We start from the raw sequence: 72,089 nt of genomic DNA on the forward strand, positions 1-72,089 counted from the left end.
CCCTCCCCTAACCTGGACGAAGCTGGGCCAATTGTGCGCCACCCTATTGGACTCCCGCACACAGCCTGGGAACGAACCCGGGTCTGTAGTTACACCTCAAGCACTGACCGCTGCGCCACTCTAGAGGCCCAGGCATGTAGTGCTTTAATCATATTAATGAAATTGTAGCCAATTCCCATTTGTTCCAAGACAGACCAGAGATTTGAAAATTGTTGTCTTTCAAAAGCTTTTTCTGCATCGAGAGATAAAACAGCCCAAGGAGCTGTTGTTATTGAGGAAGTGTTTAATTAATATTTTTTTAACAAACCCGCTTTGGTCCGTGTGGACCAATTTAAGTAAGTAATCCTCGAGATGGGGCAACAACATTTTGTATAACAGTTTAATAGCTGTTTTAATCAAAGATAGGGAAAGATGGTGAGGGATTCTGCCCGTGCGTCACACTCTCTCTCCACGAAGATCAGGGCTATCTGATTCACTGACAGAGAGATGGCTTTGAACACCGAGACTATTCCTCACTTCCCCTCACCCTGCCCACTGCTTTCGCTCCCCGCCAGGACATGGCATCGTTCAAAGAGGAATCAGACTGGACAAAGTGATCACAAGTGAGGCATGTCAAAATCTTTGAACTCCAGGGGGAAGGTAGAGAATGACACTATCATTCATGGCGAGGCTTCTCCTCGTGTCAAATAAAACCCTTTCACTCTCATTCTCCTTTTTCTTTTCCTCTTCCTACCTTTTTCCGGGATTGAATATGTAGCTAGGATTGAACAGATAAATGAACTAGGCACTGCAATTGACATGTATGAGAAATTGTCTGGAAAGGTGTGACACAGTGCACAGGTCGATTAACTCGGTGTATGTTTGAATCCCCGCTGTGTGTTTTAAACAGTGAGGCAAGCTTCCTGTCAAAGGCTTTCACACCGCTGGTGAATAACTTCTGAGGAATACTCACACGACTCACATCAAACACTTTGATGCTTCTACACCTGCATTGCTTGCTGTTTGGGGTTTTAGGCTGGGTTTCTGTACAGCACTTTGAGATATCAACTGATGTACGAAGGGCTATATAAATAAATTTGATTTGACTAGCATTTCGGATGGGCTATTCAGAGTGCCAGATATGGGCTGAGTGAGTTTTCCCCAGATGTTGTTCAACGACCTTTGATGGAAAGCTGACTACACTGATTACTACACAGGAAATAATTCCATCTACTGAGTCACGACGATGCAGCCGATGATACAAATGTTTCATGCAGGTTTTCTTCTGACTTTTTTTTGCAATTCATTAGGTTTTGTCTTTAAACACGTTTAAACAAGTTCCTCAAAAACACTGCCTTTTGCATCCCTTTGATATTTTAAGTAGAAATTGTGCATCAATACTGCATTTAAAAGCATATTATATTAAATTAAGTGAATATAGACCACATGTAGAATTCAATAAATTAATATGAATAAAGAATTGCTAATGTTCTTTCGTGCACCTTCTGTGACTTTTAGGAAGATTTAACCACTTAACCCCAAAATGTCTCCACGTTTTCACCATCATTTACCCTAGGTATTTGTTGCTTTGACAATGTCATTTCTAAAGACGATTCTTTATTTCATGTCATTAGTGATTCATTTAAATCTGTCCCTCATTTGAAACTTAACCCTATTAAGTGAACTGAAGCTCGCATTCAATTGCTACTCCTTGTTGCACACAACAAGCTTCCATTCCCACTGGGGATTTATGTCTAATTTAAAATTAAATCATCAACCCTGTTACGGTCAACCCTGTTACGATACTTGGCACTTAATAGGCACTTACTACAGTGATTATTTAATTTAACCTCTTGAGATGGGAAAACGTGTTTTCCGAAGTTGAACCTGTCTGTACTCTTTGACAGAATGTTAAAATTAGGTAAAATCAACAATACATTTTTTTTTAACTAACTTACACTTCTCAAAAAGCCCCGAATTGGTGGAATGACCCAACTAGTGCCCCAATGGGTTTTTAATGTATACAGTTGAAGTTAGAGGTTCACAAACACTTAGGTTGTCATTAAAACTTGTTTTTCAACCACTCCACACATTTCTTGTTAACAAACTATAGTTTTGGCAAGTCGGTTAGGACATACACTAAGTTGACTGTGCCTTCAAACAGCTTGTAAAATTCCAGAAAATGAAATTGACATAATTTGAGTCAATTGTAGGTGTACCTGAGGATGTATTGCAAGGCCTACCTTCAAACTCAGCGCCTCTTTGCTTGACATCATGGGAAAATCAAAAGAAATCAGCCAAGATCTCAGAAAAAATTGTAGACTTCCACAAGGCTGCTTCATCCTTGGGAGCAATTTCCAAATGCCTGAAGGTACCACGCTCATCTGGACAAACAACAGTTCACAAGTATAAACACCATGGGACCACGCAGCCATCATACCGCTCAGGAAGGAGACACGTTCTGTCTCCTAGAGATGAACGTACTTTGGTGCGAGAAGTGCAAATCAATCCCAGAACAACAGCAAAGGACCCTGTGAAGATGCTGGAGGAAACAGGTACAAAAGTATCTATATCCACAGTGAAATGAGTCCTATATCGACATAAGATGAAAGGCCTCTCAGCAAGGAAGAAGCCACTACTCTACAAAACCATCATATAAAAGCAAGACTACGGTTTGCAACTGCACACGGGGACAAAGTTCATACTTTTTGGAGAAATGTCCTCTGGTCTGATGAAACAAAAATATAACTGTTTGGCCATAATGACCATCATTATTATTGGAGGAAAAAGGGGAGGCTTGCAAGCCGAAGAACACCATCCCAACCTTGAAGAACAGGGGTGGCAGCATCATGTTGTGGGTGTGCTTTGCTGCAGGAGGGACCGGTGCACTTCACAAAATACATGGCATCATGAGGCAGGAAAATTATCTGGATATATTGAAGCAACATCTCAAGACATCAGTCAGGAAGTTAAAGCTTGGTCGCAAATGGTTCTTCCAAATGGACAATAACCCCCAAGCATACATTCAAAGTTGGTGCAAAATGGCTTAAGGACAACAAAGTCAAGGTATTGGAGTGGCCATCACAAAACCCTGACTTCAGTCCTATAGAACATTTTGTGGGCAGAACTGAAAAAGTGTGTGTGAGCAAGGAGGCCTCCAAACCCGACTCAGTTACACCAGCCCTGTCAGGAGGAATGGGCCAAAATTCACCCAACTTATTGTGGGAAGCTTGTGGAAGGCTACCTGAAACGTTTGACCCAAGTTAAACAATGTAAAGGCAACGCTACCAAATACTAATTGAGTGTATGTAAACTTCTGACCCACTGGGAATGTGATGAAATAAATTAAAGCTGGAATAAATAATTCTCTCTACTATTATTCTGACATTTCACATTCTTAAAATAAAGTGGTGGTCCTAACTGGCCTAAGACAGGGAATTTTTACTCTGAATAAATGTCAGAAACAGAGTTTAAATGTACAGTGGGGCAAAAAAGTATTTAGTCAGCCACCAATTGTGCAAGTTCTCCCACTTAAAAAGATGAAAGAGGCCTGTAATTTTCATCATAGGTACACTTCAACTATGACATACAAAATGAAAAAAAAATCCAGAAAATCACATTGTAGGATTTTTAATGAATTTATTTGCAAATTATGGTGGAAAATAAGTATTTGGTCAATAACAAAAGTTTATCTCAATACTTTGTTATATACCCTTTGTTAGCAATGACAGATGTCAAATGTTTTCTGTAAGTCTTCACAAGGTTTTCACACACTGTTGCTGGTATTTTGGCCCATTCCTCCATGCAGATCTCCTCTAGAGCAGTGATGTTTTGGGGCTGTTGCTGGGCAACACGGACGTTCAACTCCCTCCAAAGATTTTCTATGGGGTTGAGATCTGGAGACTGGCTAGGCCACTCCAGGACCTTGAAATGCTTCTTACGAAGCCACTCCTTCGTTGCCCGGGCGGTGTGTTTGGGATCATTGTCATGCTGAAATACCCAGCCACGCTTCATCTTCAATGCCCTTGCTGATGGAAGGAGGTTTTCACTCAAACTCTCACGATACATGGCCCCATTCATTCTTTCCTTAACACGGATCAGTCGTCCTGGTCCCTTTGCAGAAAAACAGCCCAAAAGCATGATGTTTCCACCCCCATGCTTCACAGTAGGTATGGTGTTCTTTGGATGCAACTCAGCATTATTTGTCCTCCAAACATGACGAGTTGAGTTTTTACCAAAAACTTATATTTTGGTTTCATCTGACCGTATGACATTCTCCCAATCTTCTTCTGGATCATCCAAATGCTCTCTAGCAAACTTCAGACAGGCTTGGACATGTACTGGCTTAAGCAGGGGGACACGTCTGGCACTGCAGGATTTGAGTCAATGGCGGCGTAGTGTGTTACTGATGGTAGGCTTTGTTACTTTGGTCCCAGCTCTCTGCAGGTCATTCACTAGGTACCCCCGTGTGGTTCTGGGATTTTTGCTCACCGTTCTTGTGATAATTTTGACCCCACGGGGTGAGATCTTGCGTGGAGCCCCAGATCGAGGGAGATTATCTGGGGCTCTTTTCATTTCCTAATAATTGCTCCCACAGTTGATTTCTTCAAACCAAGCTGCTTACCTATTGCAGATTCAGTCTTCCCAGCCTGGTGCAGGTCTACAATTTTGTTTCTGGTGTCCTTTGACAGCTCTTTGGTCTTGGCCATAGTGGAGTTTGGAGTGTGACTGTTTGAGGTTGTGGACTTTTATACTGATAACAAGTTCAAACAGGTGCCATTAATACAGGTAACGAGTGGAGGACAGAGGAGCCTCATAAAGAAGAAGTTACAGGGCTGTGAGAGCCAGAAATCTTGCTTGTTTGTAGGTGACCAAATACTTATATTCCACCATAATTTGCAAATAAATTCATAAAAAATCCTACAATGTGATTTTCTGGATTTTTTTTCTCATTTTGTCTGTCATAGTTGAAGTGTACCTATGATGAAAATTACAGGCCTCTCTCATCTTTTTAAGTGGGAGAACTTGCACAATTGGTGGCTGACTAAATACTTTTTTGCCCCACTGTATTTGGCTAAGGTGTATGTAAACTTCCGACTTCAACTCTATTTACATTTTGGTGTTATCTCTTAGCTAAAATTCCCATTAAGGTCCAGTTAGTGTTTTATCTAACACTCGGACGATAACATCCCAAAAACATTCAAATAATGTTTTTGTTCACAAAATGTTATTTTTTGGTTTGTTTATGTTTTAAATGAAATATCCTTAGAATGTTCTCCTAACGTTCATTAAAATGTTTTGCTCAACAACTCACAGAACATTCCCCTGATGTTTTTATTAGGTTTCCAGGTAATGTAATAGCAACATGTGTTCTAGCAACACCAGGTGAATGTTTTATACAAAGATTGTGCAATCATCAGCACAACTGGACAGTTTTTGTGTTATCAGAACTTTTGAGGCAACCTAATGAATGTTCTGAAAACGTTCACAGAACTAATTTTGATTTGCCGGAATGGTAACTACAGTAGTTCTGAAACACGTAACTATGAACCTACGTGTACAGTAAAGTGCTCAATCCAAATAGTACAGTGCTCGATCCACACAATAAGCTATTCCATCATATCTCCATTTGATGTAGCAACCACACGAGTAGAGAAGGAAAAAGAGCTGCAAGCATTGAGAGTTTGTCATAAAAAAAGAGTTGTCTTTACAACAAACACATGTCCTATGCTACATCCGGTACACACACTATATATGACTCATTACGTTATCACATTTTCCAAAGGGCACCAAGCCAGACCTACTTCAGAAACGGAGCAATTGTTCTGACTGGAGATCTATTCGATGAACTCCAGTTGACATTTACGTGAAAATAAGAGTGGCTCGTACTTATCTCAATTCTGAATCGGTCCCAAAGTTATCATAGACTAGTTGAGATGGTTGATAACATTCATAGACCCCTTGCAATTTGCATATAGAGCATGCATATGATGATGCCATCCTCACCCCTTTGAACTTGATATACAGTGCCTTCGGAAAGTATTCAGACCCCTTAACTTTTTCCAAATTTGTCAACATTACAGCCCTATTCTAAAATGTATTAAATATTTGATTAAAAAAACAGAAATACCTTATTTACATCAGCATTCAGACCCTTTGCTATGCAACTCTAAATTAAGCTCAGGTGCATCCTGTTTTGATTGATCAACCTTGAGATGTTTCTACAACTTGATCGGAGTCCACACACCTGTCTATATAAGGTCCCACAGTTGACAGTGCATGTCAGAGCAGAAATCAAGCCATGAGGTTGAAGGAATTGTCCGTAGAGCTCCAAGACAGGATTGTGTCGAGGCACAGATCTGGGGAAGGGTACCAAAACATTTCTACAGCATTGAAGGTCCTCAAGAATACAGTGACCTCCATCATTCTTAAATGGAAGAAGTTTGGAACAACCAAGACTCTTCCTAGAGCTGGCCGCCCTGCCAAACTGAGCAATCGGGGGAGAAGGGCCTTGGTCAGAGAGGTGACCAAGCACCCAATGGTCACTCTGACAGAGCTCTAGAGTTCCTCTATGGAGATGGGAGAACCTTCAAGAAAGACAAGCAATCAGGCCTTGATGGTAGAGTGACCAGACGGAAGCCACTCATCAGTAAAAGGCACATGAAAGCCTGCTTGGAGTTTTCCAAAAGGCACCTAAAGACTCTCAGACCAAGAGATTCTCCGGTCTGATGAAACCAAGATTGAACTCATTGGCCTGATTGCCAAGCGTCACGTCTGGAGAAAACCTGGCACCATCCCTACGGTGAAGCATGGTGGTGGCAACATCATGCTGTGGGGATGTTTTTCAGCGGCAGGGACTGGGAGACTAGTCAGGATCGAGGCAAAGATGAACGGAGCAAAGTACAGAGAGATCCTTGATTAAAACCTGCTCCAAAGCGCTCAGGACCCACCCGACAGGACAACAAGCCTAAGCACAAGGCCAAGACAACGCAGGAGTGGCTTGTCTCTGAATTCCCTTGAGTGGCCCAGCCAGAGCTCGGACTTGAACCGGATCGAACATCTCTGGAGAGACCTGAAAATAGCTGTGCAGCGACGCTCCCCATCCAACTTGACAGAGCTTGAGAGGATCTGCAGAGAGGAATGGGTGAAACTCCCCAAATACAGGTGTGCCAAGGCTGTAATCGCTGCCAAAGATGCTTCAACAAAGTACTGAGTAAATGGTCTGAATGCGTATGAAAATGTGATATTTCAGTTTTTCCGTTTGAGTAAATGTGCAAAAATGTCTAAAAACCTGTTTTTGCTTTGTCATTATGGGGTATCGTGTGTAGATTGATGGGGGGGGGGGGGGAACAAGTTAAGCAATTCTAAATAAGGCTGTAATGTAACAAAATGTGGAAAACATCAAGGGGTCTAAATACTTTCCGAATGCACTGTATAAACACCTTGAAGAGACAGTGTCATGCTAGGATTTATTTACATTTACATTTTAGTCAATTAGCAGACGCTCTTATCCAGAGTTACATAGATTATTTACAATGACGAAAGTTGAAGGGGAGTCTGAGGAGCAGAGTGGTGAAAGAGATACATATTTTTCAATTTAGATTACAACCTTTGCTTACCTTTCTATGTGGATGGCAATACAACATTCTTGCTCCGCAGCTCAAATTTACTATAAATATCACAGTAGCCACTAGCCAGTAAGCATACAAACTTTTCAACAATGAGACAACTTTTCTGACGATACAGCTCGTTAGTCTCTTGTATGATACAGAGCAGAACTTCAGCACACCCTAAGGCAAGAGTAACAGAAGCAGGAAGTAATTTATCCCTTCAGTTATTACTCTCTTAAAGAAAGCAAACTGATATTGCTGGTTGATATTGTTAATATTGATTAACTTTACCTCAGATGCTGCTACTTATAGTACTTTACCTGACACTTTACCTCAGGCCTTTTATATAGAGACGTTGGTGTTATCTTTCTGTAAAATATGCTGTTTGTTATTATTCCAAGTTTTTTGTCATGTTGTTATGCCTCTTTTAAAACTGCTGTTAACCAATTGCCCATAAAGAACGAGCAAAAACACAAACTAAATGCAAAATAAAAATCTAATCCGAATGGTACCTTCGTGAAATAATACTTTTATACATTTTAATAATACTTTTGGATCAACATGGTTTGATGTGAGTGAACCTCGCAAAAATCTGAATGAAAAGCGAGAAAAAGCCTGTTATCAATAAACTATTAGACTCCTTCCGCTTATCTAAGCAATTCATAAAAAGAGAATGGGATCTCGCTCCACATTAAACGATGGGGAAAAAAGAGAAGACAAAACAGTCTCCGCCAAAATGACTAGCCACATATTTATTATCTTGCACGTCAAAGCATTTAACATAACAACAGTCAAAGTCACAGGCTGCCCGAAGTGAAAAACAAAGTTACTAATAATGTACAGGCTACTTTAATGGCCTTGAACACGCAACATGGTCAGCATTCTGACTGACCGTCTGTCTACCATCCTTACTCAGAGAAGGGGGTGCCACCGTATTCTTCCCAGTTCTGACTGGATCCTGACTCAGCGACTACAGAGGCAGTGAGAGTGATGGGTGGGCCCCTGATTCACACATGAACTGGCCCCTCCTTGTAGCCATAGGCCCCTTGAATCAGTTGGGCCTTTTGAGGTGACGTGAGTTTGGGGCTTGTGATGCGTCTGGTCTGGCTGAGCAGGGCAAGAGCTAAACAGGCTAGGGATGTGGGAGTTCGTGTGTGTGTGTGTGTAAGGGTTGGGGGGGAGGGGGGTAGATGGAAACAGTGCACATGGCTTCCATGGGTTGAGTGACACATGGAAAATACAGTTATGAAGTTTACTCTTTTCCAATATGTATTTTGAGTAAAAGGGTGGCCTTAACCTTAAGGGATACTGATGTAAGAACACACACACACAAACACACACTCCCGGTCCACCCTCACACGTGCACAAACACAGGCATATCAAAACAAAGAACAGTTTATTACCATGAGACAGCATATGGGGCGTAGAAATCCCCTGATTGTGTATGTATGTGTGTGTGTGTGTGTGGAAGAAGCTTGTCATGGAGCCACCGACTTTCGGAAACAGTTTTTCAAGCTGTCTGGATTCCCTACGCCGTCACACACAGCTGTGCAGCAGAACGTCCCCCCCCCCCCCCTCTCCTCAGCTCTCCTCTCTCTCTCTCCCTCTCCCTAATCCTCCAATCTGAGACAGTGAGCCTACGCTAGTGTTGGGGCAGCGCTGGCCTTTCCATTAGTCCTGGCCTATCCTTCCACTGTGTCTACTGTAAAGTGAAGCCATCTCAGTGAGGTCACCATCGCCAAAAGGGAAAAGCATTTAGCTGGTTGGAAAGATGGTTCATAATGCCCTCTTTGCCTTCCTCATTCTCCTCTCTGTATGCATTTGCATTACTTCAGCCCACACTTAAGCCAGACAAACCACATACCCCATCCACCAATTTCCTTATTAGGCATTAATAGCAAATCTCAGGACAGAAAGTGTTTGTTTTTGTTTGTCAAGAAGATTTACCTATCCGTCCAGGGTGACTCACGTGGCTTACATTTTGTAAGACAGCTGCATATTTACCAAAGAAGCAATTTCAGACTAAAGACTTTCGGGTAAAAAGCCCGTTTCACAAGCCAATACACCCAGCCCCTGTCCAAGTTATGTACCGAACACTGCTTATAAATAAACATGCTGAGAAACATTCATAAAGATGTTTTCTCATTCGGGTGGTGTCTGTTCAGTGAAAAATAGCCAGCCAGACACACATTAGGCATGCCTCTCACTTTTCCAACATAGTGGGAGTCTGAAAATACACAGTGTCAATTTAGGTCAGGTGTACCCTAACCGGTATTAACGTGCACGGACTGCAAAATATAATCAAGTCTAGTATACATAAATGGCCAATGGGCCAGGATACCCTGGACATATAAACATACTGACGCCTCAGAATAACAGCTAATACAGTTGGCAAAAAGGAATCGTTTTTTTTTCTTATTCCATTAACACAGAGGGTGCCACTTACACCAGTTGGGATTAAAGTTTTAACACAGTCAATGTACTTTTCCACACAGCAAGGCTCATAAAGAGTATTGAGTTGGCCCCAGAGCAGGGCTCTAAAGTGCAAACATTTTGGTCACACATGCTCCTAAATATTTTGCTGTTTGACTTGGAATTTGAATTTTGGAAGCACCGGTGTGCTTTTGGGCAACTGTTTCAGCGTGCCCTAGAGACGGAGACTTGTGAACATTGTGGTTGCACCATTACTATAGAGAAAACTGCTTGGCTCTAGCCTAAACTGTTCAAAAGTGGTGACCCTTATTATTACACTATGTTGCAGCTGAACGCATCATTGGCGGGCCGCATTTAACATTCACAAACCATGTCGTGGACAGTTCTGAAACTACGTGCGGGCTGTTAACGCCTTGTTCAGTCATGTTACCTCATTAGCTAGCTAGCTAACAACCTTGTAACTTTACCAGTGTATCCAAAAATTTGGGGGGCACAAAAAGAATAGAAAAGTTTCCTCAGGAGATCAATGATCATGGCAATGAATGAATGGATACACATGGCGAGGCAGGGCTTAACATGACAAAGCCCCTGAGTAGGGTAAATCCGTAAGGTACTCCCATTACTCCGATGCTAAAATTGCCTACTCTACTCATAACCCGACAACGACTCTATTCTTTTTTTTTATCATTCTATAAACATTTTGGATGTGCACGGTTGTTCGTTTTTAACATACATCCATGTCGTCTTAATCAACAAACTACCTCATACCTAAAAATACTTTCATTCTAAACGTAAAAATGTTAGCATGAACAGATAGACCTTCTAATGGAATGTGTATCATGATTATCAGCCAAAGAGACGATTCCAACTGACTGGTTACTCGATACATTGTGTGTTTGAAGCACTTCCTCACCTTTCAAGTCGCTAAAACGTGTTTGTATCTAACTATCTATGTGTATTGCATAAGGCTTGCTAGTTAGCTTGTAGTAAGGACTAGTGTGTTGTATCCGTCCAAATAACAGCTATAATATTCTTCTGCATTTGGATATTTTTGCAAACCTGGAGATTCCACCAAGTAGGTTTATATATCGACATAGGCTAATATGGGCCATTTGGTAGGATTTGACTCCCCAGCTGGTCTCCGACAAGTTGAAAGGACATATAGGCAAGCCAACAATCATCAGTTTTTCTAAATACCAAGGCCATCATACCGCTAAGGAAGGAGACGCGTTCTGTCTCCTAGAGATGAACGTACCTTGGTGCGAGAAGTGCAAATCAATCCCAGAACAACAGCAAAGGACCTTGTGAAGATGCTGGAGGAAACAGGCACAAAATCATCTATATCCACAGTAAAATGAGTCCTATATTGACATAACATGAAAGGCCACTCAGCAAGGAAGAAGCCACTGCTCCAAAACCACCATAATAAAGCCAGACTACGGTTTGCAACTGTACATGGGGACAAAGATCGTACTTTTAGGAGAAATGTCCTCTGGTCTGATGAAACAAAAATATAATTGTTTGGCCATAATGACCATCGTTATGTTTGGAGGAAAAGCTGCAAGCTGAAAAACACCATCCCAACCGTGAAGCACGGGGTGGCAGCATCATGATGTGGGGGTGCTTTCCTGTAGGAGGGACTGGTACACTTCACAAAATAGATGGCATCATGAGGCAGGAAAATTATCTGGATATATTGAAGCAACATCTCAAGACATCAGTCAGGAAGTTAAAGCTTGGTCGCAAATGGGTCTTCCGAATGGACAATGACCCTAAGCACACTTCCAAAGTTGGTGCAAAATGGCTTAAGGACAACAAAGTCAAGGTATTGAGGTGGCAATCACAACGCCCTGACCTCAATCCCATATAATTTTTGTTGGCAGAATTGAAAAAGCGTGTGCGAGCAAGGAGGCCTAAAACCTGACTCAGTTACACCAGCCCTGTCAGGAGGAATGGGCCAACATTCACCCAACTTATTTTGGGAAGCTGTGGAAGTTAAACAATTTAAAGGCGGTGTTACCAAATACTAATTAAGTGTATGTAAACTTCTGACCCACTGGGAATGTGATGAAATAAATCAAATCTTAAATAAATAATTCTCTCTACTATTATTCTGACATTTCACATTCTTAAAATAAAGTGGTGATCCTAACTGCCCTAAGACAGGGAATTTGTACTTGGATTACATTTCAGGAATTGTGAAAAACTGAGTTTTAATGTATTTGGCTAAGGTGTATGTAAACTTCCCACTTCAACTGTATTTGTACTTTTACTCAAGTATGATAATTGGCTACTTGTTCCACCACTGATATTCATGAATTAATTCAAGATGATCCAAGGGACCTTTACTGAGGCTGAACCTACTCACACTGCGCATCTTGCTTCAACGAACCTCTGCTTTACACTCACACGCAACATGCTCTCCCATTCTTTGTCGAGCTCTCTCTTCTCATGTTTGTCTCTTTCAGGATGGAAAGATCGCCTGGTCCCAGATCTTTGTGCTGTAGAGCCTAGGGTCATGCCAGCAGCGATAGGAGTTCGCTATACAGCACAAACAGAACTGGGACCAGAAAAATGGAGAGACGTGGGAGACTTGCAAAGCACCAGGCACAGTGACGGTCAAACCTGACCATGGGCTCTCCGGTGCTCCTGTGGGAGGGGGGGGGGGGGGGGGGGGGGGGGTAGTTATGCCTCACTGGAGGAGCACACATCTGGTGAAAGACTTGCTCATCACTTTCTCAGGGTGAATAACACCCCTCCAACCCTCCGCCCCCAACTCTCTGCATTTGTTGGGGATTTGATTTTAATGGGGTCTGCTCTGTTCCCCCATCGCGATGGTGAGGGATGGCATAACTTGAATGTTGCTGCTCTCCCCGCATCCTTTTCCCGGTTATTTCTCCCCCGGCGTGGAGACAGTCTTTTGCTGTGTGACATGATACGGCCACCGCTGCTCTGCCAGTCCATCACTGTCCCGCGGAGACTTAGTTGGGGGGAAGACTTTTCCAGATACTCTGAGGCAGTACATTTTTCAGGCGTGGAATGACGTGCTAGCTTCACCTATTACGTGTTTCATAAAGTTACTGAGGTCCTGCAGCGACAGCTCAGAGTGGAAGGAAGTGACCCCTGACCTTAACGAGAGAGAGTGGCGGACAGCAGCCAATATTGCAAAAGAGAGAGAGTCGGGGGCAAGTGAAGGAGGTCCAAAGAGAGGGGGAGAGGAAACATAAAGTAGAAAAGAATGACAAAGATAAATGGAAAAACATCAGAGTATGTGGGTGAATGTACATCATATGTCCACAAGAGGGAGTAAGGGAGTGCGTCTTCTCTAGGACATCTACAGTGGATCCTTGACTTAGTTTACAAGATAGATATAACAATACCCACTGCAGAGTATGATATATCATCTGTAATGTAGCACTAAAAGCATAACATTTTTCACCTGCATACAATGTTCCACATAGTCTATAGCTGCTTAGAGGTCTAGAACTACAATTCATTTCAATGCAGTATATGTAATCAAAGTCTTTGACCATTTGAATCAAAACAGCCATTATGGTGCATACTGTAAGCTCCTGAAGTGCTCCAAAAATTGTTTGCAGATAACATCAGTAAACATGAACAATCCAGAAGCTAATTTGATTATAACACAAGACGGTGAGTGATCGTAGCCTGTCACAATCCAGAGCTGTTATCATAGCAAGTTAATTTCTATTGATCAAGTTCAATGTCGTATTTCGTAATGCACTCGGGATGACTTTGCATGACTTGGAGTTCATTTTTGGATACACTGACGACTCACACTAGCCTCCTGCTTTGCCTTTGATGATGTAATGTCGAAGAGTCACTGAGAATCCCAGCCGTCTGACCTCAACTCATTAAAACAGGAAGTTAACCCCGTAGTCACTTCCTGGTGAATCGGCAGACTGGGCCTTAGGAAAAACAGAACCAAATCATCCCATCCACGTCAAACTGAGGAGAAATACATGGAAAACAATGACACAACATGGGTAATAGTGGGTTTGACGCATTGTGGAGTTTTTGTGTTTTGATTGGTGTTTACCAGTGACCACAAATTCTGCATTTAAGTCCTTGAAACAAAATCCTAATATTGTATACTATCTAGCCATTGTAACCAGACAAGTTAATCATGCCCATCTTCAAAATGAGTTGAATGTTTGTACTTCAAGAGTTTCAACTTTTAACATAGTCTAAATACATGTACACAAGCCATATGAGAACTTCTTACTGTACATCACTGCAAACAAATGTGTGCAATTATATTAGAAATAATCCAACAACCATTTGTTCAAATTTAACAGAAGTGAGTTTAACAGAGCAAGTTGAGGTTGGCAGCAACAAGAGATGAAGCAACAAGATAAAATAACATTTGAAGTGCAAATAATTTGCCACTAAAGCACTTTCAAATGTGTTTAATCAAAATGGACAACACTTTTGCAAGCCTTCCACTGTGAGACACAGTACAATCCAAAATAAATAAATAAAGGCAAAGTTAGTGAAACACATGAGTCAGAAGTAGTGAGATAGTAAAGGGTGGGATCAGGAGGAAAGGGAGGGAGGAGGAAGGTATAATTACGGTAAGACACAGGGAGAAGTACAGAGGGAGAGAGAGAAAGAGAGAGAGAAACAGCAAAGACAGAGCCCTGCCCACTCTCACAAAACCATTCAACTTGAGCACAGAGAGCACTCCCAGACCTCTACAGAGAACTCCACTTCCCTGGGGTAACCTTCTGAAGACGATTGCCCTTCCCACACAAAACTTCCCAAAGGACCAGCCATCCTCTCCGCTCCAGCACTGGCAAGACCATCTTCTGTCCACACATCTCTTTCTCCATCCATCTCTCATTTTTCAATACAAGGATTATAATTTTTTGTTCTCACTTTTCCTTCAGTTTAAGGTGTCACTTTTTAAAAACTTTTAGTCCAAGTCTTAGTATTTATTTGTCCAGAGTTTTTAAGTATACTTTGTCTGGAGGATTTCCCCCCACCCCTCTTTTGGCAGGAGGACCTACACTTTTTCCGCCAATCATCATTTCGCCTGCCAGTTGGTGCGTGCTGAGTTGCTCTTAGTTGTCTGGACAGCAGACCTCGTCTCATCAAGGATGTCTCCTCTGCCCCTGCTGAGTGGGATCCTTCTGCTCTTTACCCATAGCTGCGCCGGTGGCAGCTCTTTGCCCATGGCGGACTCCTTAGCGATGGGTGGTGGCCAGACGCCACCACAAACCCAGTCCCAATCCCAGCTGGCACCGGAGGTCACCAACTGCCCGTCATGTGCCCTGGCACGGCTAAACGAGGAGGAGGACGGCGGCAAAACCGACGTGGTGGAGGCGGTGAAGAGGCACATTCTCAACATGCTGCACCTGCAGGCACGGCCCAACGTCACGCATCCGGTGCCCCGCGCTGCTCTGCTCAATGCCATCCGCAAGCTGCATGTGGGACGCGTGGCCGAGGACGGCAGCGTCCAGATTGAGGACGAGGGCCACGGGCGTCTCGACCCCGCTGACATGGCCGAGACGACTGAGATCATTACCTTTGCAGAGGCTGGTGAGTGCCACAGGTGTGTGTGGTGGGGTGATTGTGCGTGCGTGTGTGAGAGAGAGATAGAAAGGACAACAGAAAGGTTATTGTCTAAGGAGGCAAAAAACTAACAGGCAGCCTTGCTAAACGTTACAAAGGCTATAGGACTGAAACCCAGTTTGGCAGGTTTGCAGACCTAATTCTTTGAGAGGAGGGGGGTAGTGTATACCTGCTTATTTCCACCTGTGCGATAGAACAGTTGAACCTGTTGACTCTACCCAGAGAGGTGCTTGCATCCTCCCCTTCCCCTGCCACCCCTCCCTTCAGGTCCTTAATGACCTCCTGCTGATTTAAAGAATACCAATTATCTGCTTAGAAATCCCCCAGGCTTGAGTCCCTCAGCTGTGATGTTATTCAGAGTGGTGCGGTCGCACTGGGAGACCAAGCGAGCGCTTTGCTCAGAAACGGTAGAGCGAGAGAGAGAGCGAGTGAGCAAGCGAGAAAGAGAGTTATTGAAAGAAAGGCTCCTCAGGTTAAACAAAAAATAACTATTATCCAGTTACTGCCTCTACTCCGTTTTTCTTCTTCCAAGACGGGTTTAAAGATGGCTGTTGACTGTGGAGTGATGCTGTCAAGCGTGTGATGTGTAGAGAGATCTGGGTCTGCTCTGCCTCAGATAGTCCAGGAGGGGGAAATGGGATATAGAAAAAGCTGAACTGTGTCAGCGAAAGAACATTGTTCCTTTTTCCTTGCAATGCAAACTGTGACTGTCATTGAAGGTGCAGAATGTTTAACGGTACAGTATTTTGGAAAGGGTCAGAGACAGGGTTATTGGATTCATAAATACAGCACTGTATAATTGGCAAGGTGATTTTGAGTGGTCTTGGGTCTATGTCGCAGCAGGGGGAGAGAGAGGAGTGCTTGAATGAGAGTGTAAAGGATGTACACTCCAAGTCATGACTGACATTTGCAGTGAGTTCAAGAGCCTCTCTTCACTAAGACTTGACAGACTAAATTTAGCGAATCCCACTGCAGTACTTACACTCACACAGTGTGTGTTCAAAACCAATACTTAGACTTGAATGAGAATTTCCTCCCTTGTGTGATGTCAAGTTGTTGTTCCTGTTATGTGGTAAAAATAAAAAAAAACCTGAGGTACAAGCAAAGAATTCTAGGAAAACTACGTACATTTTCAAAGTAGACTCTTCTTGTATAGTGGTAGTTAAATAGCTTTAATTTAGGAATTCTAGAAATGTTTATTCTAGAATGTGTTTTACAGTACACTTAGAAAGAGTTGTCAAGTTGCTATAACATGGCAGTGAAAGCAACACTTTGCAATTCAGAATTGGGAGAAAAACGTGTTAAAATCATTTTACATTGATTGATTCATGTATTGAGGTTATGTGAGTCATGAGGTTATGTGAGTCATGAGGTTGAGGAAACAAAGCCGAGTCAAAAAATACTTTCCTTACCTTCCTTTCCTTACCTTCCTTGCAGTAGAATATGTTATGCTGCTCATTACTGAAGCCAGGTTCCCCCCCTGACATTTTCAACAGCATACACTTCAAAGAACAGTTGAACCATTTAGGAATACCTGAGTCAGGGAGTACAAATTTGAGCCAGTTCGCTACAGGAGGAAAATAATCCTGCAGTTAATCCTGCAGTAACAGGAAATGTGAGTTATGATGTGGATTACAATTCATGGACATTTTTTTGTGGGGGTTGATGCATTTTTTTTGTAGGGCAAATCAAGTTTGACATTTTAAAGTGGAAATAAAGCAACAAAAAAGTGATCAAATTATGATCCTACATCTGTATGCCACCATAAATACCATGTCTCGAGTTCACATCAATTCAACAGACAGACAAAATATTACCCCAATGCCTTAGCATAAATCAGCAAGCCGACAAAAAGATATGCAACATTTCCAATTGAAAATATAGTTCCAACAGTGACATTTTGTTAATTTTTTCCGTTCTGCTTATGCCTACATTTCTCACTGATACATCTCTTAGCAAGGCTTTACCATGCTATGCCCATACACACTACATGGGGATACAGTCTGGTTCGTATCCCTAGAGTGCATCATTTGCCCATACTGTGGCCCTAGTTATACAAATATTGTCTGCAAATTATTACTCAATAAGTTGAATTAAACTGGATGCAGTCACAGCTAATACGTTGAGACCAAATGTTTAGTCATTAACCTATTTCAAAGCTCAAGTGATCAGCCTGTGAGTAGTAAATCATTCTATGAAGTCCATTTGTGACGAGAAATTGATGTGGCCTGACTTTAGTTACATAATCTTTATTCAGAGCAGTTTTGACATGAGTGGGCTACTCAAGAAATCTTTCAGATTTCTGTGTGGGTCACCATTGGGTTCCACATTCACGTTCTCTGTACTTGATTGCTTAAATATAAAACCCATAACATTCCCGTTTGATATGAATAGGCGTTTGAATGAACTTTAGATTAAAAAGTAAGAGTGGACTCCCACACTTCCGATTGGGGGTCTTTCATAATAATAAAAAACATGTAAATAACTAGGGTTAACCGTGCAGTAGGGGTGTTCTGCTGCATATAATTGCTTCATTCAACGGAATATGGACCTCAATAATTATTTTGGGCTGTTGGGACAGTCTCCCATGAAAAAACCTTGCTCACTGGGGGGAAAGTGTCGAATACTGGTAGTGCCAATTTCCTCCACAGTCTGCATTCACTCTCCCTTTCAACCCACCTACCCGTGGAGGACAGCAATTAATTAAACACATCATTAGTGAAATTCCGATGTCCACATTTATCTTCCGGTCACAGTGTATCTCTCACTGCACCGCATTCTCTGGCCATGTTGATTAGGCTACATAGACTACAGGTGTTTTGGCTTAGAGATAAGCATTAGACAGAAGCTTTTTAACATGTCAATTTGTATGAGAAAACAGCTATCCTCTGCCTATTAAGTGTAAGTTAATTAATTGTTCCAATAAAATGGCCTCCTCGGTCATGTATTTTGTGTATTCAGCACAGTTATCAACCTCAAGGACTCCTCTCACAAGGACTTGAGAGGCTGACATTGACTTGGTCACATTCCACATCAGTTACAAAAGAGTGGCTCCCTTCACATGCCTCTCCAATAATATTCCATTACTTTTAGATTATGGTCCAAAATGGCATACAATGGCACATTCTTGTACTGTAGCCTAAATTGGCATTTATAACCTTGAGTCTCTTGTTTGGCTTGTCAACCTGCATGGTTGAGAGGTTTAACTGCTGTTTAACTACTGTTAGATATTGTGTCATCCATGGCCGGGGGGGGGGGGGGTTATTATTATTATTATTTTTCATTTTTCATTATTATTTTTCATTTTGTCAGGGGAGCTGCACCCTCAGCCCCCCCTACTTCCTACTTCCCACATATATGGTCTCATCTCTCCCTTGGGAACAGTATACAGATGCAGGATCTTCATTTCAGCCAGTTTACAAGACAATTGCAATACATCAAGTCTGAAATTTCAAATACACTACAAGTTTAACATTTACTGCATTAAAAAGAAATGTATCCTGCAACATGGCGATCAAATTAAGATCCTATATCTGTATATGCAATGAATGAACCATCAGTGCTGCTAAAAGCAGAACACTAAAAAAAAAGCATATTGAAGGAAAAAGGAAAATTCTCAAAAGTTTTTTTTCCTCAATGCTGTCACTACCATTCATTATTGTGCTAGTTGCTAGCAGTCAGAGCAATAAAATATGTTTAGAAATGTGAGGCCAAAGCCCTTTATAAGAGCCTAGGCGTGACATGGCCGACACAGAGTCATTTCTGATGTCTCCAAATTATGATTATGCTGCCAAGGCCTACTCCAAAAGCGCGTCAAGAAAATGTCCCGGCTCTAAGACTGGCAAAACGTTGATTCATAGAGACGGTTCTAGTTCCTTTATCAAAGTCCAGCCAAACAGAAATTATTAATAAAGCAGCTAGATAGAGACAGAGTGTCTCCCAGTCTTCAAAGGTTAGAGTGTTTCTCTCAAACTTTTCTCATTGGTCTTGGGAGTGCCTTGGCCTGTGATGCCTTGGCCTGCTGTGCCTCAGAGCAAATGCTTCCTGGGTTTGGGTGTCTAATTGTGTGTACAGGGTCATAAATGAAGCCCACCGCTGGTTCATCTCCTTCCAAAGAGGCCAGCACAGATTCTTTTTGACAGTGAGATAGTGGAGCACCAGATGGCAAGGCTGAGAGTCCCGGGAAGTAAGTGAAAGGGTCTACTTGACCGATGGCACAACTGACCTTTGCGATTCCTGTGGTCAGTCGGTGGTCAGCTGATCAACTCAGCCAAAATGGAATGTTAGTTTGACTTTTTCCTAAGGGTTACGATTTACAAATCCGTGCATCAACCTAAGTAACATAATTTAAAAAAAATCAGTTTTGTTTTTGCATGGGCTGCGTCTCAATCCACCACATCTGCTTATACCGGCCTTCCACACCTGCGGTGGAAGGTGGCCGAGCTACAGCAATGTTTGGAGAGCTCTTGTACAAATAACCCAGTGTTCTATGAATGACATCAGGATATACGTCCCAAAAATCGGCCTCCTCATGAAAACGTTAGCGTCTGAACGGTTTGGCCTAAACTAAAATGACAACTATATGTTTTGCTCTCGACCCCCAACAAGTGTCATAGGACTTGTCTGAAGGTAACCTGGTTCCGGTAAAAAAAAAAAAGAATGGAAGTTTGGCAGTTTTGTGCCAACAAAGAAAAACGAAATATGTGTCCAGAAAACCAAAAATATTTACAGAGCTTTTCCTATATCTCCTAGATATAGGAGAGACACGTCAAAACCTTATTCCTTATGATACATTTTTTTTTACTGTCGTTTTTGCCCTTTATGAATGTGCTATTCAATGAGCCAAGGCTTAGACTTGTAACCTGTAATAGTGTTTAGGGAATGCTATTGGAATGACTTCAGGTACACATGAGATAGCGTCCAACATTTTTTACAAGTTTATTATAAGACAATTGCAATGCATGTTTTAGAGGCATTCTTAAAATGTAACTGATTCAATTTGTTGGTGAGTGATAACATCTAACGTATATCCTAATGGCATTCATAGAACACTGGGTTATTTGTACAAGAGCTCTCCAAACATTGCTGTCATTGTCATTAGAACATACCAGGAACATTCCTGGAGCATCTTGAGAGCCACATATGGCTGTTAGAGCAGGCAAGTACGAAATTGAAGAGCGATCCACTTGGGAGGAATGAGATGATTGGCACGTTCAGAGAAAAATGCAGCTACAATTCTGTGAACAACGTTACATTTTTCAAGAAATGCATTTAGCCTTTTACTTATCAAGATGATCATTCATGTAATTCAGATATTTACAAATAAAATGTGGTTATACCTGATGCTGTCCAGGAGACATTAAGCCATAATCTTTCAGTGCTTGATCTATCAAACCAGAACTCTTAAAAAATTGCAGCTGCCAAGACGCAAATATGAAAAAAAGTACTCTGTTTAGTCTGCTCTGAAAGTAGGTCTACTAGTGGACTTTGAGTTGGCAGGTATTAAAGCTGCTATCTCCACCACAACTTGCAGTTCACCTCAGGTTGCAAAAAAATCTGATAAAATGACACAGATTGTATAGGATTGAGTTCATGTGAATTTCTAGGCATTCCTCAAATTAGGCAGTAAACCTTTATAAAACAATTTCCATTTCTCTTAAATTGGTAAACAAGATATGCCTCAATAGTGTGTTATAGTGGCATCTTTCTGTTATGTTTTTCATGGAAATGATGCCTCAGGAGTGGCTGTGGGAGTATTAGAACTCCATAAAATATGACTGGAACCTCAAGGATCAAAAAGTTCAAAGGCCATTATTCCCTCCAAAGGTAAATTGGATAAAGAGTGGGATTATTGGACACATTCATTAGGAGAGTACTTGGATAGAAGAGAACCCCCCCACTTATACTCCTCTAAGCTTTCAGGTATTTCGTGCCCATCCCTCACTCCATCTCCTTTTTTTGAAGACAAGCAAAGGGGGAGGTAGGAATGTGTCAATGTTATTTTCTATCTTTGTGTGTGCGACAGCTGCGCAAACTGTCCTTCTTGTCAGCACAATTGGTGTTTATTGTTCAGGGATTACTGTACCTCTCTTTAGTCTTTTCCCCCTTCTTTTCTCACAAATGTTTTCAGGGACCATGTTGAGCAGCGGTGTACTCAAATGTACTTCCAAGGGCGGGTTTTCTTTGGGTTAGGGCCCCCTTTGGTTTGTACAGCTTAGGAAACTCTAACGCAAGTCCCATTCTTTCGCCCCAGTGCAGGATTAAGTAGGAACAATGGACGGAGCCACCGCTGGCAAACGGCCATTATTTTTAGGCTGCGTTTGTGATGCAGCGGCTGTGTTTGGACAGATGGGTATGGTCTGTGGACACACGCACAAAAACACACACACAGAGAGAACTGTCGCCATTGTTGTTGCAACCAAATGTGGGGTAAACAAACAGAAATCATTGATGATGACCTCCATGGAAGTACTAGGAATAGTTTGGGGCTCATTGGGATTTCTAAGAGGGAGAGTCTACAATGACAAATGCTGGCTGTCCAACTCAAGCGACATTTGTGTAGTTAAAAAAAACAGACCCATCTAATAATGACACCACAGCCACTGTGGACATGTAGCTCATCAACAACACGCAGTGTCTGTCCACAAAAAGAGAGAGGAAAGGAATATCTTACTCTGAGCACACAAAGCCAAAGTTAATAGCCAGAAAGTGAGCTTTACAGTATGTGCTGTTGAGACATCACTTTGTAAAGATTTGCCTATGTAAATGCAAGGGATTAGCCTAGACGTTCTAAATGATCTGTTAGAAGAAGCTTTCCAGAGGCTTGCTCCATGCCTCTGCTTAGGGCCATGGACATGAGCCAGTTTTGATCCAGAGCTGAGAGATTTGAGCTCAAATACACCAGCAGGCCTCCCATAGTGACACTAGTGAAGACACGTTGCCACATCACAAGTGAATTCACATCTGCTTGTGAAAAGGGTACTTATTATGGGCAATAACTGACATCCTTCAACCTCTTACTCTACATTTCTGAAAGACTTGCCTCTGGCTATTGTGTGCTGCCATAATGATCACCAGTAAAGGTGACACAAAGTTTGTTTTGCCATGTTATATTATATTCTGTGATGGGTTTGTTAAGTACGTCATGGACAGTCCTCTTGTGTTGTGTCATGCCATGTGCTTGCTCGTGCTTGTGAATGAGTGTGTGTGTGTGTGTGTGTGTGTGTGCAGTGAGTGACTGTGTACAGGTCACAAAACATATTTGCATGTTGTACCCAAAATGTACATTTTTACTCTCTCCTGTAAATACTTTTCACTTTGTTGTTAGCATTGCACATAACACATTCATTTCCAAATGACGTCCCCACATTTTCTGATTTATTGAACCCCAAAAAGTTAATTGAAAAAAAAAACAGATCAGAACTTTACTGTGTGTGAAGTCATGTCAAGCAAGGCAATGCTAATGATACGTGCGCCATGCCTAAAATTACTCTGTCCCATTGATGTGGCCCTATCACACCCCATCAGACTCAGATGTGGCCGTTGCAGTTCAAGGACCAGGCAGCAAAGCCTTCACTTACACTGATATGAGCTCAGACTTTATTACAGAGTTTTACTAATCTAATCCTCCGATCCTCTCTCTACTTCTCCTCTGTAGGCGACTCCCAGGGCGCGGTCAACTTCCTCATCTCCAAAGAGGGCGGCGAGCTGTCTCTGGTGGAGGCTAATGTATGGATCTTCCTCCGGCTAGCCAAGACCAACCGCAGCCGTGCCAAGGTCACTATCCGCCTGCTGCAGCAGCACCGTGGTGGAGACGGCCGTGAGGAGACGGCGCCGGTGCCGTTGGCTGAGAAGGTGGTGGACACGCGGCGCAGCGGCTGGCACACTTTTTCAGTCTCGGCCAGCGTCCAGGCCCTGCTGAAGCGCGGCGGCAGTACACTCAGTTTGAGGGTTTCCTGCCCGCTGTGTGCCAACGCTGGCGCCACGCCCATCCTGGTGTCGGCCAGCAGCGGCCAGGAGCGGGAGCAGTCCCACCGGCCCTTCCTGATGGCAGTGGTGCAGCAGGGTGAGGGCGGTGAGCCACGGCGGCGCCGCAAGCGGGGCCTGGAGTGCGACGGCAAGGTGAGTGCCTGCTGCAAGCGCCAGTTCTACGTCAATTTCAAGGACATTGGCTGGAGTGACTGGATCATAGCGCCAGGGGGCTACCACGCCAACTACTGCGAAGGCGACTGCCCCAGCCACGTGGCCAGCATTACAGGCTCCTCGCTGTCCTTCCACTCCACTGTCATCAACCACTACCGCATACGGGGCTACGCACCCTTCCAGAACATCAAGTCGTGCTGCGTGCCGACGCGGCTACGCGCCATGTCCATGCTCTACTACAACGAGGAGCAGAAGATCGTCAAAAAGGATATCCAGAACATGGTCGTAGAGGAGTGTGGCTGCTCCTAAAAGCCTAGCGGAACTAGAGGGGCTGGGAGGTTGGTCTCATGCCCAGAGAGAAAGAACTAAATGAAAGAAGAGGAGGTAGATGAAGGAAGGAGAATGCATTGAGTCACTGTTCTTCTCCCCTTCTCCCTTTATCTCTCGCTCTCTCTTAAGCGCATGACACTTGTCAAGACCGACTCCTTTTTGGACTTGATGACTGGCTTGTTCTCCGGTCGTCGGCAAGTCCAGGGGGTATCTACAACTCAGAGAAGTCTCTGCGGCACTTTCAGAAAAAAAAAGAAAATAATATTTAATATATTTTTGTTACAAAACAAAGAGAGTGAGGTGAGAGGATATTTATGTGACCCAGATACGGTGTAGTTGCTCCTTTAATGCACTGCAAGACGAGAGACCATGCGAATGAGGTGCCTGAAAAATCTCAAAACTATGCAACTTGTCAAGTATTACGATTTGTATTTTTATTTTGCCTGTTTCATTTTCTCAATTGTTTACTTTTTGAAAACATAAATAAGGAAAACTTTTTAAAACTATGTTTTACGTTTGTTTTAGTGTGCCTGTGTTTGTGTGTGTGTGGTGTGTGTGTGTTGAGAGATACTTGAAAGAAACAAGTTTGACCAGATGCTGGAACCAAACATTTCTCTATGTATAATTATTATAATTTTTGTTATTGATAATAATATTATTGTTTATTGTTTTTAAAAACGTTACGAACGTTTTCAGTTTGCACTATACCAACATTCTGATCAGCCTAGTCACAAATATAAATGGTATTCTAAAAGAGGTTTAAAAGCACTTATGAATGGACAAATCAATAGAGCACATGAGTTTAAAACATTTCGAGAACACGTAGACACATTTATGACTACAGCATTTTTTTGACCACACCAAAGAGTTTGTGTGAGCGTTGCCAACTGTCACTGTGAGGCTGTTAGCAATCACTTCACAAAGACGTCCAGGTCAGCATTAGCATAGCCTAGCATCAGTGCCCAAACATTCCTTCAGCTCCTGCACATAAACGTAATTTCCCATAATGCTTCACTCTGACCTATGTTTTTCACACATTACTATGTTGTTGGAGAGTGTATTATTAATGTAACTGACAAAAAAAGCACTTATGTAGGCCAATGTTGTCGTGTTTTGGAGGAAAATGAATGTGTCCATTGAATTTGGAAATATCCTGAAGATCTAGTTAAAACAGTTTAATATTTCCAAATATCTCACCAAATATTGGAAGGTCCCATCTTACAAAAAGTAAAACAAATTGTTTGGAGGGTTGGTTTCTTTCGATGTCTGAAATTAAGCAATTCGAAACTTAGTAACACTTTATTTTCCTGCCCACTGTTTACCGGGTAGTTATTTAGAAATTACCTTATCAATACATAGTCATTACACTTTAGCTTCCTTGAGATTCATTGACACAAGCTTCACAATATACCATTTGGTACTAGATACAGCAGATACCAGTTGTATTGAATTCTATTTCAATGCTGATAGTGTTGAAGTACTGTCCAAGAAAGTATCCATTGCACATAGATTATTGGTTAATACCATGCAAAGTATGCACATTTAAAATGGGATGTCAAATAAAGTGTTACCGAAACCTTCTCTCACAAAGTTGTGTCTTGAAGTATAGACTCATTAAACATTATAGAAGCACAATGTATCTTACATTTTGCATTGATGCATACACAAATATTAATAGAGAAAACATTTTAAAAAAGAAGAAAAAAAAATGTGGTTGTATTTGTTTTCATTTTATTTTATTAATACAAAATAATTGACACTGAAACAAGTGGAATAAAATATTATTTTATTCTGTATATATGGATATCCAGATACCAATATGTTGCATTGCTTTGTTGTACAAATCAAAAACGTGCTTGTGGCTAAGTTTTCTATCTAATTTATTTTAAAGTATTTTTGTTTTGTTTCGCTTCACCATTAAAGTTAAAAGGATGTACACTAAAACAGAAATGTGTTGTTTTTGGTTTTGGGAAATCTCTGAAAATGTGTTCTACGCATATTCAGTCCAGTGTGGTAAATTCATAAAACACAAAGCAATGGGTTACCCATAAGCATAAACCATAAAAGAAGATCAGCCCTATATTTGACCTTATGTGTGAGCGCACGCACACACACACACACACACACACACACACACAGGCACACACACACACACACACACATGCACAAGAATTCCATCATCATGGAAACCGTCTATCAGATACTAACTCAAGTCTTTTTTACATTATTGGCATTGAGTTGATTAACTGAGATAAAACTGTCACGGATTAACTGACGCAAAACACCAATGAGAGCAACATGAAAACCAAAGACAGGCTGATGTTTTGGAGAGGATATTTTGCGTGCAAACGCTTGCATGACTACTTGCTCACAGAGCACATGGTGTCTTTCATGAGTAGACCTCGGCCAGCTCAGTTTACATTGATGAGGTAAGACAAGAACCAAAACAAGAGAGACAGTGGTTTGGCTATGAAGGAAATGACCAAGCCATGAGGACAGCCTTGTATTTCCTATCCATTGCCCACAGAATGTGGTGTCATGCTGCGGGTGGAGCTCGTCACATACATCTACTGTGCTCACGCTTGTATAGTAGAAAGACTCTTCTTTCCGAAAGCGGAAAGAAACACTAAAATGGCCAAATATATCATTGTCAAGATGACATAAAGCTGAGTGTTAGGCAGACTGTTTAAAAATAGAGCCACCCCCTCTTAATGACAAGGGGAACACCGAAATGGCTTGCAGATTATAATAGTTCAGTAGCTGAGGATCAAAAGGCCAGCAGAAACCACAGAAGGGTGTTCCCTTTGGGTGAGCAGCAGTTGTGGGTCATAGCCTTTTGATGGTCATTAATTAAAAGACGCCCTGGATTAACACTGAGATATGTGCCAAACTAAAGGACATGGCCACCACACATAGGGCTATGGCAAATAACCCTGAGGCTATGGTCAATGCTACGAATGAGCCATCAAATATGCAAGGTGACAATACCAGAAAAAGGTGGAATCCTTCTACACTTGCGCCAACGCTCAAAGCATGTGGCAAGGACTACATTAATGAATGATTAAAAAATATATATTATCTAAATGTATATTACAGGAAGTTGGAAGGACTCAGTGGGTTTTGTCCAACATGTCTCTGGACCTACTCACTGTCACAGTCATACTCTGGACCTAGTTTTGGAATAAATGTCCCATGGAATAAATGTTGTGGATCTTAATGTTTTTAAACGTCCACATTGCCTAAGTGGTCAGTTGTTGGCTCTGTGGCATTTTTGCGCAAAACAGAGAGGTAGCCATTTTTCCTCCCGGTCCTAGTGAAAAGCCAACTGTCCTGGTTGATATATTATCAAATAGATATTTGAAAAACACCTTGAGGTTTGATTATAAAAAATGTTTGCCATGTTTCTGTCGATATTATGGATATAATTTGGAATTTTTGTCTGCGTTGTCGTGACCGCTATTTCCGGTGGATTCCCAGGCATAACGCATCAAACTAATGGAGGTATTTGGATATAAAACATATCTTTATGGAACAAAAGGAACATTTGCTGTCTAACTGGGAGTCTCGTGAGTGAAACATCTGAAGCTCATCAAAGGTAAACGATTAATTTGATTGCTTTTCTGATTTTCATGACCAAGTTACCTGCCGCTATGTGTACATAATGTTTTGTTAGTATATCGATAAACTTACAAACGCTTGTATTGTTTCCGCTGTAAAGCATAATTTCAAAATCTGTGACGACAGGGTGATTAACAAAAGGCTAAGCTGTGTTTCGTTATATTTCACTTGTGATTTCATGAATATGAATATTTTCGAGTAAGATTATTTGACCGTTGCGCTATGCTATTTAGCGTAGTTGATGACAATTATCCCGGATCCGGAGGGGGTGGTTCCAAGAGGTTAAGGCAAGGGCTGATTTCAAGGTCTTACTGCTAACCTACAAAGCATTACATGGGCTTGCTCCTAACCATCTTTCCGATTTGGTCCTGCCGTACATAACTACACGTACGCTACGGTCACAAGACGCAGGCCTCCTAATTGTCCCTAGAATTTCTAAGCAAACAGCTGGAGGCTTTCTCCTATAAAGCTCAATTTTTATGGAATGGTCTGCCTACCCATGTGAGAGACGCAGACTCAGTCTCAACCTTTAAGTCTTTACTGAAGACTCATCTCTTCAGTGGGTCATATGATTGAGTGTAGTCTGGCCCAGGAGTGTGAAGGTGAACGGAAAGGCTCTGGAGCAATGAACCGCCCTTGCTGTCTCTGCCTGGCCGGATCCCCTCTCTCCACTGGGATTATCTGCCTCTAACCCTATTTCAGGGGCTGAGTCACTGGCTTACTGGTGCTCTTTCATGCCGTCCCTAGGAGGGGTGCGTCACTTGAATGGGTTGAGTCACTGACGTGATCTTCCTGTCTGGGTTGGCGCCCCCCTTGGGTTGTGCCGTGGCGGAGATCTTTGTGGGCTATACTCGGCCTTGTCGCAGGATGGTAAGTTGGTGGTTGAAGATATCTCTCTAGTGGTGTGGGGGCTGTGCTTTGGCAAAGTGGATGGGGTTATATCCTTCCTGTTTGGCCCTGTCCGGGGGTATCATCGGATGGGGCCACAGTGTCTCCTGACCCCTCCTGTCTCAGCCTCCAGTATTTATGCTGCAGTTGTCTTATCCGGTGTCCTGTGTGAATTTAAGTATGCTCTCTCTAATTCTCTATTTATTTCTCTCTCTCGAAGGACCTGAGCCCTAGGACCATGCCTCAGGACAACCTGGCATGATGACTCCTTGCTGTCCCCAGTCCACCTGGGTGTGCTGCAGCTCCAGTTTCAACTGTTCTGCCTGCGGCTATGGAACCCTGACCTGTTCACCGGACGTGCTACCTGTCCCAGACCTGCTCATTTCAATTCTCTAGAGACAGCAGGAGCGGTAGAGATACTCCTAATGATTGAGCATTTCTTGCTGTTTGGGGTTTTAGGCTGGGTTTCTGTACAGCACTTTGAGATTTCCACTGATGTAAGAAGGGCTATATAAATATATTTGATTTGATTTGAGGTAACACATGATCAGTCCATAGAAGGAACAAGATAGATATTTTGAAATAGGCACATAAACAATCAATACCACAGTGCAAAGGCTTCAACGCATTATGGGGCATTGAACAAGTTTTAAAAAACACCAAGCTTTCAAAAAGAGAACAATCATTCTCAAATGTGTGGGGGAGCGATAGATGCAAAGCAAGTGACTGATTGATTAATATAACCATTTGGCAATCTTAATTTCTTAATCTTTTAAATGATAGCGGACGACACGATACCTCCCTACTGAACAAACTTAATGCTTTTCATGCACGCTTCGACAAAAAAAACACCAAGACTTGCATGGCGGACCCCGCTGTTCCGGAGGACTGGGTGATCTGTCTCTCTGAGGCCGATGATCTTGATTGCAAGGCCCTACAAAGGGTGGTGCGGACGGCCCAGTGCATCACTGGGGGCGAGCTCCCAGCCATCCAAGACAATCATGCCAGGCAATGTCGGAGAAAGGCTCGAAAAATTGCCAAAGACTCCAGTCAACCGAGCCATGTTCTGTTTCCTCTGCTCCCATCCAGTAGGTGGTACCAGAGCATCAGGTCTTGGGGTAACTGTAAGGACAGACACTGGGAGACAAGAAGCAAGTACAGGGAGTGAACATTTAATGAATAACGGACATGAAACAAAACACAAACAGCGTCTGGACAGGGATAACATAACAACATTAATGCTGACACAAGGATCAAACTGAGGAATAGGCAGATGTAGAGGAGGCAATCAAAAATGTGAAGGAGTCCAGGTGAGTCCAATGAAGTGCTGATGCGCATAACGATGGTGAAAGGTTTGTATAATGATGGGCAACCTGGCGCCCTCGAGAGGAAGCGGAAGCAGCCGTGACAGTACCCCCCCCTGACTCGTGGACTTGTTTACGTGCTGCTGTGCATTTTGTTGCTAGCGTTACTTTGCTACCTGCCAACTTCATGGTTTTTACTTTTTAATTACCATTTTATACTTTTTTCTTTCAACTTTTTCACCCCGGATGCTTTATCTGGACATGGTTCTACAGAACCTCCACCAGCCGAAGCTAAGTAGTAACATTAACATTATGCCTTCTAATTGCAGTTGCTGTACTCGTAATATACAGGAAAACGATCGCCTTATGGTGAGGATAGCAGTGCTGCAAGCCCAGATTCAGACACAATCGTTAGGCAAGGGTAATTTAAGTGTAGGAAAGGATTAAACAACGTCTGCCACAAATAAGTACAGATAGTAGTATAAATCCTATCTCACAGTCCCCGCAGCAGGACAATTTTCTCATGGCTTCTGGAAGGAAATGCTGTAGGAATGCTCAACCGGTGTTGCTCATTCAGCCAACAGAAACTTTCAACCGGAGTCAGAGGCCGAGCCTTCTCTGGTGCGTCAAATCGGAGGGCCTGTTGTCCGGACCTCTGGCAGTAGTAGGTGCCACAGGGTTCAATTCTCGGGCCAACTCTTTTCTCTGTATACATCAATGATGTTGCTCTTGCTGCTGGTGATTCTCTGATCCACCTCTATGCCTACGACACCATTCTGTATACATCTGGCCCTTCTTTGGACACTGTTAACTAACCTCCAGACGAGCCTCAATGCCATACAACTCTCCTTCCGTGTTCTCCAACTGCTCTTAAATGCAAGTAAAACTAAATGCATGCTTTTCAACCGATCACTGCTCCCACCTGCCCGCCCGTCCAGCATCACTACTCTGGACGGTTCTGACTTAGACAACTACAAATACCTAGGTGTCTGGTTAGACTTTAAACTCTCCTTCCAGACTCACATTAAGCATCTCCAATCCAAAATTAAATCTAGAATCGTCTTTCTATTTCGCAACAAAGCATCCTTCACTCATGCTGCCAAACATACCCTCGTAAAACTGACTATCCTGCCGATCCTTGACTTCGGCGATGTCATTTACAAAATAGCCTCCAACACTCTACTCAGCAAATTGGATGCTGTCTATTACAGTGCCATCCATAAAAGTCACCAAAGCCCCATATACTACCCACCACTGCGACCTGCATGCTCTCTTTATTTTTGCTCCTTTGCACCCCAGTATCTCTACGTGCACATTCATCTTCTGCACATCTATCTCTCCAGTGTTTAATTGCTAAATTGTAATTATTTTGCCATTATGGTCTATTTATTGCCTTACCTCCCTTGTCCTACCTAATTTGCACACGCTGTACATAGACTTTTTTCTATTGTGTTATTGACTGTATGTTGTTTCTTCCATGTGTAACTCTGTGCTGTTGTTTGTGTCATACTGCTTTGCTTTATCTTGGCCAGGTCGCAGTTGTAAATGAGAACTTGCTCTCAACTAGCCTACCTGGTTAAATAAAGGTGAAATGAAATGTTTTTATAAATTAAACTTCCAAGGCAGATAAAGTCAATGAACTAATCACTGATCATAATCTTGATGTGATTGGCCTGACTGAAACATGGCTTAACATGCTGACCAGACGGGACACGTCGCGTGCGCGAGTGTCGCAAAATAAATGTAGAAATCGATGTAATTCAATTATTGCACACACACTGGTCGCGCACGCCAACGAGCGTCTGCGTTGCCAAGGGATAAAATAGAACTCCTTTCTATTTCTGACGCAAATCGCGCTGAAAGTCCTGTCTCTTCCATCTCCTCATTGGTGTATAGCCGCAGGTACCCACGTGCCATTTCCTCATTGGTTATACCCACGTGGGTGATTGAAAGACTAAATGTTTTGCCGGTTGTCGTGGTAAAAGTGTAGATGCCAATCACCATATAAGTTCAGCGATGAAAAAGCCTGGAAGGAGGAGAGATGACTAGAAATTATTCGGTTGGCCGTTTTATGTGTGGATTAATTGTCGGAGTAGAAGACCTTGTGCATTTCAGGTAAAATAACAACTCAATGTTTATATCCCTGGACAAATTATCTAGCAACAGCAAGCTAGCTAAATAGGACAAATTGGCTAGCAAGTGCAAGCTAACTAGCTAAATTGCCATACATGTTTAATGCTTTTCGACCTGTCCCCAAATTAATGTCATTGGTTCAGAGTTTGTTTTGATATTTTAACCTACGTGTCATGATCGCGTTTGGCGTAGGGGGACAAAATAAATGTATGCATGATGGCGCACACGCGCAGCCGGGTTGGAACCCGTGTAAGCCTTATGAATTTACTGTTTTAAATGAGGCCTCTCCTCCTGGCTACACTGGTGACCATATCCCCTGCACATCCTGCAAAGGTGGCGGTGTTTTTACGATACCAAATTTCAATATACAAAAAAATGACTGCGTTTTCATCTTTTGAGCTACTAGTCATGAAATCTATGCAGCCTACTCAATCACTTTTTACAGCTACTGTTTACAGGCCTCCTGAGGCGTATACAGTGTTCTTCACTTGGTTCCCTGAATTCCTATCGGACCTTGTAGTCATGGCAGATAATATTCAAATTTATGGTGACTTTAATATTCACATGGGAAAGTCCACAGTCTCACTCCAAAAGGCTTTCGGAGCCATCATTGACCGGGTTTTGTCCAACATGTCTCCGGACCTACTCACTGCCACAGTCATACTCTGGACCTAGTTTTTCCTGTGGAATAAATATTGTGGATCTGAATTTTTTTCCACATAATCCTGGACTATTTGACCACCATTTTATTACGTTTGCAATCGCAACAAATAATCTGCTCAGATCCCAAGGATAATCAAAAGCCGTGCTATAAATTCTCGAACAACCCAATGATTCCTAGATGCCCTTCCAGACTCCCTCCACCTACCCAAGGATGTCAGAGTACAACAATCGGTTAACCACCTAATTGATTAACTTAATTTAACCTTGCGCAATACCCTAGATGCAGTTGCACCCCTAAAAACAAAAAACACTTGTCATAAGAAACTAGCTTCCTGGTATACAGACAATACCAGAGGCCTGAAGCAAGCTTCCAGAAAATTGGAACGGAAATGGCGCTACACCAAACTGGAAGTCTTCCGATTAGCTTGGAAAGACAATACCGTGCAGTATCGAAGAGCCCTCACTGCTGCTCAGTCATCCTATTTTTCCAACTTAATTGGGGAGAATAAGAACAATCCTAAATGTATTTTTGATACTGTCGCAAAGCTAACTAAAATGCAGCATTCCCCAAGAGAGGATGGCTTTCACTTCAGCAGTGATAAATTCATGAACTTGACAAAAAGATCATGACCATTAGAAAGCAAATTACGGCCTCCTCTTTATTTCTGCGTATTTCTCCAAAGCCCAGTTGTCCTGAGTCTGCACAACACTGCCAGGACCTAGGATCAAGAGAGACACTCAAGTGTTTTAGTACTATATCTCTTGACACAATGATGAAAATAATCATGGCCTCTAAACCTTCAAGGTGCATACTGGACCCTATTTCAACTAAACTACCGAAAGAGCTGCTTCCTGTACTTGGCCCTCGCATGATGAACATAATAAACGGCTCCCTATCCACCGGATGTGTACCAAACTCATTAAAAGTGGAAGTAATAAAGCCTCTCTTGAAAAAGCCAAACCTTGACCCAGAAAATATAAAAAACTATCGGCCTATATCAAATCTCCCATTCCTCTCAAAAAATATGAAAAAGCTGTTGCGCAGCAACTCACTGCCTTCCTGAAGACTAACAATGTATACGAAATGCTTCAGTCTAGTTTTAGACCCCATCATAGCACTGAGACTGCACTCGTGAAGGTTGTAAATTACCTTTTAATGGCGTCAGACCAAGGCTCTGCATCTGTCCTCATGCTCCTAGACCTTAGTACTGCTTTTGATTCCATCAATCACCACATTCTTTTGGAAAGATTGGAAACCCAAATTGGTCTACACGGACAAATTCTGGCCTGGTTTAGATCTTATCTGTCGGAAAGACATCAGTTTGTCTCTGTGGACGGTTTGTCCTCTGACAAATCAACTGTAAATGTCGGTGTTCCTCAAGGTTCTGTTTAAGGACCTCTATTGTTTTCACTATATATTTTACCTCTTGGTGATGTCATCTGGAAACATAATGTTAACTTGCACTGCTGGACAATACACAGCTGTACATTTCGATGAAACTGTCACGGCCGACTTTGGGATGAGACCAAGGTGCAGCGTGGTGAGTGTACATTTTTTCTTATTTTGTAAAATGTTGCCAACAAAACAAGGACACGACCGTCTCGCTGACAAGGGTTATAGTGCCCTTAACAAAGATAACTTCCCACAATGACATAAGGAAAAAAGGCTGCCTAAGTATGATTCCCAATCAGAAACAACGATAGACAGCTGCCCCTGATTGAGAACCATACCTGGCCAAAACATAGAAATGCAAAAACATAGAAATCAGAACATAGAATTCCCACCCAAATCACACCCTGACCAAACCAAATAGAGACATACAAATGCTCTCTAAGGTCAGGGTGTGACAGAAACATAGTGAAGCCCTAAAATTGCCCTCCCTGGAAGCCTGTGTTTCAGACATAAGGAAGTGGAGGGCGGCAAATGTTTTACTTTTAAACTCGGACAAAACAGAGATGCTAGTTCTAGGTCCGAAGAAGCAAAGTGATCTTCTTTTGGATCTGACAATTAATCTTGATGGTTGCACAGTCATCTCAAATAAAACTGTAAAGGACCTTGGCATTACACTGGACGCTGATCTCTTTTTTGACGAACATATCAAGACTGTTGCAAGGACAGCTTTTTTTCCCCATCTACATAACATTGCAAAAATCTGAAACTTTCTGTCAGAAAATGATGCAGAAAAATATATTCATGCTTTTGTCACTTCTAGATTAGACTACTGCAATGCTCTACTTTCCAGCTACCTGGATAAAGCACTAAATAAAGCACCAAATAATAGTTAGCGCTAAACACGGCTGCTAGAATCTTGACTAGAACCAAAATATGTGATCATATTACTCCAGCCTCTCGACACTGGCTTCCTGTTATGACTAGGGAGGATTTCAAGGTTTTACTGCTAACCTACAAAGCACTACATGGGCTTGCTCTTATCTATCTTTCTGATTTGGTTCTGCTGTACATACCTACACGTACATTACGGGCACAAGACACAGGCCTCCATATTGTACCTAGAATTACTAAGCAAACGCTGGAGGCAGGGCTTTCACCTGTAGAGCTCCATTTTTATGGAATGGTCTGCCTATCCATGTGAGAGACGCAGATTCAGTCTCGACCTTTAAGGCTTTATTGAAGACTCATCTCTTCAGTAGGTCCAATGATTGAGTGTAGTCTGGCCCAGGGGTGTGAAGGTGAACGGAAAGGCATGACTCCTTGCTGTCCCCAGTCCACCTGGTTGAGCTGCTGCTCCAGTTTCAACTGTTGTGCCTGCAGCTATGGTACCCTGAACTGTTCATCGGACGTGCTACCTTGTCCCGGACCTGCTGTTTTCGACTCTCTCTCTCTACCACACTTACATAACAGTGGGTGTAAGAACATTCAAAGGGTCAAAGTTTCAATAAATGTATCTGCATCTTGTGAAGTGTTTGTGTGTGTGTTAAGGATACAGGCATCCTGGGTGTGTGTGTGTATCCTGTGTGTTCTTTTCTCTCCTTCTCTCCTCACAGGTGGCAATCATCACTCCCCAATCAGTCACCAATCAATCGTCAATCAGAAGACACAACTCCTATTTCCATTACCCTATCACATCCCCTTTCCCTTGGTTTAAAAACCCTGTCCCATGTTTCCTCTAGAGCTGAATCGCTCTGTCAATGTCATTACAATCTCTTGGTAGTTCTCTTGTTTGTTTTAGCACCTCCATTTCACTTTGTCCCGACCTGTGAGTATTGTTTTGTTATGGTGTTTAATGGTGGAAAAAGGGGGAACCAAGACATGTTGCCCATGGGCATACACTACCCGTAGGATTACTTTGTCTAAGAACACTAGGTAGAACTGGGCAGACCACCCACTGTATTTTTGGTTAGTTAGCTATCTGTATAGTAGTAGGCTAGTCTAGCTTAGGGGTGTTTTTAAAAATATTTGTTTCTTTCCTTGGGTCCAGCTCAGCCCCTTTTCCTGCCCTCCCTTGACCGTGAGTTTTCAAATAAACCCTGAGTGTTTGACGGTAATTAAGTTGTCTGTGGTTTTTCGTTCGCACTTTTACTTTGTCACTATTATAATATGCATGAGTTATGTTACGGGTCTCGTTACCATCCCCCCTAGACTGCCGGGCCAAAGGAGATTCGTAACATAAGTGGGGGGTCATCCGGGATCAGATTGCAGATTGTTATAGTGGTCTAGTTCAGTGTTGAGCGTCATAGCTGATGTAGAATTAGTGTTTACTATTTGTTGGCTCTTGTGTAGTTGTTCAAAATGGCGACTTTCGATTTGAAATCCTTTTTGGATAACCCTACGTGGGAGGGTTTTGACAAAAAAGTTGTAGAGTTGATTTAACCTCTAGCGTCGAGCAATCCCGTATCCGGGAGCGTAATCATAGCCTCAAGCTCATTACCATAACGCAATGTTTCCTATTCATGAAAATCGCAAATGAAATGAAATATATTGAAACACAAGCTTAGCCTTTTGTTAACAACACTGTCATCTCAGATTTTCAAAATATGCTTTAACCAAAGTTACACAGGCATTTGTGTTAGAGTATTGATAGCATAGCATTAAGCCTAGCATTCAGCAGGCAACATTTTCACAAAAACAAGAAAAGCATTCAAATAAAATAATTTACCTTTGAAGAACTTTGGATGTTTTCAATGACGAGACTCTCAGTTAGATAGCAAATGTTCATTTTTTCCAAAAATATTATTTGTGTAAGAGGAATAGCTCCGTTTTGTTCATCGCATTTGGCTAGGAAAAAAGAACGAAAATGCAGTCACTTACAACGCCAAACTTTTTTCCAAATTAGCTCCATAATATCGACAGAAACATGGCAAACGTTGTTTAGAATCAATCCTCAAGGTGTTTTTCACAATTCTATTCGATGAAAAATCATTCCTGGCAGTCGGTTTCTCATCAGAGTCAAACGCAAAAATACTGCAGCTGGAGATTACGCAATAATTGCGATGGAGGACACCAAGCGACCACCTGGTAAATGTAGTCTCTTATGGTCAATCTTCCAATGATATGCCTACAAATACGTCACAATGCTGCAGACACCTTGGGGAAAACGTGGAAAAGGTAAGCTGACTCCTAGCTCCTCCACAGCCATACAAGGAGTCATTGCCATGAGGCGGTTTCAAAAAATGCGGCACTTCCTGATTGTATTTTTATCTGGGTTTTTTCTGTAACATCAGTTCTGTGGCACTCACAGACAATATCTTTGCAGTTTTGGAAAGTTTTGGATTGTTTTCTTTCCAAAGCTGTCAATTCTATGCATAGTTGAGTATCTTTTCGTGACAAAATATCTTGTTTAAAACGGGAACGTTTTTCATCCAAAAATTAAAAGAGCGCCCCCTATATCGAAGAAGTTAATTACCTTGACTGACCATTATTCAGTATCGATTCTGCAGAGTGTCGTTAAAGCGGAGGTTAAAAAGCTGGTGTTAAATGTATTGTTTGGTAGAGCAGGTGCTTGTGTTACCGCTGCCTGAGCCTACTACCCCTGTAGGGGATGTTGCTGCTCCTCTAAGCCCGTTGGTGTCTGAGGGCGAGGCTAAAGCTCCAGCCACATTGCCCAATTTTGATCCACTCTCCCCACAGTCAACCGGTGATGCCAGGAGGGATGTCCGTTCAATACAGTTTCAACTGGAGGCGGAAGAGAGAGCCCAAATTAGGTGAGAAAATCTCCAGTTGGATGTGTGTAAAATTGAGGCAGACAGAGAACAGAAGCAGTTGGAGTTCAAAATGTGCCAGATGGAACTGGAGACAGAGACAGCGAGGCTAGCCTCCGTTCCGGCTGTGACAATTAGTGATGTCCTCACCATCTGGAGCTTCCAACACGTTTAACATTAGTAGGCAGATTGACTTAGTACCTTTGTTCAGAGAGTCAGAGGTTGACTCCTATTTTTGTGTTTTTGAACGTAAAGCTGCAGCATTGAAATGGCCTGAAGAGGTATGGTGCCTATTACTTCAGTGTAAATTAACTGGTAAAGCCCAAGAGGTTTTGTCAGCGCTACCTCTTGGAGACAGTTTGAATTATGAAGTGGTCAAAGCTACTGTTCCTCGTGCCTATGAGCTTGTGCCTGAGGCATACCGACAGAGATTTAGGTCTCATAGAAAGTCTTTTTGTAAGACTTATGTGGAATTTGCTAGAGACAAGGGAAATCTATTTGATAAATGGCATGCTGCTAGTAAGGTAACTGATTTCAACTCTCTCCGGGAGTTAATCTTGTTGGGAGAGTTTAAAAATTGCTTACCCGAACGCATTGTAGTTTACCTAAATGTACAGAAAGTATCCTCCCTGTCAGAAGCGTCTGTTGGCAGACGAGTTTGTGTTGACGGCTCATACTGAGAGTAGAGCCACTGAGTTGCCTACTTGGAGCCCTAGTCGGCCAGTTGTATATCAAGCACACCAGAAAAATGAGCGTCCCTGTTTCTATTGTCATAAGGTGGGACATATGATTAATGATTGCTTCCTGCTTTAACGCAAACAAGGGATGCCTATTCGTGCCAAGCAGGTGTTGATCTAATTCGTACGGTTGAGAGGTCTGAAACTAAACAGGTGCCTCAGGGTAACTGTAGTTTGAAAGACCCAGTCCCCGACCACAGTTATGAACCATTCATTTTCAAGGGTTTGTGTCCCTAACGAATGACGACGCGTCTCAGCGTACGGTTAAAATCCTTAGAGATACTGGTGCGGCACAGTCGTTTATATTGTCTGATGTGTTGCCCTTATCCGACGATACATACTGTGGTTCCAGTGTGTTAGTTCAGGGTATTGAAATGGGTTTTGTCCCAGTGCCATTGCACTTTGTGAAAGTACACTCTGAGTTAATCAGTGGAATATTCAGAGTGGGGGTACGTCCTAAGTTGCCAGTAAAAGGTGTGACCTTTATAATGGGTAACGATATTGCCGGAGGAAAGGTACTACCCGTATTGGAAGTATTGGATCTCCAATGAGCTGGCACAGTTATCCACATGTGTTCCCCGCTTGTGCTGTCACTCGTGCTCAAGCACGACAAGAGGGTGACATGATAGATTTGTCGAACACTGTTCTGTTCAAAGAGGTTTATCAAGAGGATGGGTTGTGTGCTACCTCTGGGAAGCTGATCACCTCTGACAAACAGCCCACAGTTACCAGTCACTTGTGAGCAGCTGATTGCTAACCAAAAGGTTGACAACAAGCTTGCTAAATGTTTTTCTAGTGTTGTCTCATTGAGGTAAAGAAGAAGAACGTGGCTTACTTCATTGATGCTAATCTCCTCATGCGTAAATGGACATCCCATGACGCGGGCGGAGATTGGAATGCTGTTTACCAAATAGTGATTCCTATAGCCTTTTGACAAAATATGTTATCCCTTTCTCATGATCACCAGTGGTCTGGTCATTTAGGAATCACAAAAACTTATGATCGGATCCTTCGACATTTCTTTTGGCCAGGTTTAAAACAAGATGTGGCTCAGTTCTGTCGGACATGCCACACATGTCAGATACCAGGAAAACCGAATCAGGTTATTCCTCCCGCTCCTCTTTGTCCAATATCTGTCATAGGTGAACCATTCGAACATGTGGTGGTTGATTGTGTTGGACTGTTACCGAAGACAAAATCGGGTAACCAGTTTCTGTTAACAATTATGTGTATGGCAACAAGATACCCCATTCCTCTGCGAAGGATTACTGCTCTGGTAGTGAGTAAGGCCTTAAATTAAATTCTTCACGACATTCGGGTTACCTAAGGTGGCACAAAGTGATCAAGGTACCAATTTCCTATCCAAGCTCTTCAAGCAGGTGTTAAAATCCTTAGCAATTACGCACCGTGTGTCAAGCGCCTGTCACCCAGAGTCTCAGGGTGCGCTTGAACGTTGGCATCAGACATTGAAGTCTATGCTACACAAATATTGTTTGGAATCTGAGAAAGATTGGGATGAGGGAGTTCCTCTAGTTTTGTTTGCTGCTCGTGAAACTGTACAGGAGTCCCTAGGGTTCAGCCCGGCTGAACTAGTGTTTGGTCACACAGTGAGAGGACCAATGGAAGTCCTTAAAGAACAGTTTTTGTCCCAAGAGTTATGTACAGGAGATGAGAATGTGTTGGACTATGTTAGTCGCTTTCGAGTGCCTACACCAAGCCTGTGCTCTCGCAAAGGAAGCTCTGTCTTCATCACAGAGGAGTATGAAAAGACACTATGATAAAGAGGCTGTTTCTCATCCACTACAGCCGGGTGACCAAGTACTGGTGTTATTACCTGTTTCAGGATCTTCACTGTCAGCTCCTTTCTCTGGTCCTTATTTCATTGAAAAGAAAATAAGTGAAACTGATTATGTACTTCAAACTCCTGATAGAAACCGACAATCTTGTATGTGTGCTACATCAACATGTTGAAAGCATACCACACCCGACCCATCACACAGTTCAAAAACAGAGGAAGGTACTGCTGTCTCCTCTGCTTCTACTGCTATGATAGTGGACTGTCATATTTATGGAGATGGAGATGGATTGGAGTTGCGCAATACTCAGCAGCAGTGCATTAGATTGCCCAACTCAGAAATGCTGCTGTCTCTCCAGTCAGGTCTGGTTCATTTAACGGACAGACAGGCCGACGATATTGTGAGGCTACTACACAGTTTTCCATGTCTCTTTAAGGACGTTCCTACTCGCACAAATATGTTTGAACATGACAATAATGTTGGAAATGCTGCCCCTATCAAGCAACAACCATATCGTGTCAATGCTTCTAAGCGGGAGATAATGAGGGATGAAGTGAGATTTGTTGGAGAATGACCTGGCTACGCCAAGTTCCAGCCCTTGGAGTTCTCCGTGCATTCTGGTTCCTAAACCTGATGGCACGTCCAGGTTATGTACGGATTATCGAAAGGTAAATTCTGTCACAATGCCAGATTTCTTTCCGTTACCCAGACTGGACGACTGTATCGACACTGTTGGAGCTGCTAATTATGTAACTAAGTTGGACCTCTTAAAAAGGTTACTGGCAGGTTCCGTTAACCTCACGTCCTTCTGAGATTTCTGCCTTTGTGACCCCAGACAACTTCCTACAGTACTCAGTCATGGCTTTTGGGATGCGGAATGCACCAGCTACTTTCCAACGACTGGTTAACTCCGTATTAGCTGGCGTTCCCAATTGTAGTGCCATGTTGAAAGCTGTTCTACTGCAGCAGGACAAGAGTGGATCATCCCGTTTGTTATTTTTCACGAAAGTTTAACAAATGTCAGGCAAACTATGCAACCATAGAACAAGAAGCTCTTGCTTTGTTATGTCTGCAATACTTTGAAGTATATATTGGTTCCAGTGCCCTACCAGTAATCGTCTATACTGATCATAACCCCTTAGAGTTTCTCCACCGGATGTACAACCACAACCAGCGCCTTATGCGTTGGGTGCTGATTGTACAAAATTATAATTTGGAGATCCGCCACAAAAAGGGTTGTGAAATTGTGTTGGCAGATGCTTTGTCTCGTGTGTAATATAATGATTTTTGTATGTTTTGTAGGTTGACTGTGTTGATCTTGTGGGTTTGTTTTGTAAATACTGTGGTCGCAATCCCCCCTAGGGTTGCTCTTAGGGATAGGAGGGACGCAAATGTCTCAACTGGCCAATTGCCAGGGGAAATGCAGAGTGCCAGATTCAAATAAAATGCTATAAAATTCAAACATTCATTACATCACAAATATAAGATACTCAATTAAAGCTACACTCGTTGTGAATCCAGCCAACATGTCAGATTTTAAAAATGCTTTTCGGCGAAAGCATAAGAAGCTATTATCTGATAGCCTGCACCATCAGCACCAGCAGTGAACAAAGGAGCTAGCATATTTCAACCCTGCAGGCGCTACACAAAATGTTGAAATAAAATATAAAACATGCATTACCTTTGACAAGCTTATTTTGTTGGCACTCCAATATGTCCCATAAACATCACAATTGGTCCTTTTGTTCGATTAATTCCGTCCATATATATCCAAAATGTCCATTTATAAAGAGCGTTTGATCCAGAAAAAAACAGCTTACAAAAACACGTCACTACAAAATATTTCAAAAGTTGCCTATAAACTTAGCCAAAATATTTCAAACTACTTTTGTAATACAACGTTAGGTATTTTTAAACGTTAATAAATCGATCAAATTGTAGACGGGGCAATCTGTATTCAATGCAGGAAAGAAAACAAACCACTGCTTTTCAAGTCTTGCACAACTCACAAAAGTGTTCCGGGTTGGCCTACGTCTTCATTGCACAAAGGAATAACCTCAACCAAATTCCAAAGACTGGTGACATAGGTATAGGTTCCTATAAAATATCCCATGGCAAAGACAATTCAGGAAACAAAGATGGGGAGAAAAAAAAAATCAGAACAGTTAGTCCTGAACATAAGTTCTGTTACACTCACAGACATGATTCAAACAGTTTTAGAAACTTCAGAGTGTTTTCTATCCAAATCTATAAATAATATGCATATCTTATATTCTTGGCATGAGTAGCAGGAAGTTGAAATTAGTCACGCTATTTATCCAAAAGTGAAAATTTTGCCCCCTAGCTTCAAGAGGTTTTAAGGGTGGGAGTGTTACGGATACAGGTATCCTGTGTGTGTGTGTGTGTATCCTGTGTGTTCTTTTCTCTCCTTCTCTCCTCACAGGTGGCAATCGTCACTCCCCAATCAGTCACCAATCAATCAGAAGACACACCTCCTATTTCCATTACCCTATCACATCCCCTTTCCCTTGGTTTAAAAACCCTGTCCTCACTTTTACTTTGTCCCTATTATAATTTGCATGAGTTATGTTACGGGTCTCGTTACCATCACCCCTAGACTGCCGGGCCAAAGGGGATTTGTAACAGTGTGCAATAAAAAAGTGTATGTGTGTGTGTGCGAGGCTACAAATTCTAATGATAAAATGAAATCTAGTACTCTGGTACCCTGCAAATCACGAGCCTGTCTGTATTTACACCCAGAGTCAAATGTACACCACATGGAGTCTGTCACACATATTGTTAAAGGGAAATTTCAGTCTTGCTCTCATGGTAAATAGTCATTAACAAAAAAAATGTAAAATGTTTGTTTTTCAAAAATGTTTGTCATCATGGCCGTGTGGTTTTCTGTGTCTGTGCTAATTCCAAAGAAGCGTGAACATTTGTTCTCTTTCACCATTTTACTCACTAGAGATTTACCCAAATGCTGCCAGTGGCTTGCAGCTATAATGAATGATGCTTACAGTGAGGGATTTTCAAGCTGAAGAGATGACAGCTGAGAAGTGATGCGAACCATCGTTTTTTCCTTTACAACAAAACAGAAGGTTCTTGATTAGAGGTAACATAACGTTAGCTAGCATGCTAGCCTAACTGGACTAGGTAAGTTAGTTAACTAGCTAATGTTAGTCCTGTATTAAACTCTGAAAGCCATCAGCTAAATCATATAGCTAGCTAGCTATCTTTTGGATACACAGTCAATTAATTTCACCTATGCCATGGTAGTCACTAGTACCTTCAGCAGAGTAAACATGTTTGTTTGTTCTTTCGACCTTTGACTAACGTTAGCTAACATAAGCTAGCTAACATGATCAAATAAGAGTAGCTTAATCTGGTAGCCATCTATTCCATCCTTGTCTAGAAAACACATTGCTACTTAAAATAGAATTGTTGATAACTAACTCACTCTGTTTGTTGGTAGCAATGATGCATGTGTATAAATAGTCTATGGATGGTTAGTTGGTTCTCAGTTGGTTGGTGCTAAGCTAGCCAGTTTAATAGAGATCAATACAATTAGTGGGGTGGTTGAATTGTGTATTGTTGTGTGTTTTGTTGTAGGTAGTACAGAATATGATTCCACACCAGCATGTGCTTCCAACTCCTTGCTCTGTACAAGGTGAAGGTAAGTTTGAAAAAATATTTATAAGCTGATGGCTAAGATAGCTCAATTTACAGTAAGCATGGCATAAACATGAATTGGGGAGTTTGCCTGGGTTTGTGTTATGGGGTTACAAGGGGTTAGATGTAGCCTGAGGACCACAGAGTACCTTCTTGACCATGTAATCAATTTAGTCTACCCCTTTTTCTCTTTTGACCCTTTCTCTTTGTAAAACTCAATTTATCTGGAGTCTTTCCACAGTGTCCTGCTGAAAAATACCCAATATCAGCTGAATTTTGAGTACATGAGCATGAGGGAGGGGACACACCTTGCACAACAATAGAGCACAACAAGATTGTGGGATACAAACCAGCAAGGGACACTGAAAGGTATAAAATCAAGACTACAACAGTAATGACACACCCACCTCATTCTTCTCTCTGTAGATTCTCAAAACATAATACGAAGACATGTCTACAAAATGAGGAATGGGGTTTTGGTTGTGCAGCTTAGAGACAGTACATGTATTGTGTGGGTATTGGAATGATTGAAAGGTACCATTTCTCCTCAATCTCCCATACGCTACAATACATGCTGTGTAAAAACCGCCCTCCAACGACTTCTCAAACCTTCTGCAACCCCCGAGCCCATTCACTTTGTTGACTGATCTTTCCTCTCAAATGCAGCTCCCAATGTCCTCATTGTTCCTCAACAATACACTAGTCGGTCTTCACTTAGGTCCCAATCGGTTGAGACCTCTACCAACAAAGGCGTGTTGCCCTACGTCCCTTCTTCAAAAAGTGTAAAATGCTTACACCACAACCATGTCTTTCTATGAGACATCCAGTATCAGCATATCTTCTGCAAGAGGTCTAAACAGTTGGTGGTTAAGGTCTACGAGCCCTAGACCATTTCTGGCAGAGTCTTATCCAGCTGGCCATACACGCAAACAGGCCAACAACATTGGCCACAAGCACAAAGAGTCTCAGCTTCCACAGCCCCCACCATGCCAAACACCATTGCCAGTGTACTGAACCCAGATAAAGGACTGTGGCTGCCCAAATCTGGTATTTTTTTCACTAATAGTCTTTTGACCAATCGGATTGTAGGCTCGGCCCTAATTTCTGTGTTCTCTGTCACCTGGAGCTGCATAACAAATGGTCCAGGAACAAAGGACAATGCCAAAGGACTAGTAAGCCTTTCCCCCTCTGAGGGGCCAACATTTCTCTCTGTTACAGTATCCAGAGGACTGACTATTGAATGAGTGACAAAATAATTCTACACTATCCATGTCTGGTATCTATCTGAAACGTGTTCACTGAGGATAACTCTGATTCTATCTATATGTATGTATAATCTCTATGGTTACTTGTATCTGAACTCTGAATTACTGTTTGCAAAAAGGCTTTATGGTATTCTCAGGAATCCTGTTTTATTTACATTGGTCTCATCCCCCACACAATCTTTTAAATGCTGTGACACCCTGTGGAGATTGGGCCTGGGATTATTTAGGTTACTGTAAACGTGGTATCAATTGATTGGTTTTGGGTTGAAAGGTTACACCTTCAGATGTTATAAATGGAATTAAATGAATGCCTTTCTTCTCTTTCTTATCCTGTATCCAGTCCATGGAGGAAGGTTGTATGATCAATGTATGGTCAATTTTACATTTTTAGTGCTCTAGGCCTCTCAACTATGGAGAGGCGAATGGAGAGGCGACTTCGGGATGCTGGCCTTCTCGGCAGAGTTGCAAAGAAAAAGACATCTAAGACTGACAAACAAAAATAAATTATTAAGATGGGCAAAAGAACTCAGCAACTGGACAGAGGAACTCTGCCTAGAAGGCCAGCATCCAGAAGTCTCCTCTTCACTGTTGACGTTGAGGCTGGTGTTCTTCTGTAAACAAAATAACATAATGCTAATTGACACAGTAGTAAACACAAAATGTACTAATTGAAACAGGAGTAAACACAAAAAGGTGCTAATTGACACAGGGGTAAACACAAAAAGGTGCTAATTGACACAGGGGTAAACACGAAAAGGTGCTAATTGACACAGGGGTAAACACAAGAAGGTGCTAATGGACACAGAAGTAAACACAAAAAAAGTACTAATTGACAGACACAACCCTTTTTGAAAACCTCAGCTCTTCTGAAGCTCAAGAAAATATATAGAGCAGGCCTCCGATTCAGAAGCAATAAAGGTGCTAATTGACACAGGAGTAAACACAAAAATGTATTAATTGACACAGGAGTTAGTACAAAAAGGTACTAATTGACAGACATCCCTATTTGTAAACCTCAGCTCTTCTGAAGCTCAAGAAAATATATAGAGCAGGCCTCCGATTCAGAAGCAATAATTTCAAGGTAAGCTACAGTATATGACTTGCAAATGTTATTGTTATTGTTTTACAGCAGCTGTTAAATGGCTGTCAACTATTTGATCACTGTGTTAACCGGTAGGCATGTGTAACCTGTACTGTTCCATGTAGAGGAGATTGGTGTTTTCATGTTATATTTGCCATCAATCAAAGCACATCTTTATTTGATTGAATAGACTGTGGTGCTATTGAGTTTTGGGTGAGTAAAATGTGTGACCATTCAGCACAATCAGCCTGCAGTGTTATATTACCATGTAAGGAATATGATCTTTGGCCTAATATACTGTGTATATATATATATATATATATATATACAGTGGGGCAAAAAAGTATTTAGTCAGCCACCAATTGTGCAAGTTCTCGCACTTAAAAAGATGAGAGAGGCCTGTAATTTTCATCATAGGTACACTTCAACTATGACAGACAATGAGAAAACAAAATCCAGAAAATCACATTGTAGGATTTTTAATGAATTTATTTGCAAATTATGGTGGAAAATAAGTATTTGGTCACCTACAAACAAGCAAGATTTCTGGATCTCACAGACCTGTACCTTCTTCTTTAAGAGGCTTCTCTGTCCTCCACTCGTTACCTGTATTAACAGCACCTGTTTGAACTTGTTATCAGTATAAAAGACACCTGTCCACAACCTCAAACAGTCACACTCCAAAATCCACTATGGCCAAGACCAAAGAGCTGTCAAAGGACACCCAAAACAAAATTGTAGACCTGCACCAGGCTGGGAAGACTGAATCTGCAATAGGTACGCAGTTTGGTTTGAAGAAATCAACTTTGGGAGCAATTATTAAGAAATGGAAGACATACAAGACCACTGACAATCTCCCTCAAGCTGGGGCTCCATGCAAGATCTCACCCCGTGGGGTCAAAATGATCACAAGAACGGTGAGCAAAAATCCCAGAACCACACAGGGGGACCTAGTGAATGACCTGCAGAGAGCTGGGACAAAAGTAACAAAGCCTACCATCAGTAACACACTACGCCGCCAGGGACTCAAATCCTGCAGTGCCAGACGTGTCCCCCTGCTTAAGCCAGTACATGTCCAGGCCCGTCTGAAGTTTGGAGCATTTAGATGATCCAGAAGAAGATTGGAAGAATGTCATATGGTCAGATCAAACCAAAATATAACTTTTTGGTAAAAACTCAACTCGTCGTGTTTGGAGGACAACGAATGCTGAGTTGCATCCAAAGAACACCATACCTACTTTGAAGCATGGGGGTGGAAACATCATGCTTTGGGGCTGTTTTTCTGCAAAGGGACCAGGACGACTGATCCGTGTAAAGGAAAGAATGAATGGGGCCATGTATCGTGAGATTTTGAGTGAAAACCTCCTTCCATCAGCAAGAGCATTGAAGATGAAACGTGGCTGGGTCTTTCAGCATGACAATGATCCCAAACACACCGCCCGGGCAACGAAGGAGTGGCTTCATAAGAAGCATTTCAAGGTCCTGGAGTGGCCTAGCCAGTCTCTAGTTCTCAACCCCATAGAAAATCTTTGGAGGGAGTTGGAAGTCTGTGTTGCCCAGCAACAGCCCCAAAACATCACTGCTCTAGAGGGGATCTGCATGGAGGAATGGGCCAAAATAACAGCAACAGTGTGTGAAAACCTTGTGAAGACTTACAGAAAACGTTTGACCTCTGTCATTGGCAACAAAGGGTATATAACAAAGTATTGAGATAAACTTTTGTTATTGACCAAATACTTATTTTCCACCATAATTTGCAAATAAATTAATTAAAAATCCTACAATGTGATTTTCTGGATTTTTTTTCTCATTTTGTCTGTCATAGTTGAAGTGTATCTATGATGAAAATTACAGGCCTCTCTCATCTTTTTAAGTGGGAGAACTTGCACAATTGGTGGCTGACTAAATACTTTTTTGCCCCACTGTATATATATATTTATATATATGTGCCATGACTCTCCTTGGGGGAGTATCATAGGCGCCCCATCTCCCTCTTAGCACGAGATGCTAAGCTAACAAAGGGAAAGCAGCCATTCTGTTCTCCTGTGTCACGTTGAAATTCCTTCGTCAGAAGTCCCGCGCTTCGTACTTCCGTTTGATTTCAGCTTTCTGCAATCAGTGACCCCTGGGGGTGAAGAATCGCCAGTACATTTTTTTTTTTATCATTATTTTGGTGACACCCAAACATTTATCACGTTTAACAAGTGGTTACTTATGACATCTCAACTAATTGGATATCGATGTCTCATTAAATTTAACTAAGAAGTTAAAGTTGCCAAACAAATCTTTTCAGGTGGATCTTTTAGATAATATCCAAAGTGATTTGTTTCTACAAGTGAGCCAATTTAAATGTTGTCTGGTTATTTAAAGTTTAATTCCCAAATAGCTTATACAGGTTTAATTTATCATTAACATTGATTAATCAGTCAAATTTGCTTTTGCAAAGCTCATTCAGGGCTACCCAGTACTGAAGGAAGTCCCACCTTCACAGAAATCCCATGTGGCTTTGGCCTTAGGGATAAGTGAACCTAGTGTTGAATGTACCATAACATTTGCTCTGCTGGTTACACTTATGATAATCTAGACAATCTCAATTGATTGGATATCATCGTCTCATTCAAATTAATAACATAATTGTCGAGCATACCTTTTCAGGTTCTTCCAATCAAATGAGACATGCTAAACTTTCCCATATTGACCTAGATGAACCAACTTTTCAGTGTAATTCCCAGTTGCCTATACAGGCATGATTAATCATTATCATTGATTAATAATTTTTCATTGATTAATCAAGTCTTCTGCAAACTCATTCATGTCCAACTCCCACATTACTGATACAGTACTGATGGTTCATTAACGTCCATAAATAGATTAAAATTGCCTTTGCAGCTTCCAACGTATTCCAAAACCAAACTTTGGAAAAATAGGAAAAAAAAAATGTATCCTCTCAAGTGTTCTAATAATGTGCAAGCTATCAGAGGGAGTGGTCCCCACTCTCCCGCTAATTAGTGAACCCTCACCCATAAAAGGATTGATCTCTGACCTCAGCAGCGATACCAAACCTAACTATGCCATTAGAGGAAAAACAGTAGAAATCGTGACAAATGTTCTCCAAAATCAACCTTCGGGCTTAGGCCTTGTAAAGGTTCTCTTCAGTTTAGCCCTGATTCTCTTGCCACCGAAGATTGGCATCGGTCCAATAACGCAGTGCACAGCTGAAGCACGAGCAGGAAACGGTAGACTTAAAGGGACAGGTGGAGAGAACCGGGAAATTAATGACAAAAGCAGAAAAGGAGAATATTCTGATAGCTATGGAACTGCATTTGAAAATCAAATCAAATCAAATTTTATTTGTCACATACACATGGTTAGCAGATGTTAATGCGAGTGTAGCGAAATGCTTGTGCTTCTAGTTCCGACAATGCAGTAATAACAAGTAATCTAACTAACAATTCCAAAACTACTGTCTTGTACACAGTGTAAGGGGATAAAGAATATGTACATAAGGATATATGAATGAGTGATGGTACAGAGCAGCATAGGCAAGATACAGTAGATGGTATCGGGTACAGTATGTACAAATGAGATGAGTATGTAAACAAAGTGGCATAGTATAGTATAAAGTGGCTAGTGATACATGTATTACATAAGGATACCGTCGATGATATAGAGTACAGTATATACGTATGCATATGAGATGAATAATGTAGGGTAAGTAACATTTATATAAGGTAGCATTGTTTAAAGTGGCTAGTGATATATTTACATCATTTCCCATCAATTCCCATTATTAAAGTGGCTGGAGTTGAGTCAGTGTCAGTGTGTTGGCAGCAGCCACTCAGTGTTAGTGGTGGCTGTTTAACAGTCTGATGGCCTTGAGATAGAAGCTGTTTTTCAGTCTCTCGGTCCCAGCTTTGATGCACCTGTACTGACCTCGCCTTCTGGATGATAGCGGGGTGAACAGGCAGTGGCTCGGGTGGTTGATGTCCTTGATGATCTTTATGGCCTTCCTGTGACATCGGGTGGTGTAGGTGTCCTGGAGGGCAGGTAGTTTACCCCCGGTGATGCGTTGTGCAGACCTCACTACCCTCTGGAGAGCCTTACGGTTGAGGGCGGTGCAGTTGCCATACCAGGCGGTGATACAGCCCGCCAGGATGCTCTCGATTGTGCATCTGTAGAAGTTTGTGAGTGCTTTTGGTGACAAGCCGAATTTCTTCAGCCTCCTGAGGTTGAAGAGGCGCTGCTGCGCCTTCTTCACGATACTGTCTGTGTGAGTGGACCAATTCAGTTTGTCTGTGATGTGTATGCCGAGGAACTTAAAACTTGCTACCCTCTCCACTACTGTTCCATCGATGTGGATAGGGGGGTGTTCCCTCTGCTGTTTCCTGAAGTCCACAATCATCTCCTTAGTTATGTTGACGTTGAGTGTGAGGTTGTTTTCCTGACACCACACTCCGAGGGCCCTCACCTCCTCCCTGTAGGCCGTCTCATCGTTGTTGGTAATCAAGCCTACCACTGTTGTGTCGTCCGCAAACTTGATGATTGAGTTGGAGGCGTGCGTGGCCACCCAGTCGTGGGTGAACAGGGAGTACAGGAGAGGGCTCAGAACGCACCCTTGTGGGGCCCCAGTGTTGAGGATCAGAGGGGTGGAGATGTTGTTACCTACCGTCACCACCTGGGGGCGGCCCGTCAGGAAGTCCAGTACCCAGTTGCACAGGGCGGGGTCGAGACCCAGGGTCTCGAGCTTGATGACGAGCTTGGAGGGTACTATGGTGTTGAATGCCGAGCTGTAGTCGATGAACAGCATTCTCACATAGGTATTCCTCTTGTCCAGATGGGTTAGGGCAGTGTGCAGTGTGGTTGAGATTGCATCGTCTGTGGACCTATTTGGGCGGTAAGCAAATTGGAGTGGGTCTAGGGTGTCAGGTAGGGTGGAGGTGATATGGTCCTTGACTAGTCTCTCAAAGCACTTCATGATGACGGATGTGAGTGCTACGGGGCGGTAGTCATTTAGCTCAGTTACCTTAGCTTTCTTGGGAACAGGAACAATGGTGGCCCTCTTGAAGCATGTGGGAACAGCAGACTGGTATAGGGATTGATTGAATATGTCCGTAAACACACCGGCCAGCTGGTCTGCGCATGCTCTGAGGGCGCGGCTGGGGATGCCATCTGGGCCTGCAGCCTTGCGAGGGTTAACACGTTTAAATGTCTTACTCACCTCGGCTGCAGTGAAGGAGAGACCGCATGTTTTCGTTGCAGGCCGTGTCAGTGGCACTGTATTGTCCTCAAAGCAGGCAAAAAAGTTATTTAGTCTGCCTGGGAGCAAGACATCCTGGTCCGTGACTGGGCTGGATTTCTTCCTGTAGTCCGTGATTGACTGTAGACCCTGCCACATGCCTCTTGTGTCTGAGCCGTTGAATTGAGATTCTACTTTGTCTCTGTACTGTCGCTTAGCTTGTTTGATAGCCTTGCGGAGGGAATAGCTGCACTGTTTGTATTCGGTCATGTTACCAGACACCTTGCCCTGATTAAAAGCAGTGGTTCGCGCTTTCAGTTTCACACGAATGCTGCCATCAATCCACGGTTTCTGGTTAGGGAATGTTTTAATCGTTGCTATGGGAACGACATCTTCAACGCACGTTCTAATGAACTCGCACACCGAATCAGCGTATTCGTCAATGTTGTTATCTGACGCAATACGAAACATCTCCCAGTCCACGTGATGGAAGCAGTCTTGGAGTGTGGAGTCAGCTTGGTCGGACCAGCGTTGGACAGACCTCAGCGTGGGAGCCTCTTGTTTTAGTTTCTGTCTGTAGGCAGGGATCAACAAAATGGAGTCGTGGTCAGCTTTTCCGAAAGGGGGGCGGGGCAGGGCCTTATATGCGTCGCGGAAGTTAGAGTAACAATGGTCCAAGGTCTTTCCTCCCCTGGTTGCGCAATCGATATGCTGATAAAATTTGGGGAGTCTTGTTTTCAGATTAGCCTTGTTAAAATCCCCAGCTACAATGAATGCAGCCTCCGGATAAATTGTTTCCAGTTTGCAGAGAGTTAAATAAAGTTTGTTCAGAGCCATCGATGTGTCTGCTTGGGGGGGGATATATACGGCTGTGATTATAATCGAAGAGAATTCTCTTGGTAGATAATGCGGTCTACATTTGATTGTGAGGAATTCTAAATCAGGTGAACAGAAGGATTTGAGTTCCTGTATGTTTCTTTCATCGCACCATGTCACGTTGGCCATGAGGCATACGCCCCCGCCCCTCTTCTTACCAGAAAGATGTTTGTTTCTGTCTGCGCGATGTGTGGAGAAACCCGTTGGCTGCACCGCTTCGGATAGCGTCTCTCCAGTGAGCCATGTTTCAGTGAAGCAAAAAACTGGACAATTAAATGTAATTGAAAAAACTTATGACGACGAACGAGCACAAACTCAACAAATAGTCTTCTACAGGAACAAAATCATCTTAGCCAAAACTAAATATAACAATGTCCACCCCAAACTAGATAAATCTGACGAGTTATCTACAAACATAAGCGCGCATTTTGATGACATGAATGCAGTTTTGTACTCAAAGTAACAAGGTTCTACTCCAAATGCTGTAGACTAAAGACTTTCAGTTAATGAACACAATGACTAAGTTGGATAGCAAATCAGCAGAACTCATTGAAGTCGCTGACCAAATGAATGAAGAGAGAGCTCAGGTGACGAAGATGGAAATAGTGATTTCTAAGCAAGAGGAGGAAACCTCATCACTGAATCTCTCACTCCGTACTCAAGACCTCTAGCTGCAAACCATGACCGATAAGTTTGAGACCGAAAGGATCAAGTGCAACACTCACATGTCCAAAATCAGTACTCTAAGCACTCAAGTGGACTCTGCAATGCAGCAGAATACCACCCTTAGGTCAAATCTGGTGGAATTCCAGAACGCTCACGCGCTACAGTGTGACCACCCAACCAAGCAACCGAAGCCCAGTACTCAAAGGAGTGAAGAAGATAGAAGGTTTCAGAGTTTGCCTCCCTCATGTGTCCCTCAGTCTTCTCCTCTTGGCCATTTGGCACTGAGTAATATGGCACCTCTTCGCCCAACAAAGCCAAAGCTTGGCTTCTTCTCTTGGCCAACCCTCTCCGCCCGCTTGGCACGGAACACCTTGACAAACTTGTCAAGAATTTCCCTACCTTGGACCCCGTTCCAGGTCAGCCAAACGATACTGAGACGTTCCTAGCTGACATGGAGGATGCATTGGGTGGCTACCCGAACGCTACGGCTTCTGACAGGGTTTATGAACATCAAATAGACGTGACGAGGTTCATTCGTTCACAATAGCAACGCTTGCTTAACGACTATGCTAAACTTGCCATAGCTTTGAAATTAGAATTCAGTGGTTCTGTGACTCGCAAACACGATAGCTCACTGGCTAACAATGTCAAACAAGCTCAGAATGAACACCCACAAGCTTACCATCATAGGCTTCGTTCAGCTTACTTTGGCCTACTCAATGAAACAGGAATGGAAGAGTAGTTGTCATTCAAACAAATGTTTCTGTCGCACATGTATCCCACCTTCACTACCTACTTGGGCCCTACAGCCTACGTTGGCTTGCCTATCTTACAACTCAGAGAGCTTGCAAGCACAGCTTCTGAGGCATCAAAAGCTCGCAAATCTAAGAGCCCTGACCACTCAGTTTTGAAGTTTTGACCAGGAGCACTCACTCCAGTTAGAGGTTGCATTATCAGGTATTGGAGCATTGAGAGATGACGTACAACAACGGTTTCTACCACAAAACCACAAATCCAATAACCGAAAAAAAAAAATTGAATTTCTCCCACTTTCACTCGAGAGCCTTTTCAGGGCCCGCTCGATCAAGAAACAAGCCCACAGACTTTGCCTATAGACTCTAATACAAAGGTTGCGAAGAGAAAAGTCAAAAGCTTCACTAAAGCCAAGCCCACCAAAAATCTGAAAAGTCGATCTACCTTCACCTTGAACAGAAATGGCACATCACGTCATTGCAAACGACCACTCCACTTTGCGGGGAAAATGTCCACTAAACGTAACTCTAAACGGCCATATATGGAAACAGTCCTGGTGGACTGCTTAACTTGTCATGCGCTAATTGATTTGGGCACGACAATATAGCTCATCTCTCAGACATTGTTCAATGATCTCAAAAGGGCTTTGAAGCAAACTAAACGTTGGTTAAAAGTGGAACGGTGCAACACTACACTTCGAGGTTTCACTCAGACTACTTCGTCTCTCACATTCAGAGTCATGCTGAAACTACTCTTCCAGGACGTATCACTTGATGGATCAGTAACTCCCACTGACAGATTGGAAAACAAACCATGTATGGTCACAGGTCACAGTGCCTTCTCCACTGACCACACTGTCTTCTCCTAATGCTAGCTGCAACGCAGTCAGATACCCATGAGGGGTATCTGTCGAAAGCACCCCTTGGGAAAAAGACGTTTCGAAACCTCTTGGTGCAGAATCCGATCCAAGGAGATATTACGATATCTCGACACATTCCATCAGCAAACCTGATTGACCATTATTTTCATGATTTCGAGCCAGCAGTCTCTGTGAATTATCAACTTCCCTCCTCCTTGATGTCTTGCAATACTGTATATATTTTGTTTCTGCTTTCATTCTTTTTCGTTTCAGTTCCTTTGACACTTAGGAAATGATACAGCCATAAACAAAGTCTGCATACAACCATCACTTAGTGCCACAACACCGCTCATTTGGGAATACATTTTATTATATATTTTGTGATTGTGTGTGCGTTGTTAACATCTGCCTAAGTTACTGCCCATATCTTCCAGTCTGGACGACCAGACAACGGGTCCGGAAAGGCGACCCCAACCAGGACATCCCCTGGCCATTCCTGTGGTACTTTGCAGCTTCCAGAAAACCTACCAAGGTAAACCACCAGAGGGGGACCGCAACGGTGATCACCAACTGGACATCCACTGCCCATACTTGTGGTTGACTGCTCCGCTTTCAGAGAGCTGACCAAAGTCAACTACCAGAGGGGGACCGCAACGATGATCCACAACCTGGACATCACCGTGGAAATGTTTATGTTGGTTGGCAACTTGCAGTATAATCACAAGATTCCACCACCAGGGGGGGACTGTCATATCTGTCCTTGGGGGAGTATCATAGGTGCCCACCCCTCTCTCTCTCTCTCTCGCTCCACAGTTTTATGACTTAACGACAGGTCATAAATTCCTGGAAGGGACCCTCTCCCGCTTTGGACATGCAGTATTGAGGGAGAGAGAACAAAGAGCTTCTCTTGTCAAAACTCCTTATCCCCAAAATTGGAGAATTAAACAATATTTATTTTTTTGTGAATGTGGGAACGGTCCGTGGTGATTTAAAGAACAATCCTGTCGAAGCTGTTTCATTTTGTGACATCAGGAAGGACGGTAGCACAGAATAACGGTATCTTTGGAAGTGTACATTTCTCAGTTATTAGTTTTCTACCTGAATGTTGTGTAAAATATATGAAACTATTTGTGAGAAGATGTAATGTCATGTTGGCCTTCTAAACAAGATACATGTTTAGTTATAAAGTTGTAAATAGTCAGTAGCCACACACCCGTGAGCCTAGGCATTACGTCGGCGTCATGGAACCGCCCCTTCTTCCACAGAGTATGAAACGCACTCCTGACCAAATTACATCACAGAAAAAACAATGTAGACCACCATAAGTCTGGTTCATCATTGGGAACATTGGGAGCAAATCCAAACACCTAATAGTGCCACGTTCATCTGTACAAACAATAGTACGCAAGTATAAACACCATGGGACCACGCAGCCGTCATACCGCTCAGGAAGGAGACACGTTCTGTCTCCTAGAGATGAACGTATTTTGGTGCGAAAAGTCTAAATCAGTCCCAGAACAACAGCAAAGGACCTTGTGAAGATGCTGGAGGAAACGGGTACAAAAGTATCTATATCCACAGTGAAACGAGTCCTGTATCGACATAACTTGAAAGGCTGCTCAGCAAGGAAGAAGCCACTGCTCCAAAACCGCCCTAAAAAAGCCAGACTATGGATCACAACTGCACATGGGGACAAAGATCATACTTTTTGGAGAAATGTCCTCTGGTCTGATGAAACAAAAATAGAACTGTTTGGCCAGAATGACCATCGTTATGTTTGGAGGAAAAAGGGGGAGGCTTGCAAGCCGAAGAACACCATCCCAACTGTGAAGCACGGGGGTGGCAGCATCATGTTTTGGGGGTGCTTTGCAGTTGTGGCACCTCCAACTTCTGAGCCACTGGAATTGTGATACAGTGAATTATAAGTGAAATAATCTGTCTGTAAACAGTTGTTGGAAAAAGTACTCGTGTAATGCACAAATAAATGTCCTAACCGACTTGCCAAAACTATAGTTTGGTAACAAGAAATGTGTGGAGTGGTTGAAAAACGAGTTTTTAATGACATACACTTTAAAGTGTATGTAAACATCCGACTTCAACTGTATCTATTAGCACTTCACTTTGCCAAGCAGTGAGGCTGCACGAGGTGAGATGTAAGATTTGTGTTTCTTTGTGCAATTTCCAGCTATGAAACAAAACAGCAGAAATACTTTGAAAACAGCTACTGCAGAATTTTCTTACTTGACTTTTGACAATTTTTATTTGCATATGTGAATGTAATTGATGTTCTTACCCACCAATACCTACATCGACCTACATTTGTTGGGTGGCGGGTGTTCATTTTATTCCCTGGATGCCCAGCCTACTCCATTAGATCTTCTCACCAATGCTGCACATCTCTGGTCTTGCCTGATTTGTGTCGCACCAGCCATAGGGCACCAGCTATCTCTGCTAGCCCATCTCGCCACTCCCAAGTGGCTGCCTACAGCGACAACAAGGCCAAGCCATAAGCAATCCCTTTTCACCGGGGAGATCCCAAAGTCATACTTTTTTCATTCTACACCAGGTCCCCTGGCAGAGAGGGCCCCACTAGCACGTCCACCACCCACCAGCAACAAACACCAGACTGCCGAGGATGACGTTACGCCCCCATAATCCCATTCGCTGTGACATTACTTACCGATCTCAAGATGGCAGAGCGCCTGCTCCCCCAGCTCCCGCTACTGGCCCATTGATGTAGGTTCATGTCCTGCCACTTCCTGCTCCCCCTGCTGGCCAGGAGCTCGCCGACAACACATTTGTGTCTATGTTTTCCCCATCCCTGCTCCCTCTCCATGTTATCTTCTCTGTTGTCCATGTTCTCATCCCTGTGCCTGCAGACCGACCACGAACAAATAGTCCCTCCCCCAATTATCCCATCTATCAATCTTCTTTCTAATATAATGGGTACAACAGCAGCCCCCCCGTCCATCTCCTGCCTCATCACAGCTATGGATTGCTGCTCTCTGCTCCAAAGCCCTCTATTTCCCCCTGCCGGAAGGCCACTCTCTCCCTCTTTTTATCTGAACACAAATACTCTTCCCATATCCCCTGTCTCCCTCCTCGACACAGTCTTCTGGCGGTGCTCCCTCTGCTGGCCCCGAGATCCGGTCGTGCTGCCTCTTCAGCCACTGTCCCACTTGCTGGCGTGGTGGTAACAGGCATCTTGTCCTAAAGCCCGCAGGCCACAATTCCATCCCTCTTCACCCCCATCACCTGTGCTCCACCGACAGATCGTCCAGGACTCAGCCGCAAGAGCCTTTGACCTGGCCACGTGAGTCTTCGTTACAGCCTTCGACCCGGCCTCATCAGACTTCGACCCGCCTTCGACACAGTCTCGTCCACCTCCCAACCTCTTCCTCATTATTCACTGAACCCTGTTGACCCAGTTCACATAAAATGAGCGACGACGTGTCTCTCCATTCCACCACCACCATCCCTCAGCCTTCGGACGGCCTCATACCGACAGTACGGATTTTTGGGGTACAGATTTTTGATCTTCAGCAACAATACCTCCCGGATCCCTACCTACCTCCACCACATGTGCACCGGTCTACTGTACCAGTTTCCCAGCAATCTTACGCCTTTGCCTGGTTCACAAGCAACCTAAATGTTCTACATACTGAACATCCACGTTATTGATCAAAATACTCCATGCCACCTTACTCCACCCAACGAAATACAACTCAAGTCACCTTCAAGGAACCATCTAGCCTATATGGTCTATGTGTTCAAACTCACCAGCTGAAGAAGAATGGGTTCCCCGGTCAATCAAAGTGTGTCTCAAGGTTTCTTCCTTACAGCGAGTTTTTACTTGTCATGCTGTCTCTCCAGAATTCCTCCTTCAAGTCCTGTTCCTCACAAGCTTTCTTCCTTCCAGGTAGTTTTCCTTGGTCATACTGACTCTAGGTTCTCCCCGCCGCATATAGTTCCTCACAAGGTTTCTCCCTTCTAGGGAGTTTTCCATGGTAATACTGACTCCACGTTCTCCCCTGTCACATTTAGTTCTTTAAAAGGAGTTTTTCTTGTCAAGGCAAGCTATCTGGCATCACCCTCATTGAGTCTAGTTACTTAAAAGTTTCTTCCTTCCAGGGAGTTTCCTTGCTAATGCTGGTTCTCTATCTCTACAGAATCGCTTCCTACCAAACTTCAAATGATACTGAATTATCACAACTTCCAACTCATTCGATTCTACCCTGGCATCTTTGACAACATCATCCAATCTCAAGACTCCCTTATCTTCACCTTCAAATGAATCAAGAGCAGCTCGCCAAATCCACCCAGTCTTTCTGTATCGCCTCCCATCCTTCATCAGCCTCTACGAACCTCTAACTCCCTCATCAACCTCCAGCTATCACAAAATGCAGCCCCTCATCATCACAGAAACTGGTCATGTAACCTACTGCCAATGGTTCCATCTTCATCTTCACGACACCCTCACCAAATCCACCAATAGCTGCCTGATCACTCAGATAATCTCCCAGGCCGCTTGTCCTGCCAGGCTTACCACAGCTACATCTGATCAAACCCACAAGTCCTGACTTTTTGGGGTCTGCACTGTACAATCAGTTGCCTCAAATAGGACTCCTTCACCAAACACCCAGAGTCCCATTCTCCACCTGATCCTGTCACTCCACCATGACCTGAATCACTGTGCCAATCCAACATCAAGAGCAGCCCTCTCCTTCAGAACTTCAGACAATCACATCCCTCCACCAATGAGCACCCACTATTTGTTGTCCTACTAACAACCATGTCCTCCACCAAGAGCACCACGCTTTTCATAAACTACACCACTCCACCAAAGCGCCTGCTCTTCATCGTCCTACGGACAACCACGCACTTCTAACAAGAACTTCCACTCTTCATATTCTTACGGACGATCACGCCCCTCCACCAAGAGCACCCGCTCTTCATCATCCTTCGGACAACCGCACCCCTTCACCTAGTGAACTGACAGTTAATACAGTTATTTTATTCTGATCATAGAACTCTGAACACTTCAGTGCATCTTACCTGGTAAAATAAGGCTATAATAAAAATGTAATAAGAAATCTACATCTTGACTACTACTACTGTGTCCATATGGCCTATTCCTATACTATATTCAAATGCCAGTAAGCAAGGAAAAGTTTGGCAACACAATTTATGTCACTAACCAGAAAATTACTGCACCCAGCCAGCAAGCTAGCTAGCAAAGCTATTGGCATGCAAACGGGTTAATATAACCATTCATATAACTAACATAACACATTTATTTTCTTCTAAATATTAGTTAGCTGGCTAGCATTTATGAGGCCAGCAAATAATGTCTCTCACATGCTAGGAATGTATGTCTTCCAATTTACGAAAAGGTGCCTCTCGCTTCCAAATCAAAGGTTTTTGAGAGGCTTGTGGGTGGAATGTTGATGATGTTGCCCACTGTATGCGCTTTCAGTACCTTGATTGATCCATTCAATATATTTTCAATTGGCGCTGATGAAAATGTAATCTAAAGTGCATTATATTGGCTTGAAAATAGAGGTGAATGCATATTCAATAGTAGTGTGTGCATTCATTTAGTTATTGAGCTTGTTTTAGGTGACTTCATGGGGCTACAGATGACAAACAATGTATTTCCCTTCCATTTGGGACATTTATTGTACTGAATTTGCCTTGAAGTACAACAACATTTGCCTTGAAGTAGCTTAGTTTATAAAAGTCTGTGCTCTCTCTTCAGCCAGTAATGACATCATTCACGAGGCAAGAGGGAGGCAGCCCAGAGTCAATTTTGCTGAGGCAATAGATAATCTTTAGGAGAGACGTGAGAGAGAGACTGATTAAGTGAATGAATAAAGTTTAGGTGGAAATCAGCTTTGAAATCAGCACATATACAGTGCCTTGCGAAAGTATTCGGCCCCCTTGAACTTTGCGACCTTTTGCCACATTTCAGGCTTCAAACAAAGATATAAAACTGTATTTTTTTGTGAAGAATCAACAGCAAGTGGGACACAATCATGAAGTGGAACGACATTTATTGGATATTTCAAACTTTTTTAACAAATCAAAACCTGAAAAATTGGGCGTGCAAAATTATTCAGCCCCCTTAAGTTAATACTTTGTAGCGCCACCTTTTGCTGCGATTACAGCTGTAAGTCGCTTGGGGTATGGCTCTATCAGTTTTGCACATCGAGAGACTGAAATTTTTTCCCATTCCTCCTTGCAAAACAGCTCGAGCTTAGTGAGGTTGGATGGAGAGCATTTGTGAACAGCAGTTTTCAGTTCTTTCCACAGATTCTCGATTGGATTCAGGTCTGGACTTTGACTTGGCCATTCTAACACCTGGATATGTTTATTTTTGAACCATTCCATTGTAGATTTTGCTTTATGTTTTGGATCATTGTCTTGTTGGAAGACAAATCTTCGTCCCAGTCTCAGGTCTTTAGCAGACTCCATCAGGTTTTCTTCCAGAATGGTCCTGTATTTGGCTCCATCCATCTTCCCATCAATTTTAACCATCTTCCCTGTCCCTGCTGAAGAAAAGCAGGCCCAAACCATGATGCTGCCACCACCATGTTTGACAGTGGGGATGGTGTGTTCAGCTGTGTTGCTTTTACGCCAAACATAACGTTTTGCATTGTTGCCAAAAAGTTCAATTTTGGTTTCATCTGACCAGAGCACCTTCTTCCACATGTTTGGTGTGTCTCCCAGGTGGCTTGTGGCAAACTTTAAACAACACTTTTTATGGATATCTTTAAGAAATGGCTTTCTTCTTGCCACTCTTCCATAAAGGCCAGATTTGTGCAATATACGACTGATTGTTGTCCTATGGACAGAGTCTCCCACCTCAGCTGTAGATCTCTGCAGTTCATCCAGAGTGATCATGGGCCTCTTGGCTGCATCTCTGATCAGTCTTCTCCTTGTATGAGCTGAAAGTTTAGAGGGACGGCCAGGTCTTGGTAGATTTGCAGTGGTCTGATACTCCTTCCATTTCAATATTATCGCTTGCACAGTGCTCCTTGGGGTGTTTAAAGCTTGGGAAATCTTTTTGTATCCAAATCCGGCTTTAAACTTCTTCACAACAGTATCTCGGACCTGCCTGGTGTGTTCCTTGTTCTTCATGATGCTCTCTGCGCTTTTAACGGACCTCTGAGACTATCACAGTGCAGGTGCATTTATACGGAGACTTGATTACACACAGGTGGATTGCATTTATCATCATTAGTCATTTAGGTCAACATTGGATCATTCAGAGATCCTCACTGAACTTCTGGAGAGAGTTATCTGCACTGAAAGTAAAGGGGCTGAATAATTTTGCACGCCCAATTTTTCAGTTTTTGATTTGTTAAAAAAGTTTGAAATATCCAATAAATGTCGTTCCACTTCATGATTGTGTCCCACTTGTTGTTGATTCTTCACAAAAAAAATACAGTTTTATATCTTTATGTTTGAAGCCTGAAATGTGGCAAAAGGTCGCAAAGTTCAAGGGGGCCGAATACTTTCGCAAGGCACTGTATATATGCCAGATTTTAGCTAGCATTGGTAGGCATTTTTGACAAACTTTGCCTGCGATGGCAAAATTGCCATCTGTTTAAAGTAAATTTGAAGACATAATGACAGCAAAATTGATTCCTACTAATTATTTAGCTGTGTTTCAAGGTAGAGAAATACATGGCCTCAGAGATTTGTGAGCAGTCCATCGCAGTCTCCATGATCAACCATGACGGTAAAATTATTAATGTGGCAGACATGCGACTGATCACCAAAGCACACATGCAGAAATGGTGTAGGTTTGATCTGCTCATTGGTGGGAGCCCAAACAATGACCTGTCCATTGTGAATCCATTGCGGAAGGGATTGTTTGAAGGGACGGGACAGCTGTTTGTTTTGTACTATCGGCTGCTGCACATCATGAAGCCCAAGGAGGAGGACCTGCGGCTGTTCTTCTGGCTCTTTGAGAACACAGAGTTCACGAAGAACCATGTTAAGGCCGACTTCTGCCGCTTCTTAGAGTGTAACCCAGTTGTTGTGGATGCAGTGAAAGTGAGCCAACAGAGCATGCTACTTCTGGGGGAACATCCTTTAGATCAATAGGCCCATCACAAAGGATTGCAACCTTCAGGATTGCATAGGGATTAGAAGAGTAGCTAAATTCGCCAATGTTCGGACTGTCAACACAAACCAAAACTCAGTCAAGCAGAGCTCCTTGTCTCAGAGAAAGGCTTGGATGACAATTTGTGGATTACAGAATTAGATAAGATTTTACATTTACCAAAACACTATACGGACGTGAAGAACATGAATCTCCAGGGAAGTCCTGTGTTTCACCACCTCTTTGCTTCTATTTATCCTACAAACAGCTTTCCCCCTTCCCTTCCCAGTCACCAAGAAGTTTAGCAACAGCCTCAGAGATGGGGGAGGGGTGTACTTAGGGGTGTACTCACTTTTGTGGCCAGCGGTTTAGACATTAATGGCTGTGTGTTGAGTTATTTTGAGGGGACAGCAAATTTACACTGTTATACAAGCTGTACACTCACTACTTCAGTGTTGTCACATGAAAATATATACTCAAATATTTACAAAAATGTGAGGGGTGTACTCACTTTTGTGATATACTGTATGAACAGGCACAGAACAGCAAGGACTTCAGTTATAACTTCGGTCGTCAAGCCCCAAAAAATGGATGGCCACTGACCAGACTATACTATTTATACCCTGTCTGCGGGGTCCCGATGAACATTTCTCCAATCACAGGGAATCTGAATAGACTCAGGGCGGAAACTTTTTGTTACAGCCTGCAAAGTGTAAGCACTTTCCTGAGTACTCTACAGCCTCCCGATTAATTTCCTGACACATTTTGGGAGAACATTTTGGGAGTGCTCTGCTCATATGCGAGGCATGTCCCAGATTAATATGGTTTCAACCAATTAGCTACTCGAAAGGATTAACTTCCATTCTCTTATATTGGACAGGCATCATTTCACATTTGAACAAATAAACAGATAAACTCGAACAAGTATGATTACGCATGCACATATTTTGCCGGTCAGTTCCGGTAGAGTCTAACAGCATATTTATGCTGAATGATTGAAACCTGACATGTCAAAATGCAATACTGTCCATGTAACAAGCAAGAAAAACCTGTAACTTTTCCTCTTTTGTCATATAATAGGACATGCAGTGCATTCTAAATGCAATCAGTGTTTTAAATGTCAAACTTGGTTATCGATGACAGAACTTATTAATGACAGATATCAGGGCAGCTCTGTGGTGGAAGCAACAACAAAAAAAGGTTGGGCTATTAAAGTGATATAACAGAAGTTTTTTGGGGGGGCTAGCAATCACGAGCCAAAATGGGTCCCCAAAAAGGATGTTTCACCTTATTGTTCTCGAGCCCTTTGTGTGCACAAAGGGCCCGATTCAGACTTAGGATAAGTAGACTTAAAATGGACTTAAGTTAACATTTTACTTAAGTCCATGTTGTCAATTTATCTCAAGCCTGAATGGGGCCCAAAGAAGAAAAAAACAACAACTCTGGTGTGCATGTGGAGCAGGTTGGCATTTATTGAGATGACTCATGTACTGGAAGCAGCTCTGCAGAGTGGTCACTAGTTGGTACAGCCACAAAGTCATAGAATCTGTCGGTGCCGTTTAAGATTAGGGAGGACAATTTCTTTCCACCCAGCTCAATGCAACATCGATAGGTTTAGGCTACTACATGATACTCAAATTTTACCTGCTGTACCGGTCAAAAGTTTGGACATACCTACTCATTCCAGGGTTTTTCTTTATTTTTTGGTATTTTCTACATTGTAGAATAATAGTGAAGACATCAAAACTATGAAATAACGCATATAGTAAAGTATGTAGTAAACAAAAAAAAGTGTTAAACTAATCAAAATATATTTGAGATTACTCATCGCCACTGTTGGCTTGATGACAGCTTTGCAGACTCTAGTTCTTAATGTTTTGTATTCTTGATCTGGGTTCTACAATTGATTTGCACTATTCATGTTTTACCTTTATTTAACTAGGCAAGTCAGTTAAGAACAAAATTTTATTTTCAATGACAGCCTAGGATCAGTCGGTTAACTGCCTTGTTCAGAGGCAGAATGACATTTTTTACCTTATCAGCTCTGGGATTCAATCTTGCAACCTTTCAGGTTACTAGTCCAATGCTCTAACCACTAGTCTACCAGCCACCCCAACTATGCAGTGATTAACATGTTAAACAAAGCTAAAGGATATAAAGTCCAAACAACATATCAAATGACTAAGAATAAACAGTGAATATAAGACATCAAATGTACAGACAACACTCACTTTGGTCAATAACTTGAAATGTCAACTGTTGAAGCTGAAATATGCATAAGGGGAAACAATGCCACCGTTCACCCCAGTACGCTTGTTATTGTTTTTGTTTTGTTGATGAAACTGAGGGGCATCCATCATCGTGGTAAAAAAATAATCACAGTAAACACTCTGCTGTTCTTTTGTGCTTGCAATGATGTCAGAGGAAAAAAAATCTGTGTTTTGAAGTAAATGAACGTGGCACTTTCACCATTACGGATTCCAGCTTTAACTTAATTGAATTGGTTAGGTACCAATACCAGATAGGTTTTTAGGTAAAACAACAGTTCCGAGCACAAGGCCTTCAGAATGCTGTACATGCTACACAAATTAATAAACAAAACCATGGACTTGTCAAGTCACTCAATCAACCTCAAATACAGTTGCATCTCTATTAACTACCCACAGTGATACTTGCACAAGGACAACCATGAATTTTCCAACAGAATATACTTATGAGTATAAAAACTGTTGGCTTTGTGTTGTGTTGCATAACTTATCAGTTCATGCAATTGAGGAATGTAAAGTATTACAAAATATTACTTAATGTCATTACTAAGCACCTTTAGTAAATCTGCATTCTCTGTGAGAGCTTCCCATGTCTGGAATACACTGCCATCAGACACACATAACTGCACCACATATCACACTTTCACAAAATGCTTGAAGACATGGCTAAAGGTCAATCAGATTTGTGAACATGGTCCCTAGCTGTGTGTTGCCGCTTTCCATGTTGTCTGTTGTCTGTAGCTTGTGAGGTGTGGAAACACTTTGTTGCTTTTATGAATTTTGTCTTTCTGCTTTTTGTTTTATGTTGCTCTGTCTGTATACTACGTCTTGCTTGTCCTATGTTGCTCTGTCTGTATGCTATGTCTTGCTTGTTCTATGCTGCTATTGTCTATATTGTAATTGTTTTTAATAACCTGCCCAGGGACTGCGGTTGAAAATTAGCCGGCAGGCTAAAACCGGCACTTTTACTGAAACGTTGATTAATGTGCACTGTCCCAGTAAAAATAAAAAATAAACTCAAACTCAAACTCAAGTACTGAGAAGTTAGCCAATTTAGAGTTTGTCATCATCATCATCAAAGTTGCAACGTGTTCAGTCTTCTCTCAAGGTGATATGGACCTTATCAGTCTATATCCTCCATTTAGCCTTCAACAACAGAACACTTCCTAATCATTGGCTAGAATGATACGAGCTGCAGAAAGCCCCTGAGGTGTGTGTTCGTATATGAGTTTGGATGTATCCATGTATTCTCTTTATCCAACGGAGAAAAGTATTTTATCGCAGGAAAGTTCTCTTAGAACACTTAATCGCCAGACCGTCCTTCACCAGGCTGCGCTCCACTGGGCACACGCTCTTCTTGCTGGTCTCAGGCAGACAGGGTTTGTGTCTGTACCTTTTGAAACATGGAATTTGTATACAGTACATTGGTTGATTACTTGTGAGTGTCCCCGGCCAAGATTTTTAGGGGACACTTGATTTATTTGAAGGTCTGCTTGTAAACTTCTTATAAAACAACGCTGTCTCACATGATTTGTTATGTGATTCCATCAGCAGCATACTTTTGCACACATTATATGTGTGGGTATTTAACATATATACAGTAAGTGCGTCTTGCACATACAGTAATAGAAACATGTAAAATGTAGGCATGCTAGTGAGTGGTTAAGGTTAGGAATCTAATACTAGAGCTTACCCAGGAAAATCTTCCACAAATTGACTTATTTGTGATAAACAGTGTTGCAGTACTCAAAAGAACCAACAAAGATTTACTCAGGCTGTATTCCATGACAAACAGGACAGGTATACTTTCACATGACGCCTCCCTCACTCTGTACACCACCACGTTCTTCTGTGAGCTCATTATTGCATTATAACTCTTAGACCTATCTAGATTTTAAAGGAGAATTTTCCTTTTTTGTAACAAATCTCTATTTTTGGCATGTTATAGAAGAACACCTTTTTTTCAATTTCACTTGTTTTAGTATAGTGATGCAGGTATTTAGATGTTGTACACATGAAATTGTGTCGTTCTGAACTTGATCTACAATGTTATGTTCCATTTTGTTGAGACTTTTGCAAGATTTGATTGTAAAAAATATAACTTCTCCTTTATTGTTACAGGTTTTCTAGCTAAGGATTTAGGGATGGGGGTGAGGATGAGCTAAAACCATGGGCTCCGAACATCGAAAGTAATTCAATCCCAGCACTTGTTTTTAATGAATTTTTTTCCTGTTTTAACCCTAACCTTAAATCAGTTGTAATTAATGACTAAACTTAACCATTGATGTTAGTTTCAGTTTCACTCTTGCTCAGTTTCACTGACAGCTGACAGATGGCAACATGCTCCATAGTTAAAAGGGCAAAACACTCCAAAATCTCTGTTGCCTGCAGTTATGACAACTGTCTCCGTTTACCTTAGATGTTGTGTTGTGTTATATAGACTCACTAACCCCTAGACCTCACATGGATGCATACATGTAACGGATGACAAAAAACTGTAACTGTAATCCATTACATTACCTTCTAAAAATATTATAATCAGATTACAGATACTTTTGAAAAAACAGATTGTTACTTTAGGATTACTTTTAAAGTTTGTTTTCTCTATGACATTCAAATCAGCATTGAAAAAGACAAGTTTAAGGTTGTTCCACCTGTACAAGTCTGGCCACAAGTAAGAGACCACTACTATGATGACAACAAATGTGTTTGATGGATTGTGGGAAAAGAGTAGGCTACAGTCCAAGCTGTCTTCCAATAGTGCCACTGCTGTTGGCATCCAAAGATGATCCAACTTGTATAGATGCTTGGAAGTAAGGAAGACAACTGTGGTATAGCCTATGGACAAGCTCCCTATCTATCCTAGGTCCAAGAGGCTTCTAAACAGCTTCTTCCCCCAAGCCATAAGACTCCTGAACATCTAATCAAATGGCTACCCAGAATTTGCATTTGCATTGCCCCCCTCCCCCCTCCATGCTGCTGTTCACTTTAATAACTTTACCTACATGTCCATATTACCTCAATTACCACGACTAACCTGTGCCCCCACACATTGACTCTGTACCGGTACCCTCTGTATATAGCCTCGCTCTTGTTTCTTTTTTGCTGCTCTTTAAGTTATTTGTTACTTTTATTTCTTATTTCTTATTTTTATGTTTTGTTATTTTTATTTTTGTTATTTAAAAATAAATACTGTGTGTATATATATATATATATATATATTTAAACTGCATTGTTGGTTAAGGGCTTGTAAGTAAGCGTTTCACTGTTGTAGTCGGCACATGTGATAAATCATATTTGATTTGATTTATGCACGTCAGCTACTGCAGCAAGTGAAATCAGTGCAACGCTTAACAGAGAGCTGCAGGTAGTTTAAGATTGGGTGGCAAGGAATAAGTTAGTCCTAAATATTTCTACAAATAAAAGCATTGTAATAAATATTGTGGAATTCGAGCAGGTTGAGGTGACTAAACTGCCTGGAGTAACCCTGGATTATAAACTGTCATGGTCCAAACATGTTGATACAACAGCAGCCCCCCTTTTACACCGCTGCTACTCTCTGTTGTTATCTTCAATGCACAGTCACTTTTAATAACTCTACCTATATGTACAGTACATATTACCTCAACTAACTGGTGCCCCCGCACATTGACTCTGTACCGGCACCCCCTTGCATATTATCTCGCTATTGTTATTTTACTGCTGCTCTTTAATTACTTGTTACTTTTATTTCACATTCTTCTTTTTTTTTATACTACATTGTTGGTTAGGGGCTCGTAAACAACCATTTCACTGTAAGGTCCTGTTGTAGTCAGCGCATGCGACTAATAACATTTGATTTGAAACATTGTTTTTGAGAACAGCAGTGAAAAATGTGTTCTTGCAAAAGCTCCATCGTGTAGATCCCCCATAGTGCCTAAATTCACCCATGGTATTGTGCTCTACACTGAAAAACAAGTTTAATTTAAGAAGACCACGAGTGGGGCTTTTATTGCTCATTCGTGCTGATTCAAAAACAAAAAACCCATAGAGTCCCTTTTGCTATACTTAAAGGGGCAATCCGTAGTTGGTGTATTCATTTTTGCACTTATAAATGAATAATACATACTCAATGATTCTTGAAGAATATAACTTAGAAATGCCTTACAAACTGAGATTTTGTGTCACTGGCCTACACACAATAACCCATAATGTCAAAGTGGAATTATGAGTCAATAAGTATTCAACCCTTTTGTTATGGCAAAAATATTCCAAAACATGCACCGTTTGCCAATAAGGCACTAAAGTTAAACTGCAAAAAAAAAATGGTAAAGAAATTAACTTTATGTCCTGAATGAATAACGTCACATCACTGAGTACCAGTCTTCATATTTTCAAGCTTCATCATGTTATCGGGACATCTGCAAGGACCAGGGAGTTTTTTAGGGCTAAAAGAAAGGAATAGAGCTAATGACATGTAAAATTATAGAGGAAAACCTGGTCTGCTTTCCAACAGACACTGGGAGACAAATTCAACAATAAGCTAAAACACAATGCCAGTTATACACTGGAGTTGCTTACCAAGAGGACTTGAATCGGCTTGAAAATCAATGGCAAGACTTGGAAATGGGGCGGGGGGGGGATAAGTTGTTAGTATCAACTGCATTATAATAAATCCAGTGGTGTAATTGGAGGGTAAACACAGTTTGTGGCACCCAAAATTTATTTGAAAGTATAGGAAGCGTTACTTTTTTTCACCGTGGCAGTCGATCAGAGTTTACACACCTATTACAGAGTTTACCAGAGTGTATTAGGTTGAAATGGGGACCCTTTTAATCCTCATATCTTACTCCAACATGGAGTTGTAAGCAATCAAAGACCCTGATGTTTCTCCTAATATTGAAAAGAGTCTCGTAAGGTATGCTGGTGCTGAGAAATACACACAAGACTAAAGTGTGACAACCGACGCCGGTCTTCTCTAGTTGCCATTGTCCCTGTCCTCACCCTGCACCGAGAGACTCAACAATGGGGCAACGTCAGTGGCTGACCCTGGCCCCACACTAACTTTGTGCGGAGCGTCTCATGGGAATGGCGAGGCAGGAGAGTGCTATGTCAAGGCTGCTGCGAGTTTAATCTCCTGCCAAGGATCATTTAGAAGTGCTGATTTTAAGGGGTGGGAGAGAAAACAAGACAGCTATACTTTTTGTTCCTTGGGAAAAAAAATATGGTTTTGAGGCAGCAAACACATGATCCAACGTAATCATAAGCGGACTTTTGGTTTCAAGGCTGAGAACGGCATATCGCCACAATTGTCGATGTGGGCAGATTTTGTTTGGTCTGCAAATTTAACAATATAGGAGAGGTGAGTGTTAGATTGGAAATCTAACACTCACCTCTTTGTTTATTGAATAAAATTAGAGCGAATAATATAATAACCTCCCCAGTCCCTACACATACGATTTCTCTCTTCTGCTCTCTCTACACACATACAGTTAAACACACTGACACATAGTTGCACGCTGCATGTTCAAAGTGCCGTGTTGCCTACTTGCGATTGTTGCACTGATAGCTGACATAAGAAGCTGCGTGAGGGATGAGAGCGGCAGGTTGCTGCAGGTAAACACAGCCGCTCATGTGCTTCTGTCAGGTTCGACAGCCAAAGACCATCAATCACACGCTCCCAGTGTGATGAAAGCTTGACGGCTCCAATGCATTCTTTCCCAAACAATCCAGAGCACACATTGGCAGCACAAGACACAGGTGTTTGCCATTTATCTTGCCGTTTACTGATAATCATGGCAGGGCAACATTTTATGAGTTAAATGAAATTCACCATAATACACTGTGTTGATCTTGTACCCCGATGTTCTCTATTCAAGGTGATTTTTGGAAACAATAGAGAGTTCCTGGAAAGGGTTCTTTCCCCTGGCAGTTCTATCAACCTGGTTGAACACTTTAAAATTAATTGTTAAAATAAAATGAACTAATATTAAAATGGTAATTTCACTTTGAGTTCTTTGAGATTCTAACACAAACGTCACTATGAGGAATTTGTACCAGCTAGTTATCAATTGTGTTGAATTATTTGCTCTTAGTACCAGAAAGTATCTATTGTTACCACAGTTTCTTATTTAAAGTAATGTGGGCTGTAAAATAACATGTTACAGGTTTTGCTATGGATTAGTTTGCGACAATTTAAATGAGCATTGCAAATCAATATATATTTTTTACAAGTATCCATTTGCCTCTCCTTAATTAAAAACAGGTGTCGCATTCCTAAACTCTAGCCCCCTTCCTGAGACCAGGACCTGTGTGCAGACTTTTTCATTTCCTGGTTCGCTATCATTTTACGCTTTTGTCCGAGAGAGCCGTCAAAATAGGATTATGGTCTTAATAAAAAATGATTTCAAAGCTGAGGATTTCATTCCCATGGGAGGGATATGGCTAGTATATTACTTCAGTGTGTTAGACCAACATCGCTATTCCTCTATGCAGTGAGAAAACCACAAGACGGGGGCCAACAGGAAGAATGTCTCGTTCAAAGTTAGGATTCCTCTTTGTTTGCGTAGCCACGTCTCTCTCTGAATAGGCGTTGAGTTTAAAGTCTTTGTAGTGTAAATAGACTGCTGCTTTCCATAAAGTATCTAGAGAGGGGAAACAAACACAAATTAACTTAGCGCTTTGGGCAGATAGAAAATGAAATCAATTGGATCCATAGCATGTAGCGTTAATAATTTCTTAATTTTCGATTGTACAGTATCTAACTGACTTAATTGTTCCATTACACAATTACAGACATATTCATTTCTAGACAAATTATTATCAATAGTCCATTATATCATTTGGCAGCCCTTATATGGAAATGAGAATCTGTTTTGATGTGCTTAAGTCTAAACACATTACAATTATAAACGAGTTTGAACTACCACACATATAC

General features: G+C 42.2%; 1 protein-coding gene and 1 pseudogene across 1 annotated transcript; both read left to right on the forward strand.

Moving 5' to 3' along the window:
- Window positions 1–14,608: 14,608 nt before the first annotated feature.
- inhbaa (inhibin subunit beta Aa) lies at window positions 14,609–26,033 on the forward strand. The gene is made up of 2 exons (XM_021563084.3): window positions 14,609–15,584; window positions 23,275–26,033. The coding sequence occupies exons 1-2, from the start codon at window positions 15,143–15,145 to the stop codon at window positions 24,066–24,068; spliced, it is 1,236 nt and encodes a 411-aa protein (XP_021418759.3). The 5' UTR covers window positions 14,609–15,142; the 3' UTR covers window positions 24,069–26,033.
- A 32,201-nt stretch (window positions 26,034–58,234) lies between these two features.
- LOC118938888 (DNA (cytosine-5)-methyltransferase 3C pseudogene) lies at window positions 58,235–63,211 on the forward strand (annotated as a pseudogene).
- Window positions 63,212–72,089: the final 8,878 nt, after the last annotated feature.

This window comes from Oncorhynchus mykiss, chromosome 15 (assembly GCF_057628025.1).
Source record: "Oncorhynchus mykiss isolate SJ-2025 chromosome 15, ASM5762802v1, whole genome shotgun sequence".
NCBI classification, from domain to species: domain Eukaryota; kingdom Metazoa; phylum Chordata; class Actinopteri; order Salmoniformes; family Salmonidae; genus Oncorhynchus; species Oncorhynchus mykiss.

Bases quoted from the DNA above. Each gene is read 5' to 3' on its own strand.
- inhbaa (XM_021563084.3), top strand. From the start codon at position 15,143: ATGTCTCCTCTGCCCCTGCTGAGTGGGATCCTTCTGCTCTTTACCCAT. The intron at 15,585-23,274 runs GTGAGTGCCACA...TCTCCTCTGTAG, and splicing joins CATTACCTTTGCAGAGGCTG to GCGACTCCCAGGGCGCGGTC.